This window comes from Dama dama, chromosome 9 (assembly GCF_033118175.1).
Source record: "Dama dama isolate Ldn47 chromosome 9, ASM3311817v1, whole genome shotgun sequence".
Classification (NCBI taxonomy): Eukaryota; Metazoa; Chordata; class Mammalia; order Artiodactyla; family Cervidae; genus Dama; species Dama dama.
The window spans coordinates 44,232,622-44,293,580 of NC_083689.1; the positions used below are offsets into that span (position 1 = coordinate 44,232,622).

The 60,959-nt window shown below is 35.4% G+C and overlaps 2 protein-coding genes and 1 pseudogene across 2 annotated transcripts; all 3 read left to right on the top strand.

The window, feature by feature from the left end:
• The first annotated feature begins 3,913 nt into the window (after window positions 1-3,913).
• Window positions 3,914-4,861, top strand: LOC133062846 (olfactory receptor 2AJ1-like). The gene has a single exon (XM_061152209.1). It carries the CDS (start codon window positions 3,914-3,916, stop codon window positions 4,859-4,861), a length of 948 nt encoding a protein of 315 aa, XP_061008192.1.
• Window positions 4,862-21,287: 16,426 nt separating this feature from the next.
• On the top strand, window positions 21,288-22,244 carry LOC133062847 (olfactory receptor 2L8-like). Its single transcript, XM_061152210.1, has one exon. It carries the CDS (start codon window positions 21,288-21,290, stop codon window positions 22,242-22,244), a length of 957 nt encoding a protein of 318 aa, XP_061008193.1.
• A 16,879-nt stretch (window positions 22,245-39,123) lies between these two features.
• On the top strand, window positions 39,124-40,051 carry LOC133062848 (olfactory receptor 2L5-like; annotated as a pseudogene).
• The last annotated feature ends 20,908 nt before the right edge of the window (window positions 40,052-60,959 follow it).

Below are 60,959 nucleotides of genomic sequence, written 5' to 3' on the forward strand. Positions count from 1 at the left end.
CATAAAACCCTTTGGGATGAAAGGTTTTGTGGAAGAAAGAATATGGGTGTGAACAAAAGTACAAGAAAAACTATATTGTATAAATAGAAATAATTCAGTTTTATGGGAAATGGGAACAAAGGATGGGGGATTTTATTTTTTCTTTTTCTTTCTTTGTCTCTTTCTTTTTCTTTCTTTAATTATTTCCTTCCTTTCCTTCTCTCTGTCATGAAATGTCAACCAACAGATTGTTTACATTCTTAGAACAGTGCTCCAGAAAGAATAACTTGATCTAGGGCAAAATATATTGATGGGGTATAGTTGAAGGCAGAAAATTGAATTGGAGGCAGTTGATCGCATGATGACCCACATCTTTGTGCTCTTTATTGCCTGGACTTTGTTCCCTGTACAACCCTTTCAGGAAGACTGCAGGACCAAGCATCATCACATTCAGATTCTAACTAGCAGGATGAAGGAAAAGAAAGGTGCGTGCCTCCAGTTCAAACACTTTTTGTTGTAAAAAAATTACTTAATTGCCCATACTTTACTGGATTTAAGGAGAATTTAAAAAGTTTGCAATACTATGCTAGTGGTGCCGAACCTGTATAGGTCTATTTAATTAAAAGAGAAGAGTAGAATGATGCCTTAGAACCACCATGGCCACATAAGGTATGCAGCCCATGAGAAGGAATAATGTGTGAGAGGATTTACATAAAATAGGAGATGGTGATTTGCACATGAAAGATGGCAGACATAAAGAGAAGTCAGAATAATTTTCTGATTTCTGACTGAGGCAGTTATACATGGTGCTACTATTTTAGGGGGCTTACTTGAGAGTTTCAATATTGCTGGAGAGGCAGCAAAAAGAGATAGAAGTAAGATCACCCTGCGTTAATTCCTTGGGACATAATGTAATGTACTGAAAAGTCTGAAGGGCAAGAAGTGTCTAATGACACCACCCCTGACTATTATAAAATGAAATGGTGAACAGCTCAGCTGATTTGATTTCAGAATAAAGAGTTGTTTTACTTTCTCACATAATCCTGTATGTGTGTAAATGTGTGAGGAAGCCAACTCACATATTCTCATTCAATATGTTAAATTGGAATCATTACCAGAGAGCCTCCTGGATCAATTTTAAAAAGTAGTGAGTGCCAATATACTTCTCATTCATAGCATTGAAATTTACTTTTATTCCCTTGGCCATATTCTCCCATAACCTGGAGATTCTCTCTCTCTCAGTTTACTTAGAATATAATTGCTAAATGTACATTTAAATAATAAAGAAATTATATACTAATTATAGAAGTACTAATACACTAATGATAGAAATGTTATTATACTAATTACATAAATGATTATAACAGGAACAGTAATCTTTGTTTTTTGAGTATTTACTATAGCCAGACTTTGTTCCATGTGTGTGCATGTGTATGTGTTATTTAATGTATTGTTTAATGTGACTCATTTAATCTTAAAAATAACTCAGTGGCAATGTACCATTATTATCCTTATTTAAAAGAAATTTATTTCAGATATAATTTAATATCTGATTGGTGCTTTGTACTATGACAAGACATAAAATTAAATACTTAGAAATGTATATCTGAATTATATTTTCTTTTTTATCTCTTCAAAGTATTAAGACATATTTACCTTATATTTCCACTTTGCTAATATAATTACTTGAGTCAAAGCATACATATCACCAGGTTAGGTAATATCTATTGTCCATTTACTGTACCCATATTCCCTATCAGCTTATTAAAAAGAGAGTAGTGATTTTTTTCTATTCATGTTTAAGGGAATTCACTCTCTGATTATTGCCCCTTCCATGAAATTTCATTGTAGTTAGCTGAATTCTTAATAACAATGAGATATTTTGAATAATTTGTACATCAACCAAATCTGATACTCAATATTTTATGATAGAGCTTATAAATATCATGTCAAGTGAGTCACTGATATTATAAGTTTATAAGAAAGCTTTAAAAATAAAAATAGTAGTGTTATATAGTATAAAATATACATATTTTCCATGGAATTAATATTGCCAGGGTTTTCATATCAAACACTTTTTAAAATAAATCTTTTTTAGAAATGATATCAGGTTTTTATCTTTCTTTGCCTTTTGGTCAAAATTTTAAAGACCAATTATAGGAGCACACAAACAATTTTCTTATAAATATGTAATCTTAACTATATTATGTTAAGTATATTTATATATATTATATATATTCAATATATTATAATATATAACATATAATAATATTAAGATTAGTAATTGGCATCTACTTAAATCTAAATAGTCTATAAACCTAATTTATATAATAAGAGATCTAATAGAAAAGGAAAAAGGTATTATGAGTCAAGTCAAAATGCATGGATACATACTGTATTTTGAGAATCTTGATAAATGCAAAATGATGAAAATTATTTGAGTGTAGTACATTCACTAAATAAAGAATACAAAGTATTTTTATTTCCTATAAGGAAAGACTGACACATGTGGCATTTATAATTTAAAATAATATCTAAAAATTATAACATTTTCTATTTAGCTTCCTAGCTTTTAGGAGATACAGGGATATAAACTACATGCTGCATCTCTTTTCTGGCATTTAGTATTAGTAAACCAGAAAAATTTGATCCTAAATGGATCAAATCCTAAATGGACCTTGAGTAAGAGTTGTATATATGTGAAAGACTGTATGATATGTAACATGTGTTTACTCCATTTTTTAGCTTTGAGTAAAGAAATTCACCACTAGAGTATTCCTCTTTGGATTCAAGAACTTTTTCATTCAAGACCTTGGAAGTCACAGGCATTTCCTCCCCACCCCCCCGCCAATCTTTCCAGTTTCATTGGAGAATATTCAGGTGACTGAATGACCAGTTAAGCTAAGTTTTACAATAAATGGTTGCAAAAATTTTAGGTGCCTCATTTTAGGCCACTCATATTTCCCCTACCTCCTAAAGTTAGGTGATAGAAATAAGGTAATAAATATATTAAGGAATTTATAATGGAGTGCATACAATATCTGAAACCAAAATAATAAATATACTTGTGCAGACAAAACAAGCTGTCTGAAAGCATAAATTTAAGTGATGCCTCATTGAAGACCTTTCATATCAGAGGTCATAGAAACATAAGTCAATAATTTCCTTAATAAGAATCTGGGAAGCTACAATGGTCCAGGGACTCTATTAACCAATAGGAATTTAGTATAAATAGACACTGTCTGTTCTTAACACTAAAATGAAGTATCTTTTTGATTCAGGATGCCTACATTTAAGTAAGCTATTAATGGAAAAAGCAAAACCAGAAGAACAAAATTATTCTATGCAGTGGGAAAAAGTCAACAACTTTGGATATTGATATATTACATATGAGTTGCAGTAATATTCACTGATTTTAGGGAGTAAATTATAATCAGCCAGTTCTCAAGAAACACCACTGTCTTCAATCTGAATCTATCTTTATGCCAAATTTTACTGAGCTGGAGGTCAAACCAGTAGAAACAGCAAGAGCCATGTACACATGCATACATCTGCAAAAGCCATTCATATGCGAACCCTTTAAAAGTTCTAAAATGACAGCAAAACAGTGTTAGCATTTCAGGGAATTAAATATATAATTAAATTTATTCTTATATAAATAAAGTATATACAAATTATGTTTATTTCATAATGAATAAAATAATTAAGTTGTTCAGCAAATAAATGCCCATCGTGTAATACATGTCCAATTAAAAAACTATCTGAGAGTCCATTGGCTTTACTTGGAAAATATAGCAAAAAAGGAATATGCTTATCTTATTATACAGTTAAATGTAAAGAAGGTTGAGATTTATGCTAATTTTTCTTTCTTTTCACTCTATCTCTTATTTATTTATATTGTTTGTTTATTTATTTCAGGTAAAGCAAGGATTTCATGATGGAATATGAGAATCACACTTCCAGCAGTGACTTCATTCTTTTGGGACTCTTCTCTTCTTCCCAAACAAGTCTGACTTTCCTCTCCTTTATAGTCATCATTTTTATTATAACTATAGCAGAAAATACAGTGATGATTATCCTTATCCACAGGGAATCAAGACTCCATACTCCAATGTATTTCCTGCTCAGTCATCTCTCTTTTATGGATATCTTGCATACTAGCAACATTGTTCCCAAAATGATCACTGACTTTCTGTCAGGCAGCAAAACTATTTCATTTGCAGCTTGTGGCTTCCAGATATTTCTATCCCTTACCCTCTTGGGTGGTGAGTGCCTTCTCCTGGCAGCAATGTCCTATGATCGCTATGTCGCCATCTGTCACCCACTGCGCTACCCCATGCTTATGAATGACTATGTCAGCGTTCTCATGGCTGGAGGGGCCTGGTTTGTTGGGGTAATCAACTCCATAGTTCACACAGCTTACACACTTCACTTTCCCTTTTGTGGCTCAAGAGCCATTGACCACTTTTTCTGTGAAGTCCCCGCCATGTTGGTGTTGTCCTGTGTGGACACAACACGATATGAACGAGGAGTTTATGTAAGTGGCATCATTTTCCTACTTATCCCTTCCTCTCTAATCTTTGCATCTTATGTCCAAATTCTCCTTACTGTCCTCCAAATGAAATCAAAAGAGGCAAGGAAAAAGTCATTTTCTACCTGTTTCTTCCACATGATTGTGGTCATAATGTACTATGGGCCTTTTATTTTCACATACATGAGACCTAAAAAGTACCACACTCCAGGCCAGGATAAATCCCTGGCAATTTTCTATACCATCCTAACACCTACTTTTAACCCAATTATCTACAGCATTAGAAATAAAGATGTTTTAGAGGCAATGAAAAATATTCTCAGAAGTAATTTTCTCCATAAAATATTATAGGGAAAATGTTTAAAGTATATATGGTTGTCTATTTCCATACTAAATATTTAGAGGATATCTGTTATTCAAACCTCTAGAAAGCTTTTATCTCTTCAGGTGTGCAAAGATGGATATTTCTGAAACCTTGATAATAGTAAAGTTGTCACAGATATTTGTTTTATAAATACATATATCTAAAACTGTATCTGTTTCTCTATGTTGCCAATTATAATAACTAAAGCACCAATTATAGAAAGTCAAAGATGACTAAAGTCTAATTTTATTCTCCCATTAAAATTTTACAAATTTGTAAAAATTACTTTTTATAATACAAACATATTATTTATGGATATATATACACACATATATAATGTATGTGAGAGGGAAATCCATATTATATAAAACTATAAAATATTTCAAACCTTATAGTAAGTTACAAGAAGTTTATAAAAATTCATAAGTGAAAAGGGTGAAGGTATGTAAAATATGGAAACTTAAAATTGTGGGATAAATAACTCCTGGGGATTTAATGAACAGCATGGTGATTACAGTTTAAAATGCCATATTTTATATTTGAAAGGTACTAAGAGAGTAGCCTTTTAAAAGATCTCATCACAAAAAAAATATTGTACAATTTTCCAAAACACACACCTTACAAAGAAATAGAGATACCAAGGGAACATTTCATGCAAAGATTGGTTCGATAAAGGACAGAAATGGTATCGACCTAACAGAAGCAGAAGATATTAAGAAGAGGTGGCAAGAATACACAGAAGAACTGTAGAAAAAAGGTCTTCATGACCCAGATAATCACAATGGTGTGATCACTCACCTAGAGCCAGACATCCTGGAATGTGAAGTCAAGTGGGCCTTAGAAAGCATCACTACGAACAAAGCTAGTGGATGTGATGGAATTCCAGTTGAGCTATTTCAAATCCTGAAAGATGATGCTGTGAAAGTGCTGCACTCAATATGCCAGCAAATTTGGAAAACTCAGCGGTGGCCACAGGACTGGAAAAGGTCAGTTTTCATTCCAATCCCAAGAAAGGCAATCCCAAAGAATGCTCAAACTACCGCACAATTGCACTCATCTCACACGCTAGTAAAGTAATGCTCAAAATTCTCCCAGCCAGGCTTCAGCAATACATGAACCGTGAACTTCCAGATGTTCAAGTTGGTTTTAGAAAAGGCAGAAGAACCAGAGATCAAATTGCCAACATCTGCTGGATCATCAAAAAAGCAAGAGAGTTCCAGAAAAACACCTATTTCTGCTTTATTGACTATGCCAAAGCCTTCGACTGTGTGGATCACAATAAACTGTGGAAAATTCTGAAAGACATGGGCATACCAGACCACTTGACCTGCCTCTTGAGAAACCTGTATGCAGGTCAGGAAGCAACAGTTAGAATTGGACATGGAGCAACAGACTGGTTCCAAATAGGAAAAGGAGTACGTAAAGGCTGTATATTGTTACCCTGCTTATTTAACTTATATGCAGAGTACATCATGAGAAACGCTGGGCTTGATGAAGCACAAGCTGGAATCAAGATTGCTGGGAGAAATATCAATAACCTCAGATATGCTGATGACACCACCCTTATGGCAGAAAGTGAAGAGGAACTAAAAAGCCTCTTGATGAAAGTGAAAGAGGACAGTGAAAAAGTTGGCTTAAAGCTTAACATTCAGAAAACTAAGATCATGGCATCTGGTCCCATCACCTCATGGGAAATAGATGGGGAGACACTGGGAACAGTGTCAGACTTCATTTTTTTTTGGGCTCCAAAATCACTGCAGATGGTGACTGCAGCCATGAAATTAAAAGACGCTTATTCCTTGGAAGGAAAGTTATGACCAACCTAGATAGCATATTAAAAAGCAGAGACATTACTTTCCCAACAAAGGTCCATCTGGTCAAGGCTATGGTTTTTCCAGTGGTCATGTATGGATGGGAGAGTTGGACTGTGAAGAAAGCTGAGTGCCGAAAAATTGATGCTTTTGAACTATGGTGTTGGTGAAGACTCTTGAGCATCCCTTGGACTGCAAGGAGATCCAACCAGTCCATCCTAAAGGAGATCAGTCCTGAGTGTTCATTGGAAGGACTGATGCTGAAGCTGAAACTCCAATACTTTGGCCACCTCATGCAGAGTTGACTCATTGGAAAAGACCCTGATGCTGGGAGGGATTGGGGGCAGGAGGAGAAGTGGACGACAAAAGATGAGATGGCTGGATGGCATCACCAACTTGATGGGCATGGGTTTGGGTAGACTCCAGGAGTTGCTGATGGACAGGGAGGCCTGGCGTGCTGTGATTCATGGGGTTGCAAAGAATTGGACACGACTGAGAGACTGAACTGAAATGAACTGAATGTAGTTAGCTGTCACCACTGCAGTGGCACCTCTCTGCCTGCCATTGAACTACAGCCAAGTCTTGGAATCCTGCAGTGGCCCCTGCTACCCGATCTGCAGCCTCCCCATATGCCTCTCTGTTTCCTCTCTCCCTCCTGATGTGTGAGTGTATGGGACCAATGAGGAGATCTCAGACTGGCCTGCAAGTTGATTGGCAGTGAGCAGTTAGGAGAACCTTTAAAGTGGCCTTTACCTGTTTGCAAGAATCTGGACCATCCCATTTTGCTAGTTTAAAAATAATCAACTAGGTTGGTTCCAGATAGTGGAGTAGAAGGACATGTGCTCATCCTCTCCTGAGAACGTACCAAAATCCCAGCTAGCTGTTGAACACCCACTTCCATGAAGATGCTGGAACTCACCAAAAAAAAAAAAAAAAAAAAAATACCCTACATCAAAGGACAAACATAAGATGCAATGAGATGGTGCAATCAGGATAAAATCAAATCCCATACCTGCTGGGTTAGCAACCCACAAGCTGAAGAAGAATCATACCAAAGAAGTTCTCATTAGTGTGAAGGTTCTGAGTCCCACATCAGGTTTCCTAGCCTGGGGATCCAGCAAAGGGACTAGAAATTCCTAGGGAAGCGGACTTTAAAAGACAACAGAATTGGATTGCAGGACTTCCACAGGACCTCCAATCTTGGAGGGCATGAACAAAACCATGTCCACACCAGGGCCCAGGAGAAAGGAGCAGTGTCCTCACTGGAGTCTGAGCTAGATTCACCTGTGAGTATTGGAGGGTCTCCTGCAGAGGCATGGTTTGGCAGTGTCTTGTGGCCAGGACAGCAGCACTGGCAGCTGTGTCCTGGGGGGTGTCCCTTGACGTGAGACCTCTTGGAGGTCACCATTAGCCATACCATAGAGCCTGTAGCCCTACCACCCCAATTGCAAAAAGTAAAGAGGAATTAAAGAGCCTCTTGTGTGTGTTTAGTCACTAAGTCTTGTCTGACTCTATGTGATTTAATGGACTGGAGCCCACCACACTCCTTTGTGCATGGCTTTTCCAGTCAAGAGTACTGGAGTGGGTTGCAATTTTCTTCACCAGGGGATTTTTCCCAACCCAGGGATCTAACTCATGTCTCCAGCATTACAAGTAGATTCTTTATCACTGAGAAGCTTACCAGCAGGGAAGCTTCTTGATGGTATTGAAAGAGGAGAATGAAAAAACAGGCTTCAAACTCAACATTCAAAAAACTAAGATCGTGGCAACCAGTTCCATCACTTCATGACAAAGAGAAGGAAAAAAAATGGAAGCAGTGGCAGATTTTATTTTCTTGGGCTTCAAAATCACTCCAGGCAGTGACTTCAGCCATGAAATTAAAATATGCTTGCTTATTTGAAGGAAAGCTATGACAAACCTAGACAGCATATTAAAAAGCAGAGACATCACTTTGCTGGCACAGGTCTGTACAGTCAAAGCTATGATTTTTCCAGTAGCCATGTATGGATGTGAGAGTTGGACCATAAAGAAGGCTGAGCACTGAAGAATTGATGCTTTCGAACTGTGGTGCTGGAGAAGACTCTTGAGAGTTCCTTTGACTGCAAGAGGATGAAATGAGTCAATCCTAAAGGAAATCAATCCTGTGTATTCACTGGAAAAACTGATGCTGAAGCTGAAGCTCCAATATTTTGGCCACCTGATGAGAAAGAGTTGACTCGTTGGAAAGACCCTGATGCTGGGAAAGATTAAGGATAGGAGGAGAGGATGTGGGGGTGATGGGGGGGGGGGACAGAGGATGAGAAGATTGGATAGCATTATCAACTCAATGGACATGAATTTGACCAAACTCCAGGAGAAAATGAAGGACAGGGAAGCCTAGTGTCCTGCAGGCTGTGGGTCACAAAGTGTGGGATACGACTTACAGACTGAACAACAACAACTGTGCATGTAGACTCCAGGTCTGGGTGACCTCAGCCCAGACAACTAACAGGGAGGGAGCACAGCCCCACCCATCAGCAGACAATTAGATTCAAGTTTTACTGAGCACCACCCTGCCCACCAGAGGAGACCCAGTTTTCCTAACCTCCAGTCCCTCTCATCAGGAAGTTTGCACAAGCCTCTTAGCCTCATCTACCAGAGGTCAGAGAGAAGAAGCAAGAAGAACCACAGTCTTGCAGCCTCCAGAAAGAAAACCACAGTCAACAGAGGAAGCTAAACTTCCAAAGTTATTTTATGAGTCCACCATCACCCTGATACCAAGATACAAAGATGCCACAAAAGAAGAAAATTGCAGGCTAATATCACTGATGAACATGGATGCAAAATTCCTCAACAAAATGCTAGCAATCCATACCCAACAATAAATTAAAAAGATTATTCAACATGATAAAGTGGGATTCATCCCAAGGATGCAAGGATTCTTCAGCATTCACAAATCAAACAATGTGATACACCATGTCAACAAACTAGGGAGCAAAAACTATATTATCATCTCAATATATAATCATCTCAATATATTTCATCTCAGAAAAAGCTTTTGACAAAATTCAGCACCCATTTATGATAAAAGCTCTCCAGAAATTGGGCTTGGTGGGGCATACCTCAATATAATAAAGGCCATATATGACAAACCTACAGCTAGCATCATAGTCAATGGTGAAAAGCTGGAAGCAATCTCTCTAAGGTCAGGAAGAAGACAAGGAAGTTCACTCTCACCATTCTTATTCAACAGAGTTTTAAAGTCCTAGCTACAGCAATCAGAGAAGAGAAAGAAGTAAAGTGAATCAAAATTGGAAGAAAAGCTATGATCAACATAGCTTTGATCAACAAAAGCTATGATCAACATAGACAGCATATTAAAAAGTAGAGACATTACTTTGCCAACAAAGGTCCATCTAGTCAAAGCTATAATTTTTCCAGTAGTCATGCATGGATGTTAGATTTAGACTATAAAGAAAGCTGAGTGCCAAAAAATTTATGCTTTTGAGCTGTGGTGTTGGAGAAGACTTTTGACAGTCCCTTTGATTGCAAGGGGATCAAACTAGTCCATCCTAAAGGAAATCAGTTCTGAATATTCATTGAAAGGACTGATGCTGAAGCTGAAACTCCAATACTCTGGCCACCTGATGCAAAGAGCTGACTCATTTGAAAAGACCCTGATGCTGGGAAAGATTGAGGGCAGGAGGAAAAGGGGATGACAGAGGCTGAGATGGTTGGATGGCATCACCAACTCAATGGACATGGGTTTGGGTAGACTCCAGGAATTGGTGATGGACAGGGAGACCTGGCATGCTAAGGTTCATGGGGTCACAAAGAGCTGGACACAACTGAGTGGCTGAACTGAACTGATCCAAAGAACTGACTCACTGGAAAAGATCCTGATCCTGGGAAAGATAGAAGGCAGAAGGAGAAGGGGATGACTGAGGATGAGATGGTTGGATGACATCTCCGACTCGATGGACATGAGTTTGAGTAAGCTCTGGGGGTTGGTGATGGACAGGGAATCCTGGTGTGCTTCAATTCATGCGGTTGCAAAGAATCAGACATGACTGAGCAACTGAACTGAGCTGAAATTTTCACTGTTAGGAGATGAAGTGATACTATACACAGACGATCCTAAATATGGTACAAGAAAACTTCTTGAACTTATCAGTGAATTTGGTAAAGTTACAAGTTACAAAATTAATACACAGAAATCTGTTCCTTTTCCATATACCAATAATGAAAAATTAGAAAGAGAAATTCAAGAAACAATTCAATTTATCATTATATCAAAAAGTAAAACATCTGGGAATAAACCTATCAAAGGAGACAGAAACTTGTACTGGGAAAACTAAGATCTGATGAAAGAAACTGAAGAAGACATAAACAGTGGAAATATATACTATGTTCATGGATTGGAAGATTCAATATTGTCAAAATGGCTATAATACTCAAGCCAATCTACAGATTCAAAGCAATCCCTGTCAATTTACCAATGGCATTTGTCTCAAAACTAGAACAAATATGTCATAATTTGTATGGAGATAAAAAATAATCTTGAGAAAGAAAAATGGAGATGAAGGAATCAGGCTACCTGTCTTCAAACTGTACTATAAAGCTACAGACATCAAAGCAGTATGGTACTGACACAAAATTAAAAATAAATATGAATGGAACAGGATAGCAAATCCAGAAATAAATGCATACACCTATGGCCAATTAATCCATGACAAGGGAGGCAAGACTACACAATGTTGGAAAGACAGTCTCTTCAACAATTGGTACTGAGCAAACTGGACAGCTATATGTAAACAATGGAATTAGATTAACACTGTATAAAATAATAAGCTCAAAATGGATTAAAAACCTAAATGTGAGACCTGACACTATAAAACCCTTAGGAGAAAACATAGGCAGAACACTCTCTGACAAAAATCACAGCAATATCTTTTCCAATTTTTTTTCTCCCAGAATCATGAAAATAAAAACAGAAATAAATAAATAGTATCTGCATTAAACTTAAAAGCTTTTGCACAGCAAAAAAAAAAAAAAAAAAAAGCAATAAAGAAAATGAAAAGACAAACCAGAGCTTGGGAGAAAATATTTGCAAATGATGTTACCAATAAGTTGGCACTAGTGGTAGAGTACCCTCCTGCCAATACAGGAGACATAGGAGATGCAAGTTTAATCCCTGGGTCTAGAAGATCCCCTGGAGGGGAGCATAGCAGTCCACTCCAATATTCTTACCTGGAGAATCCCCATGGACAGAGGAGTCTGGCAGGCTACAGTCCACAGGGTCACAAAGAGTCACACATGACTGAATTGATTTAGCATGCACTCCAATTTACAAATAGCTCACAATGCTAATAGCATCAAACAACCCACTTAAAAAATGGGCAGAAGACCTAAATGAACACTTCTCCAAAGAAAACAAACTGATGGCTATTATACATTTGCAAAGATGCTCAACATTGCTAGTTATTAGAGAAATGCAAATCAAAACTATAGTGAGATATTACCTCATACCAGCCAGAATGGCTATCATCAGAAATACACAAATCATTAATGTTGGAGAGGATGTGGAGGGAAGAGAATCCTCCTTCACTGTTGGTAGGAATGTAACCTAAATATGAGACCTGACACTATAAAACCCTTAGGAGAAAACATAGGCAGAACTTTCTCTGATAAAAAGCAATCACAGCAATATCTTTTTCAATTTTTTTCTCCCAGAATAATGAAAATAAAAACACTATGGGAAACAGTATGCAGGTTCCTTAGAAAACTAAAAATAGAGTTAGCATATGACCCTGCAACCCCACTCCTGGACATATATCCAGAGTAAAATGTGATCCAAAAGGGTACATGTACCCCAATATTCATTGCATCACTATTTACAATCACTGAGACATGGAAGCAACCTAAATGTCCATCAATAGAGGCACAGATAAAGAAGATATGGTATATACATACAATTGAGCATTACTCAGCCATTACAAAGAATGAAGCAATGCCTTTTGCAGCAACATGGATGAACCTAGAAAGTGCTATACTGAGTGAAGTAAGTCAGACAGAGGAGAAATATCATATGGCATCCCTTATGTGTGGAATATAAAATGAAATAATACAAATGAGCTTATGGTTGCTGGGGGGAAGGGATAGTTAGGGAGTTTGGGATGGCCATGTACACACTGCAGTGTTTAAATTTGATAACCGACGAGGACCAACTATATAGCACATGTTAGTCTGCTCAGTGTTGTGTGGCAGCCTGGATGGAAGGGGTGTTTGGGGTAGAAGGGAGAGATGTATACGTATGGCTGAGTCCCTTTACTGTTTACCTGAAACTATCATAACATTGTTAGCTAATCAGGTATACCCCAGTACAAAATAAAAACTTAAAAAAAAAAATAATCATTGAGACAGAACCATGGTTAGAAGAGCTGTGTGGAGGAAAGGACAGAGAATTATTGTTTATATGGTGAGAAGTTTCACATCAGGATAATAAAACTGTTTGAAAAAGAATTTTGGTGATGTTTTCACAAAAATGTGGATGTACTTTATGTCACTGGATTGTACAAGTGAAATGGTTAAAAAGGCAAATTTTATGCTATGTGTATATCAAAAGCTTAGAGAGTATGCTTGTTAAACTACATTAGTAATATCACTTACCAAGAGAAAGAAGTCAATGCAACCACTTAGACCAAAGGAAATCTAAGAACATGTATAACATCACCTGTAATAAAAAATGCAATATTGAATATTATCTAAACACCATTTCATCAAAGAGAGAATTACTATATCTTTAATACCTATTATAAAATTATGAACATGTTTTATAATTAATGATAAACTCCAATATAAAGGAAACAACTTGAAAATAAATAATATCCAAAATTTAATATTACACATTAATTGTTTGAATTTTAAGAACTTCTTCATATAAGTCCATGTTAAATTTACCACATTTCATTTTAATGTATTCAATTTCTACTCAATATGTTCAAAACTGGCAAATAAATTAAAATGTTTCCACATTATAAGTACACCTAACAGATATTTCAAATTTGCTTCCAGGTCCCTGCAATAAAGCAAATACAGCTATAAAGAGAACCATGTACAATTTTTGTTGTTGTTGTTTCCTAGTACATATAAAAGCTATGTTACATTCTACTATATTCAAGTAAGTGTGTAGGAGCATTGCTTCTAAAAATGTACATAGTTTAATTTAAAAATACTTTATTGTTGAAAAGTTCTAACCATCATCTGAGCCTTCAGAGAATCATAATCTTTTGGCTGTTGGGGAGTGTGAAATACTGTAAGAATTACCAAAAGATGACAAATACACAAAGTGAGCAATGCTATTAGAAAAATGGCAGATAGACTTGTTCAACACAAGGTTGCCAGAAAATTTTAAATTGAAGAGCAATAAAGTGAACACAATAGAAAGAAGTACTCCAGTGTTTTATGCACTTACTGAATTACAAAATATAAAATATATGATTCCATAACATGCTAGAGACATAAATTATAACAGGAATAATTTGAATAAATATATGTTACTTTTCACACCAAATTGACTCTTAACACATCTGTAAAAATATATAAAGACATTCATTTTCAGAACTTCTTCCCCACTCTTGGCCCATGACCAATCTGAGCCTTTAGTGACTTGACCTCCATTAGTGAAGTCTCAGCGGACTTTCCAAGGTGAACACACACACAAAATAAATGTTATACTTAATTTCTAGTTAGAGTAGTACAGGAATTGTTGTTGCTGTTGAGTCTTCATGGAATTATCTAAAACATCAAGTGCAGAGGTGAGAGATGAATATATGTATTTGTAAAGTTTTCAGTCTGCTTAGAAAAATAACTTTAATCATATGATGACTGTAAGACTGTCATCAGCTATCCAATTCAATGATAGTGTAAAGTGGGAACATGATAAAAGGCAAGCATTCTAATTGTATTCTTATTTTTATTTATTGCATAAGAGTTGAGATTCTTCTACAAGTTATTAAGAGAATTTTTATTTGAATTAACAAAGAACTACTTTTGATAAATAACTGGCATAATTAGTCGATCCATTAAGGCATCTCAGTAACCAGAAAATTGGGGGAAAAATACCTAATTGAAATGGCTTTAAAAGATCATGTATCTGTGTGTGTGCAATTAAATATAAATGGAGTGTTTAAACACTGTATACATTCAGACAGAAAAATCTCTCTAAACATAAAAAATAAATTATTAATAAAATCATGGAAAGAATTGGTGTCCATTTTAATAAAATACTGTGAACTAGTAGTGAAACACAGTGAGATTAATATTATAGTCAATAATTTATATTATTCATAAACTTCTTTATTGGATTTCATTTACTAGTGAAAATATGGTCACCTTCTCATGAGCACAGTAGTTACATGGTTCCAGAGTGAATTTAGTATTGTTTATGCACACTTAATTTATATGAATCTGCTATCTTCAATTAAATTATTTCTTATCTCAATCTTGCACAAAAATATAAAATGGAACTTCTAATAAAGGTAAAATTATAATCACCAAGTTTGAGACATTTCTGAGGCAATAATTCATTTTCTAAATTTCAGGTCATCTTGTGCAAATTACTCAGGTATTCGTAACAATATTAATAGTATATATATTACAACTACCCAGGTTTTTTCCAAACACAAATTGTACTAAGTGTTTGTCACCCTGTGTTTTAATTTTTGCATTTTATTTTTTTAACTTTCAGTGCATATCTCCAAAATACCAGTGAAATAATAACAACATCTTCATTTGTAGTCTAGGATACTTAGTTAAAATCATAAGGAATGAATATAAGAACATTTTGTGAACCATACTGGCTGATAAATTTTAAGATCACAAGGGTGTAGGTGAAAGTGATATGGTTATGTAGATTTTGCTGTCAATGGCGATGATGAAGATGGTAAATGTTGCAGCTAATGTTCAGTGATAACTTATTCAAGGCATGTGCAATGTGACCAGGATACATTTTCTCATACAATCTTATAATAACTCTTTTTTCTAGCTTTATTAAGCTACAATTGACAAATAAAAATGGTTATATTTAAGGCATACAGATTGATGCTTTAATATATATACACATTCTGAAATAATCATCAAATCAATGTCACTAACATATACTTCAACCTACACAGTTACCTTTTTATTCCTGTTTAAGTTACTTAATGCTTACTTTCCTATCACTTTTTAAGTATAGAATAGACTATTGTTTACTTTTCACTATTGTTTACTACTTCCATTGTTCTGCATTAAATCTCCAGATGATGATGGAAATATTTCAGCCTTTGACCCAAATTTCTCTATTTCTAATTCCCTTTAAACTTTCTACTCTCTGCTTCGGTAAGCTTGACTATTTTAGATTCCAGGTAAAAGTAAATTCAAGCAATATTTGTCTTTCTGTGTCTGGCTTATTTTACTTTGCATAATTTCCTCTAAGCTCATCCATGTTGTAGCAAATAGAAGTATATTCTTTCTAAGGTTATGTAATATCTCAGTGGGATATATACATATATATACATATATATATTTCCCATTTTAAAAAATCAATTTATTTATTAGTGGACACTTAGCTATTGTGGATGGTGCTGAAATAGGCATAAAGGGAGAGATATCTCTTCATAATATTAGTTCATTTCCCTTGGGTACATACTTATAAGATGTATTGCTAGATTTATTTTTAATATTTTGAGAAATCTTCATACTATCCACAGTGGCTGTATCAATTTACATCCTCACCAAGACTGAGGAAGAATTCCCTTTTCTCCACATGCTTAGCAACACTTCTTGTCTTTGTCCTTTGATAATAGCCATTCCAACTGAGTGAGATTATATTTTATTGTGATTTTTTATTGTGATTTTAATTTGCTCAGTTATAGAGGCTCATAGAGTTAAATCCACCAATCCCAGTTTACATGTCTGACAGAATTAAGATTAGACATAATTTTGACCCTAAACTCTATATTGCATGTTTACACAGTAAAGCAGGGTAAACAAATCTTTAATATGAATCCAAGCTCAAAGTATATACACTAGTAATCATTTTTATTTCTCTCTCAAGTTATTAGCCTACCCATTTTCCTAGTTTCTATCTAGTATTATGACTCATCATTGTGGAATTTCATGAAAATATATAATTTAGAAGTACACAAAAAAATGTGGATAATTGAAACACATCCACTATTTCTAATAATACCTGAATAGTTTCTATAAGATAAACTTTAAATTCAGAAAATACATTGTTGCTTCAGATATGTCTCAAATGTAGTCATTAATGTTTTACATTTAGGTTTCTGTGTATTATAAGGTGTGTGTACAAATATTGTGTAAACTATCTCTCTTATAAATTTCATACTTTACATTCTTGTGTACAATTAAAAATACCTACTAAAATATTTAATAAGTATATGAATCCAAATCACTAAAGTAATGCAAATTATATACTTTTGGTCCTTTTTAGTAGAATCTGTTGTATAAAAACTTGAAAAAAGTATGGAATTTTAAGTTAAATTCCATTAAATGATACTGTGGAGAATTATGCTTGGCTGGACCCCAGAGATACTCTTCTGGTGGTTCAGAATATTTGAAAGCCATTTTAAAACACTGTAAATTCTAAATAACTACTGGCAATGCAATATAATTATTATCTATGGATATTCACATATAAGTATGACCAAAAATTTCGAAGAACTTAGGCAATCCTTATGGTGACAATAGGTTCAAAATTCTCTGAAAACTAATATGGTAATTTTATTATTTTTTTTACAAGATTTTTGTCTCACTGGTGAGTAATTTTCTTTTGGAGAAAGACAACCCTTCACACTCTTTCAGGGATCTTGCAAAGAGAGGATGAGACCCATGTATATCTGGTCAAGAGTCTGTTTTTGTTTGTTACAACTGGACTATTAACAAAAACAAAACTAGTCTAAAATATTTTATAAAACTTCTAGCAAAGCCAATTTAAGGTTTCCTTGGTAAATACACAGTCTTGTTTCACCTATGAAAATGATCACAGCAAATTTTCCAGATTTATTGAGTAGTCAAAAGTTGTTTCTTTGAGACTGCCTTTGGTCAAAAGCAAAGTTGTACAGGAAAAGAAAATCTCTACTTCAAAGAAAACCACACCGTTGTCTCACTCGTAGTGGTCATCTCACCAGATCTGCCACTTGATCAAGGTATAGTGTTATATAATTCACTGCACCCCTATAGAAAGGAATTTTTCATTCTTTTAATAATGAGACTGTATTTGAAAATCTGTTTCTTCTATAAATATAAGAATCAGTAGTATGTACACTTTTCTTAAGTTTAATTATCAACTGAATAAAGTACGGAAAAAATCTATTCAAGGAAATAATATATAGTGAATTTCTGTAATGACAATTTACAATTCATTTTGATATTGGTCAACCCTTGAAAGATTAGTTATTAGATTTTCCTCATCACGATGTAGGGATTAACTGAATAATTATTCTGAATACATACATTTACAAGCTGATTTTCAAAGAAGATAATATGGCTGTATCTCTGTAATCAAAATCTCGCAGGTAGAGACATTTTTGTATTGGTGGCCAGATATGAATTAAGGTCAGTTTAGAGGCTCTGAGAATAATGTGTGCGTTTTCATTGAATTGTTGGAGGGAACAAGTGAAAATATGGTAAGGACAGCAGAAAATAGGGGAAAAGAGTTTTCAGTAAAATGTAAACACTAGACCAGTTTATTTGGGCATAAAGTAATTTCTTATGTACATCTTAACTCTCATCATGCATTTTAATGTTTCATTTTATTTTAGTTTAGTTTAAAGCATTTTAAAAGAAAACTATTCTTTTTTTCATAATGGTTACCTCAAAATTTTTGAGAGATAGGAAAGTTTCCTGGAGATCCAGTGGTTAGGACTCAGTACTTTACCTGCTGTGGCCTGGGTTCTCTCCCTGGTTTGGAAACTAAGATCACACAAGAGGAAAAAAAAAAAACAAAAACTGAGGGATAAAACATAATATCTTTTTAATATTTTAATGTACAAATATCTATCTATTCATCTAACATCTAAATTACTAGCAAGGAATCAAGGGAAAGTCACTTAAGGTCTCTGAACATTTTATCATCATCTATAAAGTGTCGGTGGTTATATCAACCTTAAGAGTTGAATAAACAATCCTGGTACAATTCTTGACACATGTCAGTTACCCAGTGAGGCTGGTAAATAAAAATTTATATTTCTTACTTCTCTTTCATGCTTATACTTTGTCCAGTTTCCAAGCTTTTTTGTCCTACTCACTAAGAAATAATCTGATTTCTCTTTTTCCAGAATTTACATACTTAAAAATGATATGCTTATGTTCTAATGTTTGATTCCAAAATTCTGAAACCAGTCTTTCATCTGTGACACAGGCTAAAGGATGGAAGGTGCCCCCTCCTTACATCACCACCTTCACCCTTTTCCTCTCTTCTCATGCTTCCCATATATTTACATCCCACTTTGTGTCTGGGGAAATGGGCTGATGACATTGTTTTATCTTCTATAATTTACTGGTTTCATGTGAAAATATAATAATTGTGAAACTGATTGTATTTTATTTGTCATTGCTTCTTCCCACTGTATTATAATTTCTTTCAAGTAGATTCTGGGCTCCCTTAGTGGCTCAGATGGTAAAGAATCTGCCTTTAGTGCAGGAGACCTGGGTTCAATCCCTGAGTTGGGAAGATTCCCTGGAGAAGGCATAGCTACCCACTCTGGCATTCTTGCCAGGAGAATTCAATGGACAGAGGAGACTGGTGGGCTACAGTACATTGGGTCACAAAGAGTTGGGCATGACAGAGCAACTAACATAACTTATGTTTATAGTTGATATACTGATAACTGCTAAATGTTTTTCGAGGGGTGTTAACATTATCAGAAAATATCATTTAATAAATTATTTCTCATATTTTTCTGTTTTCCAAGGTTTCTGAATATTGTTGCTAACATATGAAAGTGCTGAAGAAATGTTTTTGTTTGATATATTCACTCCATAACTATTGTAGTATATGAATTTTTAGGAATACCCATGATATGTTGGTTTATCTTATATTAATTTTCTAAATATCAAACTTTTATGTTTTATTGTTATGGTTTCCTTTCTGATAGGTTTTCTCCCATTTATCTTTCAAAATTTTAATTGAATATATTATATTAATTATTGTCTTTTTAAAGTTTTAAATTTTCCAAAGCTTTTTCTTTATATTACTTAGCATTTCCTTTATATAACACTGTATTTGCCACTGTGATCTAAAAACTTCTCAAGTTTCTCTGAAGATATGAATAATTTTTATTAAGGTTTCTTATATCTTTCTCAATAATTTTTAATTGTGTCTATTTGTGTATCTCTCTTTCACTTGAAAAATTCCTCAAAAGTCTGATAACCTGTGGTCTTAGAGCAATATTATGAAGCTGTAAGTACTGCAACCTCTTTTTTAAGAAAAGCATTCTGAGTTTGCTCACTGATGGAATTTTCTCTAGAGAGTATGCCCACTCATTTACATTTAGAAGACTCCCAGGTTGTTCTTTTTCCTTCTCCAGTTAAGGGAAGGAATAATTGTTTCTCAAAATTTTTTATTCCCAAACTTTCTGAACTCTCACATCCATGATTCCTTTCTCAAGTTTCTTCTCTACTTTCACTATTTTTTCTTATTATTATGTGAGATGAGTTTTATGATGAACATGTGCTAAAATATGTGTTCATAGCCCCACACTTATTGAGAAATGGGAAGAATTTTAATAAATAAAGCAAAAAGAAAGAAAGAATGAGAGGGAAAGCTGTCAAAAAGCAAAATATAATGCTATATAAACTTTGAGAAGCAGATGAACAGAATGCATGTCTTCTTCAGGAGAGCTTGAGCTGAATTATGGAAACCACAGTGAAATTAGAGGGTTGATTTTCAGGAAAAGGGTCTGATTTAACTAGAGCATTCAGAAATTGGGTGAAGAGGAAGACAATGGCTTGACACAAATGCTATTTGGTAATAAGGTTCATGGTAGACTCCTGAAACAAAGAAACACATAATGATATTTGCCATCTAAGAAAACTGATTTGTTAGTCTTGTGCAAGCATAACTAAAAAAGGGTATGTCTGCAACATGAATTGATGGACTACCTCACTTTCAGGGGTATCAGTGCTTAAATACAAAGAACAAAAAATGTTCTATAAAGGTTATAAAGATGTATTCAAATATAGGTCTATAATTTATGCAATTATACTGATTTTCTATGAATATATTTAAAGTGTAAGTTCTGACTTTGATGTTACTTGAATTTATGTAGAGAAATAAAATATCTGTATCCTATTAACATCATTGGAGAAATACATTATTCTCACAAATTCATAGATTTCTATAAAACATTTTGTAAACAGATACTTGTGTAACCAAGACTTTATTGTCAGGCAAACAGTGGGCATATTTTCTTTTTTCAAAAGAGGTAAGATAATTTCTTTTTAATGTATGCACTGTGTTCTATAAATAAATCAGTTTCACTAAAATAATAAAGATAGCTTATTGCTCTATACATAATATATGTCTGTCTTTAGGGAAACACTAAATGAACACTTCATGGAAAATTACAACAAAACATCTACTGATTTCATCTTATTGGGGTTATTTCCACCATCGAAAGTTGGGCTATTCACCTTCATTCTCATCATTCTGATTTTTCTAATGGCTTGGCTTGGCAATTTATCGATGATCCTTCTCATTCTCCTGGACATCCATCTCCACATACCCATGTATTTCCTACTTATTCAACTCTCCTTCATTGACCTGAACTACATTTCTACCATTGTCCCCAAAATGGCCTCTGATTTTCTGTTTGAAAACAAGTCTATCTCCTCCACTGAGTGTGGGATTCAGAGCTTTTTCTTCTTGACTTTAGGAGGTGCTGAAGCATTAATATTGGCATCTATGGCCTATGATCGTTATGTGGCTGTTTGCTTTCCTCTCCACTATCCTGTTCGTATGAGCAAAAAAGTGTGTGTCCTTATGATAACAGGATCTTGGATAATGGGCTCTATCAACTCTTGTGCTCACACCATATATGTCCTCCATCTCCCTTATTGCCGATCCAGGGCCATCAATCATTTCTTCTGTGATGTCCCAGCCATGGTGAATCTGGCTTGCATGGACACTTCGGTTTATGAATACACAGTGTTTGTGAGCACTGTCTTCTTCCTTGTGCTGCCTTTCATTGGTATTGCCTATTCCTATGGCCATGTTCTCACTGCTGTCTATCACATGCACTCAGCAGAAGGAAGGAGAAAGGCCTATTCAACTTGCAGTACCCACCTCACTGTGGTGACTTTCTACTATATGCCCTTTGCTTACACGTATCTACGCCCAAGATCCCTTCGATCTCCAACAGAGGACAAGGTTCTGGCTGTCTTATACACTATCCTGACCCCAATGCTTAATCCCATCATCTACAGCCTGAGAAACAAGGAGGTGAAGGGAGCCCTGAGGAGAGTGATTCACAGAATCTCTTCTGTAAAAATGGATACAAACTATCTACCTTAGTCTGCAGGCTTCAGTTAGTCAATTTACTTCTGTGTCATCATAAAGAAAAGTAATATTTCATTTTGAAAGTAAAGGAACTGAAATTAATAGAGATGTTTAAAAAATTGAAGTTTTTTGCATAATAATTTTATATTCTAAGGCTTAATTTTTGTTCTGTTATGTGATCCAGTTTTTTTTCCATCAAGAAAAAGAAAATGTATTTTCAATTAATTTGTGGGAAAAAAAAGTTTTACTAACATGTATGAGTAAAAATACCTGAACTAGTGAGAACAGTCAACATATAAATTGTACAATACTTTTTAATCTCCCAAAATTAGGACTAAAAAACAACAATTTAGGGTGGACCTGATCTAATTGGTAACAAAACAACACTTATATATTAATGTATGCCTTCTGATTTTATTAAAGTATAATTGACAAATAAAATTGCATATTTTTGAGGTCTCCAGCCTGATGATTTGATATACATGTTGTTGTTGATGTTTAGTGGCTCAGTTGTGTCCAACTCTTTTATGACCCCGTGGATTGTAGCCTTCCAGGCTTCTCTATGCATGGAATTTCCCAGGCAAGAATACTCAAGTGGGTTGCCATTTCCTTCTCCAAAGAATATTATTGACCCAGGAATTGAACCCATGTCTCCTACATTGAAGGCAAATTCCTTACCGCTAAGCCACTGTGGAATCTTTCTGATATACATATACATTGTGCAATCATTACCACAGTCAAGCTAATTAACAAAATCTATCCATCACCTTACATAGTGCATTTTTTAATGAGAACTGTCTATTCTCAGAATTTACAGTAAATTCCCAGAATTTATAGTAAATTTGAATTTACAGTAAATTCCCAGAATTTATTGTCTCAGCATCTTTCAAATATATATTAGAGTACAATAATTTACTATACTCACCCTATTCTATATTAGATCTTCAGAACTCTCTCAGCTTGTGTATCTGAAACTGTGTACGCTTTGACTAAAAAGATCCCATTTCCCTCCTTCCTCAGCCCCTGGTAAACACAATTTTACTTTTTAAGAAAGAGTTTTAACTTTTTTACATTCCACATAGGTGATAGCATGCAGTATTTGTCTTTGTGCATCTTGGCGAACATATCTTTGACTATTGTCTTCCAGGTTCATCTATTTTGTCATAGTGATACAATTTTATTCTTCTCTAAGGTGGAGTGATAGTCCCACTGTAAGATATTTACCACATTTTCTTTATCCACTCACCCACTGATGGACACTTAGGCTATTTCCATGTCTTGGCTATTGTGAATAGTGTGGAAGGAAACTGGAGAGTGAATATATCTGTTGGCGATAGTGATTTCATTTCATTTGGATATATATCCAGAAGTGAGATTTCTAGATCATATGTTAGCTCAATATCAACATTTTTTGAGAAAACTTCATACTGTTTTCCATAATAATTGCAACTTTACATTCCAGTAACAGGGTGAGAAATTTGAAGTGATGATATGAATTTTAGTACTTTTATATGCTTATCAATAAAGCATTTAGTGTTTACTAGAGTGTTAACTGAATAAAAACTTAGTTCATAGAATGGGAATTGGTTATAAACTTTCTCTCCAAATGAAAAATAAGGGAATTTTTCCATCACAAGCAGCCAGTGATGACATTGTAATAACACAGAAAAATGTAATCATCTCTTGCTGTTCAAGGATTTATCTCATCTCTCTTAACTATATGACTCTAAAATTTGAAGAAATTTTAAAAAATATCACTAACAATATTCAGTTCAGTTCAGTCGCTCAGTCATGTCTGACTCTTTGTGACCCCATGGACTGTAGTACACCAGGCCTCCCTGTCCATCACCAACTCCCGGAGTCCACCCAAACCTATGTCCACTGAGTCGGTGATGACATCCAACCACCTCATCCTCTGTTGTCCCCTTCTCCTTCTGCCCTCAATCTTTCCCAGCATCAGGATCTTTTCAAATGAATCAGCTCTTCACATCAGGTGGCCAAAGTACTGGAGAGTTTCAGCTTCAACATCAGTCCTTCCAATGAACACTCAGGACTGATCTCCTTTAGGATGGACTGGTTGGATCTCCTTGCAGTCCAAGGGACGCTCAGGAGTCTTCTCCAACACCACAGTTCAAAAGCTTCAATTCTTCGGCACTCAGCTTTCTTTATAGTCCAACTCTCACATCTATACATGACCTCTGGAAAAACCATAGCCTTGAGTAGATGGACCTTTGTTGACAAAGTAATGTCTCTGCTTTTTAATATGCTGTCTAGGTTGGTCATAACTTTCCTTCCAAGGAGTAAGCATCTTTTAATTTCATGGCTGCAATCACCATCTACAAAAAAGACAGTTACTGCTTAAAACCAGTTAGCAAACACTAGCACTTCATATATTATGGGGGACACAGAGACACCTTTCACAAAACAATGAGTCAATATGACAATTTCAAGTTAACATAAAATGTTTGTTCTTTCATTGCAGCAAACAATTGTGTCATTAAAAATTTTAGTATTTTCTACTTGTACATTTTTAATCTCTCTCTTCCTCAGTCCCTGTATTTATTGCCCTACTCCGGATTCTAACCCTCTCTTCATAAGGGTACTTTTTGGCAATATTTTCCAACTGAATCAAAATGAGATTTGGAATTAAACAGGATTAGCATGGATATTTTGGAGAAGGAAATGGCAGCCCACTCCAGTGTTCTTGCCTGGAGAATCCCTGGGATGGCAGAGCCTGGTGGGCTGCAGTCTATGGGGTCGCACAGAGTCGGACACGACTGAAGTGACTTAGCAGCAGCAGCATGGATATTTAACCAAAATACATAAATAAATTTAATCCATTTTAAACTGCTGACATCATACTTAAAAGAATTGAACAACTTATAAAGTCTTTAGAAATTGGCTGAATTATGTTAGAAAACACTACAGTCAGGTGTTATATCCAGTGTGAACATGAGACTGAGTCTTGTGAAGATATGTCCATTATCCCTTCTGAGTGGCATTTAGAGCATCAGAATCATATTATAGGCTTCTCCAGAAATGTGATAAATGTATTTATGTTGTATCCATGTTCCTTTAGAGGTTGTCCCCTTACCCTGGTTATTTGACTGACCCAATTCCAAGTTAAACCCTGCAAGTGAAGGATTGAATGCATAGTGTAAGCATGTATCTTGGCCATAGCAGCAAATCAGGCAGGGAAGTGAGCATTTGTATTCTATCACAGATACTGAAATTCTTATGACACATCAAAAGAAAGTTCAGATTAAAAAAAATGTAATAATGATAACTGGATTCTAGACTTTCTGATTAACCAAGAATACGCTGCCCACCTTATTTACCTATACATCAGTATAAGGCTTCCGTTATAGCTCAGTTGGTAAAGGACCCACCTGCAATTCAGGAGACCCCGGTTCGATCCCTGGGTTGGGAAGATCTGCTGGAGACTGGATAGGTTATCCACTCCAGTATTCTTGGGCTTCCCTTGTGGCTCAGCTAGTAAAGACGCAGGAGACCTGGGTTCAACTTCTGGGTTGGGAAGACCCCCTGGAGAAGGGAAAGGATACCCACTCCAGTATTCTGGCCTGGAGAAGTTCATGGACTGTAGAGTCCACGGGGTCGCAAAGAGTCGGACAGGACTGAGAGATTTTCACTTTCATTTCACGGTTAGTTATAGAGAAGATTGTTTTTGGTACAGTGTCTGAAGAAACAGACATGAGGGGTGGAAAATAAAAAATAATTTATGGGTAACCCACAAAGAATATTTTTACTTCTGTTTTGATATGCACAATGAAAAGTAGCAGATGAGAGAGACTATCAAAAATTTGTAAAATTCGTGAATCAGCCTTTGTTTCTCTAGGACCTGGAGACCTAATGTGACCCAGAGCTGTGTAGAAAAGCCATTTTTACAATCTAGTAACAAACATAACATGATGGCAACAGTACAGGAAAATATCTTACAGTCTGACTTCTCAAAAATGCTGTATCTTTCATATTTCCTCAAATGGTGACATCTGTTATCTACTTATTGGATCAGTACAGTGAGATATAGGAATATCTGATAAGATTACTTTTGGTACACTGTCTTAGGAAATAGGCATGAGAGGTGAAAAAGTAAATATAATTGGCTTTTAATTGTTTGATCAGTTCCCAAATTATTTCTGTGACCCTGTTTGGATAAACTCAATGAAAGATAGCAGAGGATAGGGATAGAGAAAGAGAAATAAAAATAAAAACTGAGAAAGAAAGAGGGGGATGGGAGGCAGGATCTATCAAGTTTTGTGAAATTAGATGATAAGCATTGGTGTCTGTATCGCCTGGTGCCCTAAAGTGACCCAGAGCTTGTAGAAAAGCCATCCCTGAAGTTCAGTAATTAACATGAAGTTGTGGAAACATTACAGAAAAATCTCGCTTTCTGACATCTCAAAGGCTGTGCATCTTTTAAGTTTTCCGGAAAGGTGCCTTTCTGGGGAACATCTCAACTACAATTATTGCTTATTCTTATAGTCTAGGAAAGTCTGGAGTTGATCATGTTACTGTGACTATAGTCTCCCAACATAAGACTCTGTTCCTTTTCTATTTTTATTTAAGTCCAGACTGACTTGAAATTCCTCTTGGAGTTATATAGCCAAAATACATATTGATGATGTTATGCTCATTAGTGTGAGAAGCAATTATCTCCTTTGAGCTGGTGCATCCCTACACCTGCAGGATCATACAGCACAACTTCCTACCTAAAACTTTCTGCTGTCTTCACACTAAATTGAAGGCATATGTGTGTGCACAGTTGTGTCTGGCTCTTTGCGGCCCCATGGACTGTAACCCATCAGGATCCTCTGTCCATGGGATTTTACAGGCAAGAATACTGGAGTAGATTGACATTTTCTTTTCCAGGGTATCTTCCCAACCCAGGGATTGGGTCTCTTACATTGGCAGTCAGATCCTTTACCACTGGTGCCACCTGGGTAGCAAATTGAAGGCAGTTGTCTGTATAAACTGGCATGACTCACAATTTTTTTTTATTATTATCATCATTCCATGGATCACTTACTGTTTTATCTTTCTAAAAAATTGCAATCAGTACTTCACGAATCATCCATGTGTTCTCTTTCATTTTCTATCTCCTTAAAAGTAACCCTTTTTATAATTTGTGTTGGCATAGAATCAGTAATCCACTCAAATTTTTGTATAGATCATGTGCTTTTTTGCTTCTTCTCTTAAACATTATGTCTGCTAATATTTACTTGCACTTTTGTAGGTTATTAGTTTGCCTTGCTACTTAATATCTCATCTGGTAGCTAACCTCTATTTACTTACACATTTTTATTAATGGACATATTTGAATACTGTAGGGTTTAATGATTACAAATTCTTCTGCTATGAATATTTTTGAATGTGCATTTTGGAGACTCTCTGAAAGAATGTCTTTGGAAGTAATCTCAGTGTGGAAGTTCTAAGTCATTGGACATGCTTTTATCCCCCAATCCCTGGTTTATTGAGGCAAAATTCTTATACACACAAACACACACACACAATGCACAAAATTATTTGATATACATATAAACCTTTAACTGTTAATCATCAGTGGCTTGTTCTTTTCTTCGTAATATGCCCAGAACTTTTCTACTGAGTATTTTTTCTGTCTTCAAAGTTGTTGCATCTCAAAAGCACATCTTGATTATCCATAGCATGTTGCGTTACCACACAGTTAATAGAATTAGCTTGCAAAAATTTCTACCAAAAATATGGGCTGCTGATTGTGATTGCCTACTATTAGGAAAATTCATGGGAGAAGAAAAGATTTTTCGTTTTAATTCTTTATTATCAAAACATATTTCACCCTGTTTATGTAATTTTATTAAAAAAATTAGAAAGACATCTGTAGTCTATTAAATACAAGTATCATAGTATGGGAATGTTTTTATTTTATGATTTCATGGATATTTTTAAAAAATTTTATGAAAATATTTGTCACCTGGATTTGGGCAACACTGAATGGTGTTTCATTTTCAACATGGGTAAATGTGATTATTCACTGAGTTGTGTGATTTTATGAATAATTCAAATGGACTGACACAGAAATTTTAAAAATATGGAGAATAATAAAAATTCATGATTTTATTTACATTTCAAGTTTTGTTTTTTTTTTTCTTCTCTATGATAAACCAAGTGCTATGACTCTATACCATGCTTGATTTTTGTGGTGTTTTATGGGGAGGTATTAGCATTCAATACTCACTTCATTTTGATGTATTCAAAAGGGAGTAAAGAGGTATTTCAGAATTAATTCATTCCGTGGTTTTGCTGAGAAATGCTGCACTGTGAGGTACTAGTTCAGTACTGCTCTGAATCAGCACAGGGCTATGACAACCTGTTCACACATGATGATTGTGTCAGGAAGATGGTGGAATAAAAGATTACAGCCTTCATCACTTACAAAAACATGAATGCTTTCCATGCACAAAGATATCAACACAAGAGCTCTGGTTTCCAAAGGAGGGATTATAGCACTCAGATGGAGTACAGAGATGGGAAAAGACACATTGATGAGGGTAGGAAGAATTGTTTAGCTGTTCATTCTTTCCCTTGTATAGTGAAGCACAGGAATAAGAGAGGTTATCCCTCTTTCAAGTTCTACTATTGAGGAAAAAATGTCAAATGAACATACAGTTTTTGACCATACACTTTTAATGTAGACCTGAACATCAAACCCACCTACCCATGGAACATGTGAGCAAACCTACCCTAGATAGCTGCCTGCTGACATGTTCAAAATCTCTGACTAGGCTTACTACAGAAATTTCCCTGTCAAATCTGGTGTATAAAAAATGAAAATAGTGACTACTTCTTCAGTTACACAAACACCAATTCAAGGCTACCAGTTTCATGAGGGTCAGAGGGACATGACATTCCTAAACTAAAAAATGAAGCATACACAATTGACCCTAAAGAAATGGAGATCTAAAACCTGCCCAGCAGAGAATTCAGAATATTTGTCTTAAGGAGAGTTTAGTGAACTAAAAGTGAACACAGAGAACTGAACAAAATAACAGCAGTATTTGAACAAAATCAGAGTTTTAGCAAAAAGTTTTAAACCCATATAAAAGAACCAAACAAATTCTAGAACTGAAGAAAACAGTGACTAAGCTGGGGTAAAAAAAAAAAAAAAATGAGTAAAGACAAACAGCAGACTTGATTAATCCAAAGAAAGAATGAGTAAGCTCAAAGAAAAGTCAGAATAACACAAAGAATATAGAACAAAAATAAGCTTAAAAGTGCTACAAAAATTATAAAGTTTTGTATGCAAACAATGTACAAGTTATAGGAACCCCAGAATGAGCAGAGAAAGAGAAAGGATGCAGAAAGTATATTTAAAGTAATAAGGATAAAAAAAAATAAACTTCCCAAATCTGAGGAGATAAATCAGCATTTAAATCCATTAAGCCCAAAGAATTCAAAATAAATTAAACATAAAGAAGCCTTTAATAGACACACTATAGTTCAAAAATCAAATATACTTAAAATTATTTTTAAACATTTAAACTAGATCAATATTACGCTACCAATAAAAGATGTAGTTATTTCACTTACTATACACTATGAGGAATGTAGAACATTTAAGGTATTACATGCAGTAAAATACACTATGGAATATATTCTAAATATCATTGCACCAAAGTATTATCATCATTTTTATTATTAGTTTAACAAGTAAAAGGGCATTCCCAGGTGGCATAGTGGTAAAAAATTCACCTCCTAATGCAGGAGACAAAGATGAAGTTTTGATCGCTGAGTGGGGAAAATCGCCTACAGTAGGAATTGCAAACCCCTCCAGTATTCTTGCCTGGAAAATTCCATGGACAGAGGATCCTGGGGGGCTACAGACCATGGGGTCCCAAAGATTTGGACACTACTGGGCACAACACAGTGCTACATCTTAAACAAGTAAAAGCTGTTTTATAGTTTAATTTTTTTTCCAACAAAATAGAAACAACTGAAAATATGTAATACATAAAATCAGTGAAAGATAACTCCCATATGTGTAATATGTTAAATTGTTCTGCTTGTGTATTTTTATTAAATTAATCATATTCTACTTAATTTAATAAAAGTTGGCTTTTATATTTAAAACTTAAAGGTAAATTAATATATGTAGATATATTATTATTGTCCAATTATAAACTGCAATATATATAAAATAGATGATCTAAAAGACTTTAGAAACATAATGATATTGGATTATATAAATAGATGTGTTTGTTTCCTTCTTCACTGACTGGACCCTTAACTCACTTGTGAAAACATCTAAAAAATTTAAAAGAGTTACTTCCCAAACTTGGCATATGGCCATCCTGGGCATAACGTACATACTAAGTCTCAGTGGAAATTTCTAAATGAATGCAAGAACAATAATAATAACAAGCGTTAGACTAAATCTCCTGATAAAACAGTCTTAGAATCATTGTTGCTCCTGAGCTTTAATTAGGTTTATGTGTCAGTTGTAGAGATGATAGATTAATAGGTACACTTGTTTGGATAATTCAAAGAAGCCTACCATTCTGCTGTCAGCTGACCAAGCCATTGGATTTGTGAAAATGCAGAGATACAAGATACTAATACTAACTGAAGGAGCCTGATGGGCTGCCGTCTATGGGGTCGCGCAGAGTCAGACGCGACTGAAGTGACTTAGCAGCAGCAGCAGCACCACAGACAAGGAAAGACTCTTTAACAAGTGCTTAAGATAAGTTTATTCAGAATTATAATCTTTTGTTTATAATAAAGAATGAATACATCCAGGCCTCCCATTAGCCAGGGAACTCTGAAAAGAACATTTTATTTAACTGAGGTTTGCTTAGACAAGAGAACAAATAATTTCTACTAAATTATGTATCCTTAAAATAGGGAATGTGTGTATACCCATGGCAGATTTATGTTGATGTATGGCAGAAACCAACACAATATTGTAAAGCAATTATCTTCCAATTAATTTTTTTTAATTAAAAAAAAAAGAAATAGATGGACTGCTTGAGCATTTATACACAGCCATGCTACAATACTGTCATTCTAAATAAATAATAACAATCTAAAAATTCTTCATATAAAAATTTAAATTGATTTATAAATCAATTTTTAGGAAACATCATTGACTTAATATGACTAATGCATCCAAAGATCTCCAAGTAAAACTGATCTAGTAACCCAGTTTACTGATTTCCAAGCCTCTACACATGACTAAAGCAAGTCAGGTTGAGGAAGGTCTAGGCATTTACAATATTTCAGGGATCTTAAGAAGAGAGGTGGTGATACACATTTCTGTGACACTTGGTCTTGTGTTTTAGACAATTTTAAAAGTAGAATCAAATTTTTTTATAAAAATCAATTTTTTTAAATAAAAAATCAAAATTTTTATAATGCTTTCAGCAAAACCAATTAAAAATCCTTCCTGAGTGAATATACATTCTTGCTGTACTTCTGTAAATACTTTACCAGTTTTATTTTTAAGAATGATCTTTGGGAGTAGTTTTGATCAGAAGTGAGTACACTGTAGGATAAAAAATTTGCTTCAGTGGAAGATTCAGCATTATCCAGATTCTAGAGGACACTATTTTTTCATATCTTCAAGATTCAAATTTTTATCTTTTTGCTAATAAAACTATAGCTTTAAAATTGTAGGTTTTATAAAATATATGAGCCACTACAATGAGACTTTTTTCAGCATTTTATCTTCAACTCTATAAGCATAGGAGAGAAAAGGTCAGCCATGAAATTGATGTATATTGATGTAAGAGTTAGTCAGATGTAATTCAACTTGAAAATTGGGCAGCATTTGGATGGTTTTATTCATCATTTAAGTATGAATATATACAGTCTAATTTGTACAGCTGATAATATGGTTGTTGCTTTATAAGTGAATTTTCCTAAGTAGGGACAATTTCATATTGGGAGTAAAACATGAGTTGCATTGTATTTAGAGGTTCTGAGATGCCATTTTTTGGTAATATAGTATGTGAACTTGTTATGAGGTCAAGTGATATAATTAAATAGAATATGTCAGAATGAGTTAACACTGAATTAACTTGATCTACCACGTGTATAGAATTTCTATATTAATTACTTCATTTTCTTTTTATTCTTTCTTCATTTGCAGTTCTTTTTTGTGTTTATAAATAAAAAGTAGTGCACCCCTCTTTCAGATTAATTAACTCAAAGTGTTTAACATTTGAAGTATAAGATAGCAGATATAGGACATGCATTTAGGTAGATGAATACATAGACAGACAGACAGACAGATAACTGTGAGAATCCAGCTATCCAAATGATATATTTTAAGGTAAACTCACTTCAAATCTCTGAATCTCATTTAATCTCCTATAAAATGTCAGTGGTAATTTCAAGGTCAAGTTATTATGGTCAAGATTAGATACAATTTAATCCTAGAATATATTGTGTCACATTCCATGTGCCAAAGTTGGTCAATAAAAGATTCCAACTTCTCTTCTCTGGTCAGTCTAGATTTAAGCTTTATTTTTTTTTTTCACCCTCAAACAAAACTCAGCATTATTTTCTGCTATCTTTTTTCTCCTTTAGATATCATTATGGCTGATGCCTGGATTGCAAATGTTTTTAAAGAAATTTTTCAAATCAAAGAGTTTGAAAATGTTTTGTAAATTGAAATGGATTATTTATTGTTCTTCCAATGGATAAAATCACAATGAAAAAGGAAAAAAAAAATAAGCTACTTGAATTGTTTTATCTAAGAAAAAACGTACCTCTCCATTTTAGACCTTGAAGAATTCAAGGCTGATGTTAAAATTGAGACTGCTTCCCTGTCACATGCAGGGGTCTTTTATGTAACGGGACAGAACTCTATAGCAATGCAACATCAATATCCAAAGAGTACTCCATTGGTGGTCACGATACATGGAATCAAATATGAAATATGATGTAGTCTTCATTTTTTTCCATTTGGCACTTTTTTTCACCTTTAGACTGTGAAAATATTAACCACCTTGCCGGGGTCCAGCCTCGGCAGGATCCAGGGGATACCCTCAGGATGAACGGTGTCAGCGAGAGAGAGACGTAAGACTAGCCTTGATAGGGCCAAGTCTGCGAGGGAGAGAGAGAGAAAGAGAGAGAGAGAGAGAGAGAGAGAGAAAGAGAGAGAGAGAGAGAGAGAGAGAGAGAGACCAGACGGGGGGTGCAGCAGGCTCTGGCAGAGTCTGGCAATGCTTTATTTTTTACCGTGGCTTTTATACCCTAAATTAGTACATTTCTAAGGGGAAGATAGTTTAACATTACATCAGCTTGTTCTTCACGAAACCAGGGTGTTTTCTGCATGCTTCTTTGTTTATGAGGGTCTTGTACATTATCTTCTGGCCTTGGGGCCTATTGACATTTTATGACCTAGGTGAATGCAAAGCTGTTTTCTGTAATCTATTCTTTAATGAACACAAAGGTCAGTCCTTTTGCAGAAGTTATCCGTTAAATTTATCTAAAATGTTTATCACACAAAGACTCTGCAGCTCCGGTGAGGCAGCCCCTGTTTAGCATTCCTGGTTAAAATTAACGATTCTGAACTCTAATTTTTCTAAATCTTTAAATATAACCGCTTTTAGAATAATATTTTATGTTCTCTAATAGGGCTTCCTCACCCCCGAAGGGCTCTGTGCCTATTAGGGCCTTTATGTGATCAGGTTTTTTATGTTGTTTATGATTAAGGTGTTGTGAGCAGCCATGTGCATTAGTACGCATTTGCCAAGCAGGCTAGAATGCAGGCAAAGGGGTCTAAATTGAAACACTCCTTTCATCCTGGATAATCTTATAGGATACCACCGTCCGGCGGACACATTAATTCAAGTTCTAAGTTGATTCTGTTTGGAAAGAGATCGGGGAAGGCCTTCTACCCGTGTCACAGAAATTAGGGAGTAGTCGAATATAGCAAGCATCAGAAAGACAGAGATCATCTTTAAGGTGAGCGCCGGGGCAGCTTTTCGAAATCCCTGAAGTCCTGATCTGCCTTGCTTGTCAGGTCTTCTCAAGACCTTGTCATGGGTGGGATCTCGTGTGCTGGCTCCTGGTACTACCTCATGGAAACATTTTTGAAAATGCCTGTATAATATATAATAGATGGGAATGATCATAATTTCATCAGTAATTTCAAATATCTTTTACTTTCCAATAATTAAATAAATATTATAAATTGTATACCACGAGATATTTTAGCATGTCATATCATGTTGAATCCAAACACTATTTATAAAACATATGTTTCCCTTTTTTTTTTTTTTGCCAAGTTGTCATAAGTCACATATTACTGGAATATTATTTTCTCTACATATGTTTAGGAACCTGCCATAGGTTTTATACAATATATATGGTGTTGCAAATATAGAATAATTTCAGTTACAATTAAACACATTTTTATTTATTTTTGTAAATATATGTACTTTAATATTTACCATTTTATTCATTTTTAAGTGTATAGATCATTGACATTAAGTACATGGACAGTACTGTGCAAACATTACCCAGAGGACCCCAGAATATTTTTATCTTACCCAACTGAAACTCTGTATCCAATAAACACTAATATTCCATTTTTCCTACTTCCCAGTCTCTAGTAACCACCATTCCACTTTCATTTCTGTTAATTTTACAACCCTGAGTAATCCAAGTATGTTGAATCATGTGTGTGACTTGTTATAAATGGCTTATTTTACTTAGCGTAATATCTGCAAGATTCATTCATTCTTATATGTAAGATAGTCTTCTTTCTTTTAAGGACTGAATAATATTCATATACAGTCATACATACATATATGCAAAATATTTGTATGTTTGTGTGTGGACATTTTTGTTGGTGGACATCTGTGTTACTTCCACCAGTTAGCTATTGAGAACAAACCTTCTAGGAACATGGGTGTACAAATACTTGTTCTAGACTCTGCTTTCATTTATTTTGGGTATATACTCAGAAATACAATTATTGAATCACATGCTGTTTCTATGTTTATTGTTTAAAAAAATTACAATAGCACTTTCTACAGTGGTTACACCATTTTGCATTCCCACCAGCATTGCACATGTCTAATTTTTCACATCCTTGGCAACACTTATTTTCAATTTATTTGATATAAGTATCACTTAAGGGTGAGAAGTGGTATCTCACTGTTCTTTTGGTCTGAATTTTCCTAATAATTTGTGATACAGAGGATCTTTTTTATTCTTTTGGCCACTTTTTAATCTTTTTTTCTTTTTGGAAAAATGTTTATTCAAGTGCTTTCCCCATTTTCATATTAGTTTCTCTGATGTCACTTAGTTGTGTAGTTTTTCATATGTTCCTTATATCAATTCATTGTCTGATACATGTTTTGAAAATATTTTTCTGTGAGTTGGTTATTCACTCAACTTGTTAAGTTCTTCAATGAACAGAGTTTTTTAAAATTTTGATAACATCTAACTTATCTATTTTTGTATCTGTTGTTGTTACATGTGATTTTAGTGTTGTAGCCAAGAAAGCACAACTAAATTCAATGGCATGAAGCTTTCCCACAGAGTTTCATCTAGAAGTTTATCCTTTTAGCTCTGTATTTAGCCACTTTGACCCAGTTAATTCTTATATATGATGTAAGACATTGGCCCAATTTTATTAATTGCATGTGAGTATCCACTTTTCCCAAGAGCATTTGATAGAATGACATTCCCATAGAATGGCTGAGAGACCCTTGTCAAATTCATTTGATCACATATTTGAAGATTAAAGACTTTTTCTGGTATCTCATTTTATTTTGTTGGTTTAAATCTGTCTTTATGCCAGTATTTTATTGTTTTTATTACCACAGCTTAAAGTAAGTTTTAAGTCAGAAAGATTGTTCTTCAAATATTTTATAAGATTTCTTTCCACTTTTCTAAGTAACTTGAGATTTCAGAAGAATTTTAGGATATATTTTTATATTTCTACCAAAAATTGTTGGAATTATAATAGACATTTCATTGCACTTTTGGTTTGCTTATAATAGTATTGCTGTCTTAACAATAGTCAGTTTTCTAACCCATATACACAAAATGTTTTTCCATTTACTTGTCTTTTCAACTTCTTTCAGCAATGTTTGGCAAATTTTAGTAAACACATGTTTTGCCTCCTTTGTTGGGTTCATTACTAGGCATTTTGTTCTTTATCATGAAGTTGTAACTGTTTCCTTAAATACTCCTTAGTATTATACATTAGCAGTGTATAGAAATATAGCTTATTTTATATCTTGCAATTTTGCTGCATTTATTAGTTATAACAGATTTTTGGTGGACTCTTTATAATTTTACACATATAAGATTATGTCACCTATGAACTAAGATTATTATACTTCCAGTACTATGCAAATTGAAAGTGTCAAAGTGTACATGTTCGCCTTTCTGCCTCTTAAAGCAAAAGAGGCTCTTCTCTTTTTCACCATTGAATGTCATGTCAATTGTGAGTTCAATTTTTAATCATGCCATAAGCTTTGTATTTTATTCAAGTAAAACAAGAACATGATCTCAATAGCCTATAGAACAAAACAGCAGTTTCATAACTCACCCCTCCTTATCCTCAAGACAAATATTTTATTTTAATCCATTCCTTTATTGATCCATGTATTTTTTACCAATATACTAATTTTCTAGTGCCTAATTATAAATGTCAAATACCATCTCTTGACTCGTTGCTGTGGAGGCTGAATGGAGGCTTACCCACTCCTTGTACAGCCACCTCCAATGCTTTTTTCTTTCCCAATGCTTTCAACATTGTTACATTACATTTTGTGACTGGGGTGGCAAAGTTGACAGTAATTGGCCATCATCTATTATATACTGCTAAAATATGAAATATAAATTACTGTGAAACCTAAGGATATTTTATCTAGTATTTCTATACAGATAGTTCTTCTCACTATTGGTATTTTCTCTGTCAAGACTCTTTTAGAATCGTGAATTCATAGGCAAAAATGAGAATTTTCCCAAAATATATTTTAAAGACATTTAGAATTCTCAAGGAAACACTTTAAATAAAACATTTTTCTCACTTATTTTTTAGTGATCTGTTTACATAGCTTGAATATGTTGGCTGAAATATATAAATTCTGAAAAAATAGTTTTTTTTAAATAATTAACTCCATTACTATTTTGTTATGTGCATTTCTAGGAATAACAGTAATATGCATTGCTTTCTTTCTACTAATTCTCTTAACCTCATATCCTTTCCAAAGGACAATCTTTTTGTGTTCTTTTGTTGTTTTATTTTCTCTTATTTATATATATATATATATATATATATATATATATTCATCTTGTTTATGAAACTTTTGCTAAATCTTTTATCAATTATTATTTTTAATTTGACAGAGGCTTTATTACCTGACTTTTTTATATATATCTAATGATATTTCTTTATAGTACGGAATGATAATGTGTCATACATATTTGAAGACACAGGTCTAATTTTAAAATGTAATCATTACTACATTTTCCAATTATTTTATCTCATAATGTATTGTTTATATGTGTGAATATGTATAATATGTTTGAGTTTGTATATGTGCAGTTGTAGGCATCTTCCTCTTTTAGGTACAGACTTGCTTAAAAGTCTGGTAACACTTGGCTCTAAAATCATATTTGAAAGTATAACAGTACATAATCTGTAGAGCTTTTCCACTTGCAATGTCTCTGGAGAATTCTTCTGACCTCCATGCAAAGATTACTTTTTCCTTTTTCCATTTAACTGACCAATTGTTCCTCTGTTCAAATTTCTTCTTTCAGAGGATCCTAAAATATTCATCTCTAATTGTACTTTATGCTCACTTGCTCTCTTTTAATTTATAACATATCTATTTGCTATCATCAGAATGACTGGGATTTAGGAGAGAGATATTTTAAATATATGTGCTTAAATTTACACACTAATGTACAGTTAGAAAGAATTTAAAATACAGGAAAATAAAAGGTAAAAAGTAAATGAATAAGATTGCCATCATTGTTTCTCTAACACACAAGAATTAGAGAACTGGAAAGATATAAAACACATGCTGTTTGGCAGAACTTGAGCAGATTCTTGAAAGCTACAAAGTGTGTGATAGATATTCAGACATAGGTTTTATGTTAACCACCGCATTTAGAAATTCCTCTCTTTGGAGGAGGCAGAAGAGACTGACTATGCTTACATGTTACATGACATATGGATTCATTCTTGATTTCATAACAGATGAAACAATTAATAGCTTCACACATGGCACTAGTGGTAAAGAATACACCTGCCAATAGAGGAAATGTTAGAAACATGGATTCGATCCCTGAATTGGGAAGATTCCCTGGAAGAGGGCATGACTACCCACTCCAGTGTTCTTGCCAGAAGAATCCCATGGACAGAAGAGCATGGCAGTCTATGGTCTATGGGGTCACAGAGAATTGGACATGACTGAAGTGACTTAGCACTACGCAGGAACCAACAAATGTTATTCAACTTAAATATGAAAAAAAATTCTTAATTGCCTTAAATAGTTTTTCATAATAGAATTTTATAGTGTATGCATTTATACTGATTTCCTATGCATATATTTTGAATATGACATCAACTATTGATATTAATTTAGCTTTGTAGATCAGTAAAACATACTTATCCTAATGATATAGTAATAATATTTTTTAAAGTAATTTTAAAGATTTCTTGGAAACACTTTGGTGAAAAATGTTTACATTTTCAAATTTTAATCATTGGCTCAAAAACAAGATTTCTTTTTTGTAAAATTTATAAAATCAGTCCACCTTTTAAGATCTGTAACATTTTAAATAATGTAACAAAATAGCTTATCATTTTATATTTAACTCACTTGCTTTTGTGTCTGCCTTTTAGGAAAAATAATATGTATGACCCTTGGAAACTTATAATCAAACATCAACTGATTTCATCTTATTGGGGTTATTCCCCCTTCAAGATTTGGCCTGTTTCTTTTTGTTCTCATTGTTCTCATTTTCTTAATGGCTCTGTTTGGCAACCTCTTTATGATCCTTCTCATCTTTCAGGACACTCATCTCCACACACCCCTACTTAGTCAGCTCCCCTTTATTGACCTAAATTACATCTCCACCATTGTCCCTAAAATGGCCTGCAATTTTCCCCTTGGAAATAAGTATCTCCTTCATTGGATGTGGAATGCAGAGCTGCTTCTTCATGACTTTAGCAGGTACAGAAGCATTGTTGTTGACATCTATGGCTTATGATAGTTATGTGGCAATTTGCTTTCCTCTTCACTATCCCATCAGAATCAGCAGAAGAATGTGTGTGTTGATGATAATAGGATTACGGATAATGGGTCTATCAACTGCTGTGCCCACACCATATATGCCTCCCAGTTCTCTTATTGCAGATCCAGGGCCATCAATCATTTCTTCTGTGATGTCCCAGCCATGTTGACTCTGGCCTGCATTGACACCTGGATCTATGAGTACACAGTATTTGTGAGCACAAGCTTCTTTCTTTTATTGCCTTTCACTGGTATTGCATTTTCCTATAATCATGTTCTCCTTGCTGTTTATCACATGCAGTCACCTTAAGGGAGGAATAAAGCTTATTCAACTTAGCACCCATCTTACTGTGGTAACATTTTACTATTATGTCCTTTGCCTACACTTATCTATACCCAAGATCCTTCGACCTCCAACAGAGGACAAGGTTCTGGCTGTCTTATACACCATCCTCAACCCAATGCTCAAACCCTGTTATCTATAGCCTGAGAAACAAGGAGGTGACGGGAACCCTGAGAAGATTAATTAAGATAATCTGCTCTGTGAAAATGTAGTGTCTTTTGACATGAGTGCCCAGGTCTTGTGTGTGTTGTATACACATACAAATGAACAGTAATTTAAAATATTATTTTATTGTTATTCTAATCATTAAATTGAAGGACAAAAATTAATCTAGAGGAGAAGAAGCTTACTCATATCTAGACAATATTATGTTGTAAATATATATATGAAAGTATCTCATTATAAATACACATATATATGTGTACATATAATTTCAAGCCTTATCCTTTTTACTTCATTGTATATTTTTCCTAATCAATTTCAAACATTTATTTTTCTATGTAAAATAATTTCAACTTAAATTTATTTTAATTTTAATCAAATATATATATTTAATCTGGTATCTCCAAGATTCCCTTCAAATTTCTTGTAATTTGTGAACTTTGTATGAGAAACTAGAAGTAAATTTTTTTCAAATATCTGTTTATTTTATCCCTATATCTTCAATTATACAGTAAACTGATGTTTCCTAAAACTTTATATGAAAGGCATGTTCTTTCCATTAGTGATCTTTCAGGTTAATTTTAAATCTTAATATAACCTTTAAATATTATTTCTAATTCTATACCTACAAATATTTTATTTGCAGTGCTTCAACAGTTTTTAAAATTATAGATTTGGGAGTCTTTGTTGAATGCTAAATATTCCCTGATATACTTCATTGCAATGATTATGTGTGCACACATATTCTGTAATAATTAACTGATAATTTTATTGCTCAAGTTCCCTATTTCCTGTCCTGGGACTCAAGTGAGATAGTTACTAATTTTGTTGATGACACAGAATTGAGATCTGGATTGGAACATTAGTTTGTTCTCACCCTCACCAGTGTTTGCTCCTTCCCCCCGGCAAAACTGCATTCTTTCTAGGTAGTGAGAGTTTCCATTGCTGTTGCATCTGCAGCTGCCATTGTCAGCACAATGAATTCTGGCACCTATCCCAACCCTGCCACTCCTTTGGGATCTTGTGGTACCCTGTACAGAGATGTATATGTAATATGGGGAGATGAGGTCAGTGACTTCATATGCATGCTTCCTGAGTCCACATGTACACTTTCTGCTGGTGAATCAAAACTACACAACAATTCTGCCACCTTTTCTCACAGGCATCCCCAGAAATAAAATTATAAAGAATTTCAAGATAATGTTACTGATCCAGGCTCATCTGCATGACTCTCTGAAAATGAAATGCTGAGACAAAGAGGCTTAGAGAAGAGAAAGAATTCATCCACAGGTAGCCAAGAGGGAGAAGTAGAGAACAAGTTTCAGATTTATCTCCCCAAAGCCAAGGGGCTAGATTTATTTAAGGAATAACATAGAAGGGTGGTTTTAGACATGGTGAAAGAGGACTGGAGTTATGAAAAAATGCATGTTATTGATGTTCTGAGCAGGTATATCTCAGTTGCATGCTTCTTCATGGATATTTAGTGAAAAAAAATGCTTAGCAAATTCTATATGTGGAGTTTTTAGATCCTCTGATGTCTCAAGCCCTTCATAGAATACACAGGCAGACCCAATTTTGATTTCAGTTGTCCTACAAGTCTTGAGTGGCTTGAAACGTACTGAAGCATTATATATAAGGGTGGTTATGAAATCTGGTGATATATTACATTGACTGTGTGAAGCATGGAGTGCATGTAATTAAAGAAAAGAATGAACAACCTAAGCAAGTTTATTAAAGGCAGGTTACAAGAAGATCATTTAACTAGCTGTACCCCTATCTGCAGTTTTGTAAGACACATTCAAGTGCTTCTGTTCAGACACCAGCTATTGTTAGCCTTATGGGGTACATTTTCAGTGGCATTGGTGTAGTAATAAAATAAGCAAAGATCCTTTTGAGTGTTAGAGCCTATGCAAGCACACATACAGTTCAGTTCAGTTCAGTGGCTCAGTCATGTCCGACTCTCTACAACCCCATGAACTGCAGCACATTAGGGCTCCCTGTCCATCACCAACTCCTGGAGTTTACCCAAAGTCATGTCCATTGAGTCAGTGATGCCATCCAACCATCTTATCCTCTGTTGTCCCCTTCTCTTCCTGCCCTCAAACTTTCCCAGCAAATGAGCAAGCTCTTCGCATCAGGTGGCCAAAGTATTGGAATTTCAGCTTCAACACCAGTCCTTCCAATGAACACTCAGGACTGATCTCCTTTAGGATAGACTGGTTGGATCTCCTTGCTGTCCAAGGGACTCTCAAGAGTTTTCTCCAACACCACAGTTCAAAAGCATCAATTCTTCGGCACTCAACTTTCTTTATAGTCCAATTCACACATCCATACATGACTACTGGAAAAACCATAGCTTTGACTAGATGGACCTTTGTTGACAAAGTAATGTGTCTGCTTTTATTTTATTTTATTTTTCCTTTATTTTTATTAGTTGGAGGCTAATTATTTTCTTTTATTTTTCCTTTATTTTTATTAGTTGGAGGCTAATTATTTTACAATATTGTAGTGATTTTTGCCATACATTGACATGAATCAGCCATGGATTTACATGTGTTCCCCATCCTGCACCCTCCTCCCACTTCCCTCCCTATCCCATTTCTCTGGGTTGCTTTTTAATATGCTGTCTAGGTTCGTCATAACATTCCTTCCAAGGAGTAAGCGTCTCTTCATTTCATGGTTGCAATCATCATCTGCAGTGATTTTGGAGCCGAAAAAAATAAAGTCAGCCACTGTTTCCTCTGTTTCTCCATCTATTTGCCATGAAGTGATGGTACCCGATGCCATGATCTTAGTTTTCTGAATGTTAAGCTTTAAGCCAGCTTTCTCATTCTCCTCTTTCACTTTCATCAAAGGGCTCTTAAGTTCTTCTTTGCTCTCTGCCATAAGTGTGGTGTCATCTGCATATCTGAGGTTATTGATATTTCTCCCAGAAATCTTGATTCCAGCTTATGCTTCATCCAGACCAGCATTTCTCATGATGTACTCTGCATATAAGTTAAATAAGCAGGGTGACAATATACAGCCTTGATGTACTCCTTTCCCATTTTGGAATCAGTCTATTATTCCATGTCTGGTTCTAACTGTTGCTTGTTGACCTGAACACAGATTTCTCAGGAGGCAGGTCAGGTGGTCTGGTATTCCCATCTCTTGAAGAATTTTCCAGTTTGTTTTGATCTATACGACACAGTCAAAGACTTTGGCATAATTAGTAAAGCAGAAAAAGATGTTTTTCTGGAACTCTCTTACTTTTATGATGATCCAACAGATGTTGGTAATTTGATCTCTGGTTCCTCTGCCTTTTCTAAATCCAACTTGAACATCAGGAAGTTCTTGGTTCCCGTACTGGTGAAGCCTGACTTGGAGAATTTTGAGCATTACTTTGCTAGCATGTGAGATGAGTGCAATTGTGCAGTAGTTTGAACATTCTTTGGCATAGCCCTTCTTTGGGACTGGAATTAAAACTGACATTTTCAAGTCCTGTGGCCACTACTGAGTTTTCCAAATTTGCTGGCATATTGAGTGCAGCACTTTAACAGCATTATCTTTTAGGAATTGAAGTAGCTCAACTGAAATTCCATCACCTCCACTAGCTTTATTTATAGTGATGCTTCCTGAAGCCCACTTAACTTCTCATTCAAGGATGTCTGTCTCTGGGTGAGTGATCACTCCACCGTGGATATCTAGGTCATGAAGATCTTTTTTGTATAGCTCTTCTTTGTATTCTTGCTACCTCTTCCCAGTATCTTCTGCTTTTGTTAGGTCCATACCATTTCTGTCCTTTATTGTGCCCATCTTTGCCTGAAATGTTCTCTTGATATCCCTAATTTTCTTGAAGAGATCTCTAATCTTTCCCATTTTATTATTTTCCCATATTTCTTTGCATTGATCTACTATGTGACTTATTGGCAGGATACATTTGACAAAGGGATATTCCACATCCCTAGGGGAATGAGTATGATGGTGAGAGGTTTTATCATACTACTTAAAATAGTGTACACTTTAAAACTGTTGACTAAAAACCATAGTCACAACCTGAAAGTAGAGACTTATTTTATTTGGTGAGAATGTTCGGACTTTGAGCCCAGGAGACAGCATCTCAGTAGCAGGGGGAAGTCAGTCTATATACAAGTTTGCAACAAAAGGAGGAGGCAGTGTGAACATCAAAGGTCAGGTATCAAATTAAGGAATTTAGTATTCTGTGTATATGAAGATGCGAGCCTCTGGGCTCTGGGCTCACTTCCTTCCTCAATTCCTTCCTTTCATATGCATCTCAGCTATTTGGGGCCAATCCTGTTTCCCTGTTTTTCTTGCTTTTTGCATTTCCCCAGCTCCTCAGCAATCACCTGAGGGGTGATGGCATCCTCTGGATTGCAGTTTTGGTTGCCCTCATTCGCATTTGGAAGCCAGAAATTACTGATGGCTGTGACATTTCTTGTTGATTAATATGACAGGAGCTATTTTCATCTCACAAAGCTTAAGAATATTTATTTCTAGAATTTTTCATTTAATATTTCAGACCAGTTTACTATGTTAGCCACTCAGTCATGTCTGACTCTTTGTGACCCCATGAACTATATATAGCCTGCAGGCTCCTCTGGCCATGGAATTCTCCAGTCAAGGATACTGGGGTGTGGGTAGCCATTCATTTCTCCAGGTGACCTTTCTGACCCAGGGATTGAACCAGGGTCTCCTGCATTGCAGGCAGATCCTTTACCATCTGAGCCACCAGGGAAACCCTATAGTTTATCGTGGGTATCGGGAAATATGGAAAACAAAACCATGGATAAAGGCAGGGGATAAATGGATAAATTTATGGATAATTTATGGATAAATTACTATATATATGGATACTATATACTATATATATATATATATATATACACACATACACTATATATACCCTTACTATATATAATGGATAATTTATGGATAAATTACTATATAAGAAATACTATGCAAAATAGTTATATCATATGAGTTATATCAAACCCACACTGTTAGATGTGTTAAAAGAAAATTAGTGTTTAGATGTATAATACGGCTTTTGACTGAATCATTTTGACTGAATCATTTCACCATGATTATTCTCTCTCAGTTGATGTATAGACTAATATAAACACTAGATGTATATGCATAATATGTTTTTACATCCTTGAAATATACGGTCAACTGAAAAAAATACTCACAAGTTGAGAGTTAAGTATATTTAATGAGAATCATGAGGACCCCAAGTCCAGGAAACAGCATCTCAGGTAGCCCAGAGAGACTCCTCCTAGGAGGTGGGGGAAAGATTCAGGCTATATAGAAGTTTGCAACAAGGGGCAGGTAATCTGAATATGAAAAGAACACTGGATCTCACACACTAAGGGATTTAGCAATCTTCTGTGTATAGGAAGGTGCAAGAGTCTAGGTTTACTGAAATAATTTCTTTCATATGCATCTCAGTTATCTGGGGTCACACCTTGCCTTTTGAATGGCTATTGTTCACATCCTTAATTTCTCCTCTACCTTAAGGAGTGGAGAATATGGTGGATAGCTGCCTCTTGCACTTTCTTGCATCCCCCCAGCTCTAAGTTATTCAGTTCTTACAGTGGACAAAGTGATTGATGGCAGCTGAGTGTCTGGTGTTGTTTAACCTGGGCTCATAAGTTTGCATTTGAAAGCCTGGAATTCCTGACGACTGTGATATGGCTTGTTTACTGGTATAGCAGGACATATTTCATTTCACAACACAATGATTTCTCAGAAAGTACACACCTAAAGAGCCACTGATTATAATTTTTTTTTAATGATAAATTGAATTTTATCAAGTTGAAAAACTTTGTTCATCAAGATACCCTTGTCAGAAAACAAACAGGTCAGCCGCAGAGGTACTTTGAATAAGGTACTTTGGTTCACAATATTATACTTAAAATATTTTACCATTCAGTGATATAAATATGTTCCTGGTGAATTTAAAGTTTTTACTTCATTGCAAAATATTTCAAAGATGAAGCAGAGAGGTTAAGAAAATAAAGTAAAAATGTATTTAAGCAAGGACATTCTGTCAGAGGGAGAGCAGACCGGTGAGGAGTTGCTGCCCTGGGTTTCTTTGAGAAGCTGGTTAGGAAGAGGGTGAAACATTCACTGGGGAAGTAAGAGTTTGGGGTTGTATTCCCTAATTTTTCATGCTAGCTCTAATTTCCCGAGGGGAGGAGGGATTGTTGTCCTTATTTATCTTAGATCGGAAGGGCCATGGCATCAGTGTATGATAGTTACTTCTTGGGTGTGTTAGGTAGTTAGAATAGGGTCCTTTCCAATGTGTCAGCTCTTCCCATCAGATGGCCCGAGTATTGAAGCTTCAGGTTTGGCATCAGTTCCTCCAATGAATATTTAGGGTTGATTTCCTTTAGAAATGACTAATTTGATATCCGTACTGTCCAAGGGATTCTCAAGAGTCTTTTCCAGCACTATAGTTCAAAGGCATCAATTCTTCAGGGTTCAGCTTTTTTTATGGTCCAGCTCTCACATCCATACACGACTACTGAAAAAACTATAGCTTTGAATATACCAACCTTTGTCGGCTAAGTGATGTCTCTGCTTTTTCTTTTTTTTCCCTGCTTTTTCATACAATGTCTAGTATTCTTATAGTTTTTCTTCCAAGGAGCAAGTGTCTTTTAATTTTATGGCTGTAGTCACCATCTGCAGTGATTCTGGAGCCCCCCCAAAATAAAGTCTGTCATTGTTTCCACTCTTTCAACATCTATTTGCCACGAAGTGTCAGGACTGGATGCCATGATCTTAGTTTTTTGTATATTGAGTTTTAATGGCTCTTTAGTTCCATTTTGCTTTCTGCAATTAAGGTGGTGTCATTTGCATATCAGAGGTTATAAATATTTCTCTCACCAATCTTGATTCCAGCTTGAGCTTCATCCAGCCTGGCATTTCTCATGATGTACTCTGCATATAAGTTAAATAGCCAGGGTGACAATATACAGCCTTGATGTGCCACTTTCCCAATTTTGAATAGTTCATTGTTCCATGTTCAGTTTTAACTGTTTCTTTTTGACCTGCATTCAGGTTTCTTAGAAGACATGTAAGGTGGTCAGGTATTCCCATCTCATTAAGAATTTCCCAGAGTTTGTTGTGATCCACACAGTCAGAGGCTTTAGCATAGTCAATGAAGCAGAAGTAGATATTTTTCTGGAATTATCTTGCTTTTTATATGATCCAACAGACGTTTGTAATTTGATCTCTGGTTCCTCTGCCTTTTCTCAATTCAGCTTGTACATCTGGAAATTCTTGGTTCATATACTGTAGAAGCCCAGCTTGAAGGATTTTGAGTATTACCTTGCTAGCATGTGACATGAGTGCAATAGTGTGGTAGTTTGAACATTCTTCACATCAGGTTCCAGACATGAGTTTGAGCAAGGTCTGGGAGCTGGTGATGGACAGGGAAGCATGGTGTGCTGCAGTCCATGGAGTTGCAAAGAATCTGACACGACTGAAAGACTGAATTGAACTGAACTTGAATATTCTTTGGCCTTGCCCTTTATTGGGACTGGAATTAAAACTGAAGCTTTTCCAGTCCTGTGGCCACTGCTGAGTCTTTCAAATTTGCTGGTATTTTGAGTGCAGCACTTTCACAACTTCATCTTTTTGGATTTGAAATAGTTCAGCTGACATTCCATTACCTCCATTAGCTTTGTTCATAGTGATGCTTCCTAAAGCCCACTTCACTTCACACTCCTTGATGTCTGACTTTAGGTGAGTGATCACACCATCATGGTTATATGAATCATTAAGACCTTTTTTATATAGTTCTTCTGTGTATTCTTGCTACCTCTTCTTAATATCTTCCACTTCTGTTAGGTCCATATCTTTTCTGTTCTTTATTCTGTCCATCTTTGCATGAAATGTTCCCTTGGTATCTTAGTTTTCTTGAAGAGATCTCTAGTCTTTCCCATTCTATTGTTTTCCTCTATTTCTTTGCATTGTTCACTTAAAAATGCTTTCTTATCTCTCCTTGCTATTGTTTGGAACTCTGCATTCAAATGGCTATATTTTTCATTTTCTCCTTTGACTTTTGCTTCTCTTCTTTTCTCAACTATTTGTAAGGCTTCCTCAGAAAATCATTTTGCTTTTTTGTATTTCTTGGGGATTGTTTTGATCACTGCACACTGTATGATGTTATAAACCTCCGTCCATGGTTCTTCAGGCACTCTGTCTATCAGATGTAATCCTTTGACTTTATTTGTCAGTTTCACTGTATAATCATAGGGGATTTGATTTAGGTCATACCTGAATGGCCTAGTTTTTTTCCCTGCCTTCTTCAATTTAAGTCTGATTTTGACAATAAGGAGTTGATGATCTGAGCCACAGACAGTTCCCAGTCCTATTTTGGCTGACTGTATAGAGCTTCTCTATCTTTGGCTGCAAAGAATGTAATCAGTCTGATTTTGGTTTTGACCATCTGACAATGTCCATGCATAGAGTCATCTCCTGAGTAGTTGGAAGAATGTTTGCTACGTTTGTTATGACCAGAGCAAAACTCTGTTAACCTTTGCCCTGCTTCATCTTGTACTCCAAGGCCAAACTTGCCTGTCACTCCAGGTATCTCTTGACTTCCTACTTTTGCATTCCAGTCCCCTATGATGAAAAGGGTGTGTGTGTGTATATATATATATATATATATATATACACATATATATTATATAGTAGTTAGTTTTAGAAGATCTTGTAGGTCTTCATAGAACTGAACAACTTCAACTTCTTTATCACTAATGTTTGGGGCATAGACTTTGATTACTGTGACACTGAATGACTGTCTTGGAAATGGATTGAGATCATTCTGTCATTTTTGAGACTGCACCCAAGTACTGCATTTCAGATTCTTCTGTTGACTATGAGGGCTACTCCATTACTTCTAATGGTTTCTCAGCCACTGTAGTAGATATAATGGCCAGCTGAATTAAATTCACCCATTCCTGTTCATTTTAGCTCACTGATTTCTAAAGTGTTGATGTTCACTCTTGCAATCTCCTGGCTGACTACTTCCAGTTTATTTTGATTCATGGCCTTAACAGTCCAAATTCCTATCAATATTGTTCTTTACAGCATCAGACTTTATTTTCACCACCAGACACATCCACACCACAATTGGGCTGTTTCCCCTTTTGCTCAGCCTCTTCATTCCTTCTAAAGCTATTTCTCCACTCTCCTACAGTAGCATACTGGACACCTACTGACTTGGGGGCTCATCTTTCAGTGTCACATCTTTTTGCCTTTTCATACTGTTCATGGGGTTCTCAAGGCAAGAATGCTGAAGTGGTTTGTTATTCCCTTCTCCAGTGGATCCATAATGAGCAACAGGTTATTTTCTGACAGAGGAGATTTCTAGCTTTCTCCACCATTCTTTGTCTGCTAGCTGGAAACAGATGACTCAAAATGTGTGGTTTCCTGTCAATCTTGAGGTTCTTTTGTCTGCCTATGGACCCCCACTGTTTACAATACAAGTGATTTCCTACCATTTGGCCCTGCCTCCATTTCTCTGCTCATTCCTAGACACCTGCCTGCTGTAACAAATGGAAGCAAAAAAGCAAAAAAAAAAAAAAAAGACTAAAGGACTGAAGATATTTCTTGAAAGATGATTTATGAATGGCCAGTCAGCACATAGAAGATGGTCAATTTCATCATTCTTTGGGGTAAATTCAATTAAGAAATGATATAGAGGAACACACAAAAATTTTAAATATTAGCAATATCAAGTACTAGCATTTTTAGAACACAGTGCTGCTGTGTGTGTTCTCAAGTCATGTCTGACTCTTTGCAACCACATGGACTGCAGGCCTTCAGGCTCCTCAGTCCATGAAATTTTCCTGGCCAGAATACTGGAGTCAGTTGCCATTTCTTACTCCGTGGTATCTTCCCTGCCCAGGGATTGAACCTGAGTCTCTTGTATCACCAGCCTTGGCAAATGGATTCTTTACCACTGCACTGCCTGGGAAACCTGATATGTCTCATACCAATTTAATTTTTAGACCAGCCAAAAGTACCCTAGAAGGCAGAGAAAAATGCTGATGTTGTTTAGTCACTATTGTTATACCCGATGTCCGAATCCCCGAGTGGGAAGAGAGAAGGCCTCCAAGACAATGCAACTCGCAGAAAGGGAAGTTTATTACTGACTCGAGCCAGGACTCTCTGCCACAACCAACGCAGTGGTGTGGGTCAGAGAGCCCTGAGCCTAAGCTGTTACACAAATTTATAGGGTGAGCACACGCCGTTGGTAGTTGGTTTAAGTGGATTGGTTACAAGTTTGCAAAGCAATTTCATTGGTCAAAACTTTCACGCGCGTGGAACTTTCCTGGGGGTTTCCAACCTGTTCCTAATTTCCTAATTGGCAAACAGCGGTCAGTATTAACTGAAAGCTAATTGGTCCTAATTGGCAAACAGCGGTCACTGTTAAGTGAATCTTACCAAGCAGAAAAGCCTACTCTTAATCTAAGCTGCGTTACTTCTGCTTGCCTCACACTATGTAATTTTCAACTCTTTTGCAACTTCATGGAATGTAGAACACCAGGCCCCTCTGTCCATGGAATTTCCTAGGATCTTCTCAATTGGCAGGCAAATTTCTTACCACTGAGTCACCAAGAAAACCCAGAGAAAAATATATTCCTCTCCAATAGTAGCTAAACTTATCAGATTAGATTTCACCAAGGGAGTGTTGACAGAGATAAAGTTGAAAATGGTCCTGAGATGTTGCAAACAATTATGTGGAGATAATCCATTAAGAAGATTGCAAAGGAGAATTCAATGATTTAAGAAGTGAGATAATGGGAGATGAGTGACCCAAAGGACAAAGAAAGATTTCAAGAAGAGCATCATCAAAAGTTTGAAATCTTGATTAAGTGGCTGGTAAGGAAAGACTCAAACTGATTATTTACCTAACAATGTATACGTTATCAGTTACTATATCATGGGGAGATTTGGTAAAATTAATTTACAGGTGAATTTGATTTTCCCTTACTTATACAGTGTCTGGATTGTACATAAAACATTTTTTTTAGATGGGGGAAGATTAACATAGGCAATTTTGTCTGCCACTTTCTAATTTGCACTATTTCTGCTTTACTGACTATGCCAAAGCCTTTGACTGTGTGGATCACAATACACTGTGGAAAATTCTTCAAGAGATGGGAATACCAGACCACCTGACCTGCCTCTTGAGAAGCCTGTATGCAGGTCAGGAAGCAACAGTTAGAATTGGACATGGAACAACAGACTGATTCCAAATAAGGAGTACATCAGGGCTGTATATTGTCACCTTGCTTATTTAACTTCTATGCAGAGTACATCATAAGAAATGCTGGGCTGGAAGAAGCACAAGCTGGAATCAAGATTGCTGGGAGAAGTATCAATAACCTCAGATATGCAGATGACACCACCCTTATGGCTGAGAGTGAAGAGGAACGGAAAAGCCTCTTGATGAAAATGAAAGAGGAGAGTGAAAAAGTTGGCTTAAAGCTTAACGTTCAGAAAACTAAGATCACAGCATCTAGTCCCATCACCTCATGGGAAATAGATGGGGAGGCAATGGAAACAGTGTCAGACTTTATTTTTTTGGGCTCCAAAATCACTACAGATGGTGACTGCAGCCATGAAATTAAAAGACACTTACTCCTTGGAAGGAAAGTTATGACTAACCTAGAGAGCATATTAAAAATCAGAGACATTACTTTGCCAAGAAATGTCTGTCTGGTCAAGGCTATGGTTTTTCCAGTGGTCATGTATGGATGTGAGAGTTGGACTGTAAAGAAAGCTGAGCACCGAAAAACTGATGCTTTTGAACTGTGGTTTTGGAGAAGATTCTTGAGAGTCTCTTGGACTGCAAGGAGATCCAACCAGTCCATCCTATAGAAGATCAGTCCTGGGTGTTCTTTGGAAGGACTTATTCTGAAGCTGAAACTCCAATACTTTGGCCACCTCATGCGAAGAGTTGACTCATTGGAAAAGACCCTGATGCTGGGAGGGATTGAGGGCAGGAGCAGAAGGAGATGACAGAGGATGAGATGGCTGAATGGCATCACCCACTCGATTGGCATGAGTTTGAGTAAACTCCAGGAGCTGGTGATGGACAGGGAGGCCTGGTATGCTGCAATTCATGGAGTCACAAAGAGTCGGACACAACTGAGCGACTGAAAACTAAACTTTAAAAAAAGAATGTTAAAATAATGGTAGAAGTTGTAGTGGACTTTTTTTTTTTTTTTTTTCCAACCATGCAACAATTGTAAGTTGAAAGCTAAATGCAAGAGATAGCAGAGTAGAGAGGGAAACAGTGTTGGTGAAATTGATGTTGTTGTGTATCTACAACTGTTCCACAAGGGTGTTCACCTTGGACTTCTCTTAACTAAGAGATTAAATCATTCAAGATTAGGTGACTTTCATTTCAAGCCATTTATTTTCAAAAGCTAAATTAAAGCTGAGTAAACTTGCACAAAGACACATACATCCACACACACACACACCTTTGACATCAAGGTGCACCCATCACCATAAGCTTAACAATGAGCTGTATTTAGTACATGCAGTTTGTTACTGGTTTTGGAGACTCCTTTCATTTTTACAGCAAAAGTAATTTTTACATATATTTAATAGTCCATGTATGCAGTTCAAGTATAATGGGTTTACACCTGTTATTTTATTATCAGATTTGACATAACATAGCCAGTGCATCTCATATATTTGTCAATTAATATTTGTCTATAGTATCTCCCCTCTGAATATATAGGTTTATTTGGACATCACCAGATGGTCAACACCGAAATCAGATTGATTATATTCTTTGCAGCCAAAGATGGAGAAGCTCTATACAGTCAGCAAAAAACAAGACTGGGTGCTGACTGTGGCTCAGATCATGAACTTCTTATTGCCAAATTCAGACTTAAACTGAAGAAAGTAGGGAAACCCACTAGACCATTCAGGTATCACCTAAATCAAATCCCTTATGAATATACAGTGGAAGTGAGAAATAGATTTAAGGGACTAGATATGATAGACAGAGAGCCTGAAGAACTATGGGTGGAGGTTCATGACATTATACAGGAGACAGGGATCAAGACCATCCCCATGGGAAAGAAATGCAAAAAGGCAAAATGGTTGTCTGAGGAGGCCTTACAAATAGCTGGGAAAAGAAGAAAAGCAAAAAGCAAAGGAGAAAAGGAAACATATTCCCATTTGAATGCAGAATTCCAAAGAATAGCCAGGAGAGATAAGAAAGCCTTCCTCAGTGATCAATGCAAAGAAATAGAGGAAAACAACAGATTGGGGAAGACTAGAGATCTCTTGAAGAAAATTAGAGATATCAAGGGAAAATTTCAGGCAAAGATGGGTTTGATAAAGGACCGAAATGGTATGGACCTAACAGAAGCAGAAGTTACTAAGAAGAGGTGGCAAGAATACACAGGAGAACTGTACAAAAAAGATCTTCACAACCCAGATAATCACAATGGTGTGATCACTCACCAGAGGCAGACATCATAGAATGTGAAGTTAAGTGGGCCTTAGAAAGCATCACTACGAACAAAGCTAGTGGATGTGGTGGGATTCTAGTTGAGCTATTTCAGATCCTGAAAGATGATGCTGTGAAAGTGCTGCACTCAATATGCCAGAAAATTTGGAAAACTCAGCAGTGGCCACAGGACTGGAAAAGGTCAGTTTTCATTCCAATCCCTAAGAAAGGCAATCCCAAAGAATGCTCAAACTACCTCACAATTGCACTCATCTTACACGCTAGTAAAGAAATGCTCAAAATTCTCCAAGCCAGGCTTTAGCAATACGTGAACAGAGAACTTCCAGATGTTCAAGCTGGTGTTAGAAAAGGCAGAGGAACCAGAGATCAAGTAGCCAATATCCGCTGGATCATTGAAAAAGCAAGAGAGTTCCAGAAAAACATCTATTTCTGCTTTATTGACTATGCCAAAGCCTTTGACTGTGTGGATCACAATAAACTGTGGAAAATTATTCAAGAGATGGGAATACCAGACCACCTGATCTGCCTCTTGAGAAGCCTGTATGCAGGTCAGGAAGCAACAGTTAGAATTGGACATGGAACAACAGACTGGTTCCAAATAGAAAAAGGAGTACGTCAAGGCTGTATATTGTCACCCTGCTTACTTAGCTTCTATGCAGAGCACATCATGAGAAACGCTGGGCTGGAAGAAACACAAACTGGAATCAAGATAATCAATATCAATAACCTCAGATATGCAGATGACACCACCGTTATGGCAGAGAGTGAAGAGGAACTAAAGAGCCTCTTGATGAAAATGAAAGAGGAGAGTGAAAAAGTTGGCTTAAAGCATAACATTCAGAAAACTAAGATCATGGCATCTGGTCCCATCACCTCATGGGAAATAGATGGGGAGACAGTGGAAACAGTGTCAGACTTTTTTGGGGAGGCTCCAAAATCACTACAGATGGTGACTGCAGCCATGAAATTAAAAGACGCTTACTCCTTGGAAGGAAAGTTATGACCAACCTAGATAGCATATTAAAAAGCAGAGACATTACTTTGCCAAGAAATGTCCATCTGGTCAAGGCTATGGTTTTTCCAGTGGTCATGTATGGATGTGAGAGTTGGACTGTGCAGAAAGCTGAGCACCGAAAAATTGATGCTTTTAAACTGTGGTGTTGGAGAAAACTCTTGAGAGTCCCTTGGGCTGCAGGGAGATCCAACCAGTCCATCCTAAAGGAGATCAGTCATGGGTGTTCATTGGAAGGACTGATGCTGAAGCTGAAACTCCAATACTTTGGCCACTTCATGTGAAGAGTTGACTCATTGGAAAAGACCCTGATGCTGGGAGGGATTGAGGGCAGAAGGAGAAGGGGACGACAGAGGATGAGATGGCTGGATGGCATCACCGACTTGATGGGCATGAGTTTCAGTAAACTCTAAGAGCTGGTGATGGACAGGGAGGCCTGGCATGCTGCGATTTATGGGGTTGCAAAGAGTTGGACACAACTGAGCGACTGAACTGAACTGAACTGATTTGAAAAGATTTCAAAATCTAAGAGTTGATTGTCGAAATTTCTGACAATTTTAGAAACTCTGTTGTTTGTATTTATTAACTGTAGATATTTATCAATGTTGTTAAGCATTCTAGTATTCTGGGAGATTTGGAGGAAAGTGATGAAATATAAATATGTTTATAAAATGGCTAAGTAAAGGTAAATTATTCTTACTTTATTCAGGTTCAAATTTACACATAAACTTGCTTTTTGAAAAATTGACAAATTCTGTTCTAAGAAGTCTATTTATTTGACAGTTTGGCTCTTAGTTTTGGTGTAAGCATAGCATCAAGGCAATAAATATAAGCAAAGTATTAATATATCAATAAATGCATCTGTTACTATTTAAAATTTGATAACCATGTGCTCTAGAGGGAAAATCATGTGAACCAGTTAATGGCTACATCTAAGTGTACCAGTGCAAAAAATTTAATATTTTGATAGCACAGATTTAGTGGCTCACAGATGCCAGGCATGAATGTGCAATTTTATTTTCTGTTTTCTGATTTTTCAATATGTTTCTGTAGTCACAGACCTCATTCATTTATTTCACACAAAAATCCAGAGAGGTAACAATTGATAAGTTATATAATGCCTTTTCCAACATGCCTGAGACTCAGCTGATGATATTTTTCTACCTGAAAGGAAGAACAAACATATATACTTTTTTTTTCATACTGGGTACATTTCTATTTCACAAACAGAGAGATTTTACTAATTAGATGTGGAATATGGATATAGAACCTATGAATTGTAGTCTTTATACCCATGTGCTTGAAAACATTAAAATATATTGGAATGGATGTAAAATATCAAATATCTGATGTTGGATAATATTTTACACTGTACACACACACACAAAGAAATAACTGAAGAAGGATTGTTGAACTCCTTATTATTAATTTTCTTACTTACAAGAAAAGTGATAAATATTCTACTTTCCTTAATATTTTAGTTTGTACCTTAAAATAAGAGTATTAATAGTTTCAACAGACGTATACAGGACATTCCACCCAAAAGCAAAAAAATGCACATTCTTCTCCAGTGTGCATGAAAATATCGAGGATAAATTATCTGTTAGTCAACAAAACAAGATTTAATAAATTAAAGATTTAAATTGTATCAAACCTCTTTTTGGACTACAATCATATAAAACTAGAAATCAATTAAACAAAGACAATTGGAGGTTTTACAAATATGTGAATATGAAACCATAGAAAGGTCTTCTCTGGTGGCTAAGACAGGAAAGACTCTGTCTGCATTGCGGGAGACCTGGGTTCGATCCCAGGTTGAGAAGATCCCCTGGAGAAAGGCATGGCAACCCACTCCAGTATTCTTGCCTGGAGAATCCCTATGGACAGAGGAGCCTGGTGAGCTACAGTCCATGAGGTTGCAAAGAGTCGGACACCACTATGCAACTAAGCACACACAAACAATAGAGGACAACACAAAATCAGTTTAAAAGGAATAAGAAATAAATTTAAAAACATTGAAAAAAATAAAATTAGAAATATAGCATATCAAAATTCATGGAACTCAGCAAAAGTAGTTTTAAAAGAGAACTTCACAGAGATAAATGCCTTCCTCAAAAAATAAGACTCAAATAAACAACCTAACTTTACACCTAAAAAAAGCTAAAAGACGAGAAAAAAAAAAAAAAGAAGCTCAAAGTTAGTAGAAGGGAGGAAATCACAAAGATTAGAGCAAAAATAAATGAAATAGAGACTGAAAAGACCATAGAAAAGATCAATAAAGCTAATAATTAGTTCTTTGAAAAGATAAACAGAGTTGGTCAGTCTTTAATTAGACTTAGCAAGAAAAAAGTATAGAAGTCTTAAATAAAATCAGAAATGTAAAGGAAATATTATAAATGATACCCTGGAAACAAAGGGTCATAAAAGACCATTATGAACAATTATATAACAGCAAATTTGACAAGGTAGAAGAAACGAATATATTTCTAGAAATAAATGCTTACCAAAATTGAATCATGAAGAAGTAAAAAAATCTGGACAGGCTGATTAGTAGTAAGAACATTAAATCAGTAAACAACAACCTCTCCACAAATAGAAGTTCTGGCTCTGATAGCTTCACTGATGAATTCTACCAAATATTCAAGAAAGAACAAATCATAATTCTTCTCAAGCTATTTTAAAAATAAATGACAGGTGAAGGGGCAAAAGCTCTTTTATATACATTATAAGAGGCTAAAATTACACTGTTAACCAACACCATATTAAGAATGCTATGAGAAAAAAAAAGGTTATTATCCCTGATTAATAAACATTAAAAAATTCTCAAGATATTAGTAAATACTGTATCAAACAGTATACTGAAAGGATCATGCACTGTGAGGAAATAGGACTGTCAAACATTCAAAAATCATGCTTCATGGAAAAATAATGGATAAAAATCATATAATCATCTCAATAACATCAAAACCAGCATTGGAATACATTAAAAACTTTTTTTTTTATAATAAAAGCTGTCAGTAAAATGTTTATAGCGAAAATGTATTTCAACATAATAAAGGTCATATATGACAAGCCCACAGCTCACTTTATACACCATGGTGAAAAGTTGAAAACCTTTTCTCCAACATCAGGAAAAAGACAAAGTTGCCCACTCTTGTCACTTTTGTTTAACATAGCCAGAGAAATTAGACAAAAAAGAAATAAAATATATCTAAATTGGAAAGAGAGAAGTAAAACTGTCACTGTTTGCAGATAAAATAACTATACATCTACAAAAAGCTGGAGATTTCACCAAAGCATGAGATTGTGAATAAACAAATGGTGTAAAGTTGCAGGATACAATGATAATATATATTTCATTTTAATATGCTAATAACAAACTATCAAAAGAAGAATTTAAGAAAGGAATTCTTTTTGCAATCGCATCAAAAGAATAAAATACCTAAGAATAAATTTAACCAAGGAGTTGTAAGATCTGTATAATGAAAAATACATGATACTAATAAAAATAATTAAAGAAGTACGCAGAAAGATGTTTTGTACTCATGTACTGAAGGAATTAATATTGTTAAAATATCCCTACCATCTAAAACAGTCTATAAATTCAATACATTCAAAATGTCTACGTCTTCTTTACAGAAACAGAAAAATATTAAAATTTGTATGAAATCACAAAGACCCTAAATAACTAAAGGACATTCTCTTTAATAAACAGTGTTGGGAAATGTGACAGCCACATGCATGAGAGTAAAAGTAGACCATTACCATACATCACACAAAAGTTAAGTCAAAATTAAAGACAAGCATGAAACCATCAAACTCCTAGAAGAAAATATATGTGATGAGTTCCTTGACAGAAGTCTTGGTGATGACTTTTTGGATCTGACACCAAAAGCAAAGGTAGCAAAAGCAAAACAAACAAGTGGGACTAGATCAAACTAAGAAACTTCTGCACAGCCAAAAACTCTTCAACACAAAGAGAAGGCAACCTATTGAATGAAAGAACATGTTTGCAAACTGTATATCTGATAAGGAGCTAATATTTAAATCTATAAAAACCCATACAACTCAATTTTTAAAAATCCAGTTAAAAACTTGGCAAGTCTGAATAGATATCTTTCCAAAGAAGGCACACAGATTCCCAAAGGGACATGAGAAAGAAGCTTAACATCATGAATCATTACGGAATTGAAAGTCAAAATTATAATGTAATATCACCTTGACTTGTTAAAATAGCTATTACTAGAAATACAAGAAGCAACACTTTTGGCAAGGATATGAAGGAAAAAAAGAAAGAAATCCTTGTCTAAGAACTGACACTTTCTAACTGTGGTGTTAGAGAAGACTCTTGAGAATCTCTTGGATTGCAAGGAGACCAACCCATTCAATCCTAAAGGAAATCAATCCTGAATATCACTGGATGGACTGATGCTGAAGCTGAAGCTCCAATACTTTGGCCACCTGATGCAAAGAGCCGACTCATTTGAAAAAGACCCTGATTCTGGGAAAGACTGAAGGCAAGAGGAGAAGGGGACGACAGAGGATGAGATGGTTAGATGGCATCACTGACTCAATGGACATGAGTTTAAGCAAGCTCCCAGAGAGAGGGAAGGACAGGGAAGCCTCACATTCTGCAGTCCATGGGGTCAGAAACAGTTAGACAGGACTGAGAGACTGAACAACAACAACAGCCACAGCTAGAGAGCCTGCTCATTACAATGAAATGAGGCCAGTGTCAAATAATAAAGGTTAAAAAACTACAATGGGGAACTACTTATTTCAGTGGCTAAAATTAAAAAGACTTACAATGATGTAGAGCAACTAGCATTCTCAGTTTTTAAGGGAGCTTAGCCAATAGAAGTTGGCATAAAAATCTTAGGAAAATTTAACATTATCAAGTACTGATCAATATTATTATAACTAATGAACTAATAATTCCACTGTTGCCTAAACATAAATGAAAGCTGAGTTTATTAATTGGTAATAGAGAAATGTCTGCAGCAGTTTAATTGACAGTAGTTCAAAACTGGAAACAATTCAAGTATCCACAAGAGATGAATTAATAAGTGTTATAATATTAATATTACATGATAAATAAAACATGATATTTAACAGGAATATAAAACTATAAATAAATGTTCATAGTACTGAGGAAACAAAATATGGCATAGTTAACACTGATATTTTAAAAAAGGATTTCTGGAGTTATTGACTGGAAGATAGCACAAGGAAGACTTCAAGTGTACTAGAAATATTCTAAACCTTAATATTTATTGTGGTTACACTGGCATAAACATATGTAAAATTCATCAAAATTTACTTGTGAATTTGTATTAAATAACATTAATTAAAATCTATATCAACTGTAAATAAATGACTTAATGATGATATATTCAAGTTCACTCCCCAATTAAAATTCTCTTATTATTCATACTTTTGATATATTGTCTCTATATGGTACTACTTTATTTCTAGACATATATGAAAAATATACCAGTGCAACTTTTGGAATTTTTTGTGCAAATTTTATTAAAGAATTAAGAGTAGGAAATCCCCAAAGTAATCAAAACAATAAAGAGATGTACGTTGTATAACTTTGAAAACTATTTCGAAATTTTTTTTAATTATTGATTTCATATTTAACTTCATTTTGTTCAGATCTGTTATTTAGTCACTCTGTCATTTCTGACTCTTTGCAACTCCATGGACTGCAGCATGCCTGAAGTCTTCCTTGTCCTTCACCATCTCCGGGAGCTTGCTCAAACTCATGTCCATTGAGTCAGTGATGCCATCCAACCATCTCATCCTCTGTCATCCCCTTTTCCTCCTGCTTTCAATCTTTCCCAGTGTCGGGGTCTTTTCCACTGAGTCGGCTCATCGCATCAGATGGCCAAAGTATTGGAGCTTCAGCTTCAACATCAGGACTTCCAGTGAATATTCAGGACCGATTCCCTTGAGGATTGGCTGGTTTCATCTCCTTGCAATCCGAGAGACTCTTAAGAGTCTTCTCCAGCACCACAGCATCAATTCAAAAGCATCAATTCTTCGGTGCTCAGTCTTTGTTATGGTCCAACTCTCACATCCATACATGACTACTTTAAAAACCATAGCTTTGACTAGATGGACCTTTGTTGGCAAAATAATATCTCTGCTTTTTATTAAGCTGTCTAGGTTGGTCATAGCTTTTCTTCCAAGGAGCAAGGGTCTTTTAATTTCATGACTGCAGTAACCATCTACAGTGATTTTGGAGTCTAAAAATATAAAGTCTCTCTCTGTTTCCATTGTTTCCTCATCCATTTGCCATGAAGTGATGGGACCAGATGCCATGATCTTAGTTTTGTGAATGTTGAATTTTAAGCCACTTTTTCACTCTCCTCTTTTGCTTTCATTAAGAGGCTCTTTAGTTCTTCTTCGTTTTCTGCCATGAGAGTGGTGT

Bases quoted from the DNA above. Each gene is read 5' to 3' on its own strand.
- LOC133062846 (XM_061152209.1), top strand. From the start codon at position 3,914: ATGATGGAATATGAGAATCACACTTCCAGCAGTGACTTCATTCTTTTG.
- LOC133062847 (XM_061152210.1), top strand. From the start codon at position 21,288: ATGGAAAATTACAACAAAACATCTACTGATTTCATCTTATTGGGGTTA.